Raw genomic sequence first — 58,509 nt, 5'->3', positions numbered from 1 at the left:
TTGTACGTCCCGAATTGCAGGCTGCAATTGCACCCTTCTCACGTTGACACACAGAACATTCAACCCTGGACTCTTCAGGTCTTCATTACAGTAACGTTAATTGTATTTTTTGTTTTGTTTTGTTACATGAGACCCTTAATAATCGTGTTTGTTCAGCTAAGTAAAATAGAATGAAAAACAATCAGATTGTCAGTTGAACAGTTCAAATATGTAAATAGGTCTTTAAAAAACACGCCAAATAGTTAAATATAAATACGTTTAATTCATTTTCACGTTGAAAGGAAATGATTACAGTTCATCAATAACTGCATATTTATATATAAAGTGGCAAGACCATCTAGATGAGGAATGTTGATAGGATTATTTATAGGTGGCCAAATTGAATATATTGTACACAACATCATTTCATACTTATCTATACATGTACCTCTGTCAAACAGCAGGCTCTCAAATGACAAGTAGCTTTTTAATATGTTCATTTAAAACTAAGAAAGAGATTCATTTTGAAAGTTTGAGCACCTGCAAGAGTGCAAGACTTTAAAGCTGTGAGAAGATTTAAAGTTGTAGTGTTAGAACGAAAGGCCTTACTGTACAAAACAATAATAGGCAACACAGATGTCCTAATGTTGATGCAGTTACAATGGGTCACCAACAGGGGCCAGTGTCTCTCCCATCTGGCCATATGATGAAAGTTATAAAGCCTTCAGCAAAGTCATCAATAGCAATATTTGCCACAGAGGTGTACTCAACAACCGCTTCTTTAGGAAGAGTCCTGTAAGGTTTCAGAAGTTCCTCCATCAACGCCCTCCATGGACCAGCCACCATTAGACTCCGATGAGGGCCTCCTCCTTCCCACTTCCGACACTTAACGTTCAGCAACATTTGACTCCAGCAGGTCTCAAACTGTAGGTTCCACACAGAAGAGCTCAGACGTCCAACTATTGTTCTAACAGTTCCATCCCTTTAGATGTGGGAGCTAAATACCCAATACTATATACTCAATACACCAATACTGTATCAGTGCCATCTTCTAGTACATGTACCGTTTATGTGTTGGAAAGTAAAGGGTGCGCCGGCATATAAGTGTTTTTACATTTCTTTCACAAGGAGCATCTGATCTCAAGGATTGAGCTATTTTGTCTAGTAATATTGTTTCTCCACTTTCGTATCACAACATTGCTTTGTGCAACATGACACCTATGGGTTTCTGATATGGGCTACAGCGTCTGAAAGTATAGGCCTAAGGTATTATCTTGCTCTTTTTCACCCAATGGAGTTAAACACCAAGAGCCTCGTTTCTGTCTCATTTCATCAAACTATCAGCTCAGACTCCATTTGAAATGGACAATTTTTTGGAATGAGGAGACTTTCGCAGCACTGTACCGTACTACAAGTGGCGAACAATAGAAATCACACACACTTGGCTTGTTTAAGGCAGGGATAAATACATTGCAAAGCAGTCCATGGTACCGCTACCCCTGCTAAACAAAGACATTATGTCTTCTCTCAGTGGGATAGAGAGCCTTATTACCCAGTGTCTCTTTTCATCCACAGTGGGAGGTAGGGGATAACAGGCCTCAGTTTGGGCCTAGGTACTCTGTGTTCTCTGCGGCCGGGATGTGTCCGTTGGCATGGGTCTTGACGGAAGGGGTGAAGTCCTGCTGGTAGTCTGGGTTATCTATACTGTTCGGGGGTTGGTATTTCTGGACGCATTGGAGACCGCCATTGGAAGTGGGGGAGAGGCCATTGGAGCTCGGGGAGGAGAGCCCATTGAACATGGGGAAAAGGCTGTTGGCGGTGGTGGTGAGGCCACTAGAGGTGATGGGGGAGATGCCATTGGAGGTGGTGGGGGAGAGGAGAGAGGGCTGGAGGGTGTTGAGGTACTCAGGCCCCACTGCCTCGTTCTTATAGCAGTTCAGGTACTCTGTCTCTGTGTCGTCTGAGGAGATGGTGGGGAGGAGGGTGCGAGGGGGACCGGGGTGCTGGTATACAGGGTTCATCATGTCCGACACACCATTCTGGTTCATGTAGTCTGTTGAAGCAAAATAACAGAAATTAGTTACGACAGCAGGTAAACAACCACTCTAGGTACTAAGTGAAGACATTTTATTAAACTGTTCGATTTTAGTTTTCTAAACAATGACAGAGACGATCTTCTTCTTTTCAAAATAAAACCATTTCTGGTAGGAAAACTTCACAATGTATCACTATCTCTTGGGAAGTGAGCCATGTTCTCGGGTTAAGACCCTTTGGGAGGTCAAGGGGCACACTCGCCTGGAGCTGGCTGGAAGGCATGGTCCAAGAACCTGTCTGTGGGGTCAGCAATGTACCGGAGAACCATGCTTCCTTCTCTGACAGGGAACCCATTCTAGGGAGAATAAAATCGTTGTTAGCCCAAAACCACACCTTAACTGCAAAGTATCATATGAGTTAGAGATGAGAGCTGTTGTTCCATACTGTGAAAGACTCTGTGTCATGGCAACAAAGTTTGCTTTTCAATTAACCTCAATGTTACATTTTTGATGTGTCTCTCATACCTCATTTCTGCTGTGGCACAATCCAATGCTGCTGTTCAATGTGCTGTTTTGGCTCTGAAACACAGATTTACACCCGAGTCAAAAATTACATTCCAACACATATGATAAAACAACACAAAAACACAAATAAATATCCACATTTCTGTAGGCCTACTTCTACTAAGTTCTTGTTGGTTGAATTCTTTACAGTAATGTTTCAAAAGGTCAAAACCTTTTAATTTCATTACTGTGTATGAAGAAGAAGGTGAAATAAAAGCGACCACAATTAATAAAAAGAGTGACAAAACAGCTCATCCAAATGTAATTGTTTTCGAGAGGCTGAATAAGAGGAAATTAAAACAAGTTAAGCAGGGAACCATCTGCCAAAGACTACGGTCCAAGTCCATAAAAGGCTGTATAGTGTACCAAACACTTCTATTATATAAGCAGGTTCCTCCACTTGTATTCTGGGAGAAAAATATTTAACAAGTAGTGCTGCCTGCCTGCGAAGGTAATCAAATTTGAAAGCTTATGGAGTAACCAGCCGGCTTTCTGTGGCAGGCATACAGCCCGGGTAGCCAACACTGGACCTCTTGGAGTTGAGTCTGAAGAGAACAGAGGAGGAGAGAGAGAGTAAGAAAGAGTTAGAGAGAGAGAGAGAGAGAGAGAGAGAGAGAGAGAGAGAGAGAGAGAGAGAGAGAGAGAGAGAGAGAGAGAGAGAGAGAGAGAGAGAGAGAGAGAGAGAGAGAAAGAGAGAGAGAGGATTTATCCTAATCTCAAATGCAATCAATCAAGGGGCACATGGGAGGAAGCGGGGGTGAGGGAGTAGTGGGGGAGAAGGGGGTCAGAACAAGGACAGGGGAAGAAGAAGAGTCCCCCTGATGACATTTTAACAGGAACAGGAAGTTGGGCGATTGAGGCATGTCTTGTTCAAGCCAGGTATGACACGGTATAAACGCCCACGTAAATTCAATTGACTCTTTCCTCCCCGGCCGACATAAACCAAGATTCAATTTCACTACGATTGCAAAAGGGGCTAACTAAGAACTTGAACTGGGATACGTACTATCACCATGACCTGACCTGATTTAATCTTGTTAAGTACAGGATCAATAAATAAATAAGAGATTGTTCAAGCATTTGCGGAAACAATTGGCCACAAGGATTGTTGGTTCTAATACAAGGTGTAGTAGGGAAACCTAAATTGCCTGCAGTAGTCTAAATTGCCCAATAAATGTCAATTTCACCCCGTCAAACTGTGAACTCAGTGGAGGTGGATACCAAAATTCTGCAGACCCCTTCTTTGTAAAACAACAGAAAAGAACTATGAGCATAAAAAGTTAGATGGAATTCCTTTTCTTTGATTCATTGCAATGATGCATTTAATCCAGTTTCTTTAATAGACAAAAGAAAAACTCTTCTCTGTGTTAGAAATGAGTGTAGAGGAAGAGAGCCAGTGGCTGCTGGATGGTGGAAACCTTTTCTTTGGGCTGGTTTTCTGGATACAGATTCAGCCTTCTCCTGGACTAACCCCCCTTGAACATGCTTTTTAGTCTAGGAGTAGACTATTCCTGAGAAATAGTATCTCTCTGTCAATTTGAGCCTCGTCTCCAGGCTCAAATTGCTGGTGCATAGAGCCTGGTAACAACTTGAAAGGGGTGTGGTGAATTAGCTGTATTAGATGGGACTTTGAAAAATGGCGAAAATCATCAATCAAAATAAATGTTAAATCCCATTGACCATATTCTTTTAGGGAAGCCCAACTGATTCTGGGTTCGGGCATATACAGTTTGTATTTGAAAACTATTTATTGAAGATGTGTACTTTCAGATTTTCCAAACTCACATAAACCTTGTTTAAATCACTTGTGCTGCTCACGCCTTGAAGTCCACAATGTAGTGGTGAGGTTTCTGAGGGTTATGCTAGATGGTGATTGAATGAGAGATCAGCCAATTAAAATGGGCAGTTGTTTTGTACGCTCCTTCCATAGACTTCCAGTCATGTCCCATTCTGAGGCACTGTGAAACCAGACGGTTCGACAGACAGAGCCGGCTAGTGGACGAGATTACAAAGCAGTAGATTATGACTAGCCTAGTGGATGTGTTATTTTACCATAGAGTGTAGGAGCTGGGTACGGGAGGTACTGGGGCTGGAGAAGAAGCTGTGCTGAGGTACCAGGTACTCATCTGCGTCCACAGCTTCCTCCATGTCCTCTCCACTGATTAGGCTCTGGTAGAACTTGGTGTCTGTGGGACTTGGGAGGTGCATTCGGTCGTCACCCTGGAAGAGACACACGCATCAGCACCCAAAGACCAGTCCGAAAGAATTATAGAGTAGGTACGTGTTTTGTTCACTAAACTTACAGTGGCTGAGTGAGTTTAATCGGTTTGTGTGGTCTGTGACTCCACAGTAATTCATGACAATGAGTTACACCGCTCACCTGGATGACAAGGTAACGTGGGGGATCCCGCGCCATCTTGGAAAACTCAGCTATCAGCTCCCGGAAACGAGGCCTGCTGTCTGCGTCGATCATCCAGCATTTGACCATGATCATGTAGACGTCTATGGTACAGATGGGGGGCTGGGGCAGCCGCTCCCCTTTCTCCAGCACACCTGCTATCTCATTGGCTGGGATGCCGTCATAGGGCTTGGTCCCAAACGTCATCAGCTCCCACGCGGTCACACCTAAACAGAGGTACAGTGAAATAGATCAGAGGCACAGTCAATGACCTAATCTCAGTTAAAAGCATTCATTACTGTCACAATGAACCGTTTTAACTTGTGGGAATTGGCCTGTTTGGGTAGGGCTAAATTGAACTGTTTCTTACAGAAGAAATATGAAAAGCATATGCATAACCGTAATAGCAAATGAAAGGGAACAGTTTGGAGATGATGGGTCAATTACTAGACCAAAGGTGAGGACACAGCAGTTCACCTGACTGAATCCAAACATTTCACTGTTGATTTTATGTGCATTTTACATTTACTGTACTTTTCGCCGCATTTGTTGATATCAAAATCAGAAAATACTCTGGATACACTCAGTACCATGATAAGAATATTCCTGGAAATGTGGGGTAGGTGCAACTTAAGACAGAAACATGACATGGGTTTGACTGAGAGGACTAACAGGTGTCTCCAAGTGGCCACACACTTCTCTAAAGTGTACATTGTTCCTAAGTCATTTCAACCCACTTTTATGACTCAAAGAAGAGTCTTCAACTATAAAGTGCTTTTTTGAGCTCTCTCAGCTGTGACGTTGAGGAACTAGAGCAAGCACACTTGTAGTTGTTTTGTTTGGAACGCAACCCTGCATCCCCGTCTTCACACAATTACTGTTGTTGTTTACGCAATCCAAAAATGGCGTCATTCATAGCATGTTACTGTACACCCACTGCATTCCAATTTATGCGCTTGTCAGTGCACAAACCTGCCATTTTCAACCCGTATAGAGGTACGAGTGTAAAGGGCTACTTATAGTGGCATAGAAACAATCTCAGTTAAAGTTAAATAACTAGGGAACATTACTTTGTTTTTATTCCAGAAAAGCTGATAGGCAGAAACCAACAATGTCAAGTTACTTTCTAAAAAACCCCACAGAGTCAACATCAGTGAGTTGGATGTGTCCTTAGGAGTGGGAGTTGCCAGGTTCCGTTGGTGTTGGATCAGTTTGAAAGAGAAGAGGAGGACCAGGAAAAGGGAAAGAGGAGAGGAGGATAGAAAGGGGGGCTTAGGAGGGCTGGCGGGTGGTGCTGCCAGGGCCTGCTGATGTCTTTGCCTTGTAGAGTAGAAGACACAACTTCAGAGAACTGGATCTTGAGACCGGCCCACAGAGCAGAGTGTGTGTGTGCGTGCATTCATCCAAACTGTGTGTCCAAACCAGGGGTGGTGTGTGTTAGGGACATTGGTTGAGGTGGAGGATTCAACATTGTAAGATATCGGACCTCCAGGACCTGCCGATGTAAAGTTAGATCAGCGATACCAGATACCCATTTCTCTAATCTCCCAATCTCAAAAACCCAATACTCCTATCTGGACCTGATTTGAACAGTTCTGATTAAGTACATGATCCAGAAACAATATTTATGCATCTGGATTTACACAAGCACTGTGGTTAATTCCAGCATTGACATGCATTGCTGTACATCCAGTTTTGATATATGTATGTTAAATGGATTCATGCATTAATCCTATTAAATCGTGTGGGTATGTGGGTTCCTGACCATAGCTCCAAACATCACTCTGATGTGTGTATTTCCTGTGGAGGATGGACTCCAGTGCCATCCATTTGATTGGTACCTGCAGAAAGAGTGCTCTTATGAGTTACGGTTCACAAGACCAAACTGAGGTAGTTCTTCCAGATGACCAAGACAACATTAGGTATGTAGGTAAAGTATAGCAACTGTGTTATCGATAGACTATATTAGGTCGGGATGGAAATAGTAAAATAAATCACCATCGTACAGAAAAAAATGAAAGAATTGACCATAATATTATATTTACTTGGCAAAAAATGTGTTCCTTGAGTTACATTTCTTCACAGTAATTAAATTCAATCAGTAATGAGGGGAATGAGGAGCAGACCTTTCCTCCGTCTGCGTGGTACTCCTTCTCGTCAGCGTTGAGGAGTTTGGCCAGGCCAAAGTCCGTGATCTTGACGTGCTGAGGGGTCTTCACCAGGACGTTCCTCGCTGCCAGATCACGGTGCACCAGGTGACGCTCCTCCAGGTAGCTCATCCCCTGAGGCCAACCACAGGTCAAAGGATCAAATGAGGATGTAGAAGCGAATGAGTGAGTTTATGGCCATACATGGGCCCTGTTTTAGAGCATTCTAACTGTATTCAAACAGAGAGATAGGGCTACAGCACTTTAAAGTGACTCATTGTATTATTGTTTTAAAAAGGTCAACAAGATGTCAAGTGAACGTTGAACTGTAGGTGTCTATAGGAGTGTATGGACATACACGGCCTTTCCGGACTTTCCACTGACTCACTGTTTGATTAAGTTTTAATCCACTACACTGTGACTCATGGGTAGTCTTAAAGGGCCAGAGTTTTGGTCAAGTCACATGGTTAGGAAAGAGGTCCGTGCCTTATCATAGTCTGGGTGCCACGTTCCAGTTTCGCCATTTATGCCTAACCCCGTCATGATCGTTGTGTGACAAGACAGCAACAAGTTTTCTAAATCAAACACAGACTGACACCAGATCTGTATAATTATGCTGCAGAGCATGACAGACGACTTCAGGACAGGAAGTGCACCCAGCATTTTGTGGTTTGAAATTCCAAATGTAGCCGTAACAAGAGTAAAAAAAAGAATATGAGTTTTTACAAACACACTTTTCTTTTGGTTAGTTGGAAAAACAACAGCGTCTTGGAAATTCACTACATTGAATGAACACATACTGCCCGGTCTCTTAAATGCACCATAGTCTTACCTTGGCGATCTGCACACACCAGTTGAGGAGGTACTGGGATCCGATGTTGTCCTTGTTCTCCTTGACGTAGTCCAGCAGACAGCCGTAGGGCATGAGCTGGGTGACCAGCTGCACTGTGGAGGTCAGGCAGATGCCCAGCAGACGACACACATGGGGGTTGTCCACGCTGGCCATCACATAGGCCTCCTATAGTCGGTTAGATATAGTACCAACATTTATTCCAGGGCAGTATAGTACAGTATACTGCCTTTAGGGCTAGTGATGCTGGCATCATTCTAGTGTGCGCTCATAAAACTCAATAATGATATCTAAACATTAACCATTTCAACAACTGACAGCTTGAAGACAATGTACGCTTACGAGCCAGATACGTAAACGTGCAAGACCTTTTCTTTAAAGAAAGCTCTTGACCTTCGTGGTGAGAGGTCAAGGAGAAACATCACTGCAAAAACCTCAGCTGTCCATGCACTCTAAATCCTGAAACGGAATATTCACAGGACCGTGCCAGACCTGGGCTCAAATCATATTTGATATCTTTCAAATAGTTGGGGCGTTTGATTGAGCCTGCCTGGAGTGCTAGATCGGTGGGGCATGAAGTTGGACTATTCTATTGGTTCCACTGCGCCAGGAAAGCTCAATCAAGTGCAGCCAGCCAGCCAAAGTATTTCCGAATACTTAATGAACCCAGGTCTGGACTGTGTTTTTTTTTTTAATCTGCGGTTACTGGAAAAGATTTTAGATTTCATTCCAGAAAACCTTAACCTTGAATTAGTATCCTCCTCCCACTCCCCAACCCTGGTCCAAACCTTCTCAATGAGTTAATCTCATTTCCTACGCTCCCACTGAGAAAATGACTTCTAGAAACCTGACACCATTTCCCATTTTCTAACTAAATGTTGTCATTATTTCAGCTTCTTCCTGAATTGATGAGCATGTGCTTGGAATTAGTGTTTTTTGACATGCAATAGTGGCTGTATAGGCTTTTCAATAACATATTATGCTGCTAAATTAGGTCAAAAAAACAAATTTGCCAACGAATGTTTCATTTGAAAGTGCTTGTGCAGTGTGGTATGTATACCATACTGTGCTTAATAGCACTAATTTAGATTCTACTGTAAATCACATATAGAATGTCTTTATATTCGGAAGATACCAGTTCTAACTCCCATGAACAAACATCTTTAAGCAGGGATGCCAACCCTGGGCCTTGAGGGCCGAAACATTTCTGGATTGTGTTTCTACCAGCCTTGTCTAAGAGTGAAGTGACATAGAGTGATATAACTCACGTCCAAGATCTCCCTGTTGGCTTTAGGTGATGTGGCCTCTCTTAAAACCTTAATGGCCACAGGAATCTTCACGTCCTCTCCTTCAGGGACCCACAGACCCTGCACGACACACACACACACACACACACACAAAGTACAGATGTTTTCATGCCATGTCAAGAGGTCAGGAAAAATTCCAGGCACTAAATAATCATAAGAAAAATGAGTGTACATTAATAATTTCTTAAAGGTTTTGGTTCGTTACAGTGGAACATGGGAACGGCAAACTAACTGGTAGTTACGGTGGACTGGATTATGAACCAGGATGTGGTACGTTAAATATGTGGCTGTTAATTGCAAAATTGACAACAGACGTAGCTGTGGTTAAAGGGTGTTGGTTTCATACGCAGTCGTAACACACATTCCCATAAGCTCCTTCACTACAGTACAATCCAAGACACTGGAGTTCTCTGAACGAAATCTAGAAGAAGTTAGCGCTTGTATTTACCTTGTAGACAGTGCCGAAGGCCCCTGATCCTAACACTTTGATCTTCTTAAATTCGGTCTCTTTGAGAATGCGGAGCAGAGCCTGGTTGGGGGCCTCACCACTGGGGGTCAACGGTTCAACTAACTGTAGAATAGCAATAGATGTGGATAAGGACGGTTTACTTTGATGCACTATCAACAATGACTACATTCCCTCTGTAGAAAGCCCTCAGTGTCTGCCTCTCACCTCTCTCTCCTGGAGTAGTCTTCGCAGGGTTCTCTTCCTCTTGATGTGGCGTCGCCTCAGTAACACGAAGACAGACAGGCCCATGATGAGGAAGGCAAGCAGCCCACCCACCACACCAGCCGCGATCACCGATAGGCCAGAGTTACTGCATGGGAGACGGGTGGTAACCAAACAACACAGAGAAGAAAAAAAACGACACACAAATGATAACTGTTCATTAGCTTAGTGAACTGAGTGTTTCTAAGTTTGAATACAATTGGAACAGTACCATTGTAAGTTAGTGTTCACGATAAGAGTCAATTGCTTACCCTATTGACTGACAGCCTCTCAGACCAGGACCGGTGCATCTGTAAACACATAACGCACGTATGAACACGTGTCCGTTCCAACACCTCTACATCAATTGTTTTACTGAGACATTTCATTTTTAATATTCAAATGGGATGCATTTGTCTGTATTTGTGTATTGCGGTATTTATGCGGTTGTGACAGATTCCTTAACTTACCCCTGGGTACAGTTCTGGTGGCACAGCTGGCACACCTTCATCTTATCTGCATACTTCCAGATGAAGGTGTTCTTGCCCCCTGCCACCCCTGGCACCCCTCTAGGGCACCCCAGGACACAGTTGTTGCCGTCTTTGAAGTTAGCGCACTGAGTACACTGCTCTTGGCCCTGAAAGAGAGAGAAGAGGATAGCAAGACCTTGTATTACATACACATCTAAAAGAAACAACTGTGTGGAGACATACTTTATTTAACAGACACAACTATTGTATAATAATAGCATGCTAGAGAAATACATTGTGCCTACTGTGCTGGGACATGGCATGGAGATGGACACATAGTATATTAAGCAATAAGGCACGGGGTGGTAGGGAAAGGGGGATACCTAGTCAGTTGTGCAATTGAATGCATTCAACTGAAATGTGTCTTCCGCATTTAACCCAACCCCTCTGAATAAGAGAGGTCCGGAGGGGCTGCCTTAATCGACATCACCGTCATCAGCACCCGGGGAACAGTGGGTTAACTACCTTGTTCAGGAGCAGAACCTTGTCAGCTCTGGGATTCGATTCGACAACTTTTCGGTTACTGGCCCAACGCTCCTCCCCACTAGGCTATCTGCCGCCCCTATATAGTCAATATACCAGGGCTAAGGGCTGTTCTTATGCACGACGCAACGCGGAGTGCCTGGATACAGCCATTAGCCGTGGTACACTATACATACAAAAGTATGTGGACACCCCTTCAAATTTGTGGATTAGGCTGTGACTTTCAACGTGGCACCATCATAGGATGCCACCTTTACAAGTCAGTTTGTCAAATTTCTGTCTTGCTAGAGCTTCCTCAGTCAACTGTAAGTGATGTTATTTTGAAGTGGAAATATCTAGGAGCAACAACGGCTCAGCCGCAAAGTGGTAGGCCACACGAGCTCACAGAACGGGACCACTGAGTGCATAGGCGCGTAGGTCAAAAAAAATTCTGTCCTCAGTTGCAACACTCGGTGGTCTCGTTCCGTGAGTTTGTGTGGCCTACAACTTCGCAGCTGAGCCGTTGTTGCTCCTAGACATTTCCACTTCAAAATAACAGCACCTACAGTTTACTTTTCCTCTTCAAAATAACAGCACTTACAGTTGACCTTTCCTCTTCAAAATTTCAGCACTTACAGTTGACCATGGTCTGGGGCTGTTTCTCATGGTTTGGACTAGGCCCCGTAGTTCCAGTGAAAGGAAATCTTAACGCTACAACATACAATGACATTCTAAATGATTTTGTGCTTCCAACTTTGTGGCAACAGTTTGGGGAAGGCCCTTTCCTGTTTCAGTATGACAATGCCCCCTGGCACAAAGCGAGGTCCATACAGAAATGGTTTGTTGAGATTGGTGTGGAAGAACTTGACTGGCCTGCACAGAGCCCTGACCTCAATCCCATCAAACATCTTTGGGATGAATTGGAACGCCAATTGCGAGCCAGGCCTAATCGCCAAACATCAGTGCCCGACCTCACAAATGCTCTTGTGGCTGAATGGAAGCAAGTCCATGCAGCAGTGTTCCAACATCTAGTGGAAAGCCTTCCAAGAAGAGTGGATGGGGGCTGTTATAGCAGCAAAAGGGGGGACCAACTCCATATTGATGCCATATACCACAAACCTGAGGTGCCTTATTGCTATTATAAACTGGTTACCAATGTAATTAGAGCAGCATACCTGATATACCGCGGCTCTCAGCCAATCAGCATTCACGGCTCGAACCACCCAGTTTATAATATAGAGACAAATACTTAGACATAGAATAAATATAAGAGACACACATACTGGTCCAGTGCAGGTCTGGGTTCCATTGAGGAGATGACACTCAGGATGACATTCCACACACGTCTTATTCACCTCAGTCTCACGTGGCTCCCTGCAGAATGAGGACTAAACGTCAGCATGTAGCATATTTCCACTACCCTAGTCCCAGATCTGTTTGCACTGTCTTGCCGACCTTTATTGTCATCGTCCCATAGGAGTTGCTAAGACAGCACAAACAGATCTGGGAGCAGGCCATACTTCCTACTTGTTCAACATTTGATTTTAGGTGGTTCCATTTGCAGATGGTTGCATTGATCCCTTTCCTCATAGCAAGAGTTCCATTGTAAGCAAGGTGACGCTCAATGTTTTACAGAGGAGACTCCCGAAGTTAAATATCTATGAGTTAAGTGCTCCCATTCCAGCTGAGAGGACTGTCTTCTCATGAATTGCCGCCTTACTGCCTTAAGAACGTCTTACATGTACTCCTGATGGCAAGTCTTCTGTCTGGTTTTACTATTTCATTCCATGCAAAACTGCATCTTGCAAAATACCCATGTTCAATTGATAGCTTGAGTTGCCAATAGTTTTCTTTGCCAAGTGTACAAACAGTTCATTTCACGCTTCTTCACTGCTTCAGCTTTGCAGAATCAGGTCCCTTTAATTGTATAAATGGGGAACAGACAAGTGATCCTCCCTCACCCCTCTAGCAGGTTACAGGAGTCTACACAGCTTCCTGTTCGGCTGTAGTCCTGACAGGCAAAACACATGGTGGGTCCAGGTCCCCAGCAGCCATATCTGGTACACATTGTGTCACAGGTGTTGTTCTGCAGCCCTGCAAACACACATGCACAAACACATACATATCGACACAAAATCATTGTTTTAACCAAGACATAAAGTATATATAGTATTCAAAATATCCTTTTCACTTTTCACACAACCCTGTACAAGTAACAAGCTAGCGTCCATTTCCTAGTTCTCCCAAACTTTCACAGTTTTATGGCCACAACAATAGAGATTGGCCAATATTAATCTCAGAGCCACATACCCCGATGTGACCTTTGTTTTAGTAAACACAGAGCGTTGTGTTATCAGCCTTTTATTACGGGCTCGAGTTGTTTATGTGACATTATGGTGTTGACTGTTGGTGTTTGTTGCGACTGCTCTTGTTTGCTGCTGTTCCTTTTTTTTGTTGGTGTTATGTGACCACACACGTCAATATAATTAATGACTTTATGATTTACCACATGCGGCTGCGTGGGCATTGCTCTCCAGCTGTATGGTCTGCCTGTCGGACTTGAACAGCTGCTTCCAGTGGCGCTTCTTGGTGTAGCAGAGGTTGGTGTTCCTGGTGATGACCACGTCTCCATCGCTGATCTCCTTCAGCGAGCGAAGGCCCAGGTGGGTGATGGTTAGCTGGGTTATGGCCAAGCTCACCGTACCACTTGAGGAGGGAGAGAGAGGAGAGGGGAGTGAGAGGGAGACACTTCATTTCATCAAGTTCCAGGAGGCTATTAAGGGCTTGACCAGCTCACTACTGCCACTCTATAATATAATAGATGCGGAGACTAAGCTGTTACTGTTACTTACTGTTTGGTCCGTCCTCTAATAATCTCCAGGTTTTCAAAGGGACTGAGGGATGTCATGTTTTCGGGCCAGTTCTGAATCAGCAGATAGCCTGGATGTTTGTTTTTATAGAACGGGAAGGAAAAAAAGACAATTCAAATACATATGAATGTAAAATAATCAACAACATGGCTTTTTTGGTAACCTTTTAGTATAGTTAATAGACTAGTCTGCACTGCCTCTTACCAGTGATTTCTCTGACCGTCTTGAAAACGTCTAGCTTGGCAGGATCCATCTTTGGTGCTTTGGTAAATGGGTCTCTGTGAATAGCAAGAACTGTGAAATGTATATGCCATATTCACAAATACAAAATACAACACATTAAGTGTGATGTAAAAAACGAGTCAGGTCTTACTCAACAGGCTCTTAGGTCTTATTCTATATGTTCTTAACACTTACCCATGGATAGACGTGTAGATAATAGCAATGTTCCCATTGATTTTGGTGCAGTTTTTGAACGTGTCAATGTTGGTGGCGTTGATTGACAGAATTTTGTCAAGTTTCCCCATTCCAAGTCCATTGCAAACTGTGAAAATTAGGAATATGTTAATAAAAACAAACATGGCATCTAATTTACTTTTTAATTTTATTTTTAATTTTACCCCCTTTTCTCCCCAATTTCATGGTATCCAATTGTTTTAGTAGCTATAGGACGCTACAACTCCTGTACAGGCTCGGGAGAGACGAAGGTTGAAAGTCATGCGTCCTTCAATACACAACCCAACCAAGCCGCACTGCTTCTTAACACAGCACGCATCCAACCTGGAAGCCAATGTGTCGGAGGAAACACCTTGCACCTGGCAACCTTGGTTAGCGCGCACTGCACCCGGCCCGCCACAGGAGTCGCTGGTGCGCGATGAGACAAGGACATCCCTACCGCCCAAGCCCTCCCTAACCCGGACAACGCTAGGCCAATTGTGCGCGAACCCAGCGTCTCTGATGGCACAGCTGGCGCTGCAGTACAGCACCCTTAACCACTGCGCCACCCGGGAGGCCCGGCATCTAATTTCTTTGTCACACTAAAATATTTGAGAAATCACTAGACAGAAAACGAACGCTATGCAGTTTTGTTGTGGCAGTATCAACTGTACCTTTGGGGCACAGCCCATCACACTTCTTGCACTTCCTGACTCCTCCCTCGTCCACTTCGTACGTGTCACCACTGCATGTTCGAACGCACGCTCCATGGTCTGTCACCACATAGTTATCTGAGGGGGAAAAAACAGAATATATAACAAATCTATGTAATGCATTGTGTACTGTGTATAGGACAGTATTGTATGCATGGCAGTGTCTGAGAGCTGATTCTAACAGCCTGGAGAAAGTAGAGGCGTCTATAGTATTAGCACTCCCTGAACCTAAATCCTTTTTTCCCCTCGTTTATGCAGTTTCTGATTCAACTCAGAGAGATTGTCACAGACTGACTGACTTAGAGTAATACACCAGCCTATAGGCCAGTGTTTTCCAACTCCAGTCCCTGACCCCCCCCCCCCCAAAGCTTCTAATGAATCCTTATATCCTTTATCATATACAGTAGCCTCATAGAAGAGGTCATAAGGGGAAGGGGACAAGGATGGAACATGTGGGTTTTCTTACGAGGGCAGGTCTTGACGCAGGTGGCCCCGAAGTTGTACTTCCCGTCTGGGTTGTTGACTAGTTGGTGAAGGTTGCGGTCGTAGAGCAGGAGGCGCGGACACGAGTCTTTACACGTCCCGTCATCCTGAAAGTCCCGGCAGGCCTACGGCACCAAACAGGGCTATGTTCATTAAGCAGCAAACCAAAGACAACAGACAAACAGGAAATGGACTACCTGCAAAATGTTTTAAAATGTTACATGTCCTAATAAATACGGCCCAGCCATCATAGACAGAGCAATAGGACCATAACAGACCCGTATGCACAGATTATAACACTGCTGCATTGCTATTTCACGGCTCAGCTTAGCCAGAGAGGAATAGGTGCCGCTGGCTTAGCTTCCAAGCTGGGGACTAAGCCTGATTCTCAAGGCACTGTCAAAAAGCAGGGTTTAATCAGCGATAGAAAGGGTCACCAGATACAAAAGCAATACAATGTGGTTTTAATCATAAAGTGGATAGAAAACAGTGGTACTGGTGTAAAGTATGTTGGTCACCAGCCAATAAGACCAAAGGGAGCATCATAAGACAGAAATAATGACGTGTGAAATGTTAAATGCAATGTGTCTGTTTCCTAACACATTTATTGGGTGAAGAAATAACTGCAAAATAATTTATTTATTTATTTTTTATTTTATTTAACCTTTATTTAACTAGGCAAGTCAGTGAAGAACAAATTCTTATTTACAAAGACGGCCTAGTATATATAGTATATGTGAGAGATGCCATTCTTGACCTATGACTAGCCAGGGTTTTGTCAGACCACGTGACCTGACCAGGGACCCTACTTAAAGCCTAACTGAAGCCCAGAATCGTTCATGGTCACTCCTGTCCCACCCTATGACACCAGTACAATATGAAGGTGGAATCTGTCTCTGCCACTTGTGAAAGTGGCGTGTCTGTCTGTCGGTCTGTCTCTCACCAGCCGCTCTAGGTCTGGGTCAGATACAGTGTGAAGATGGGTTAGGGTTATGGTTAGGATCTCTCACCAGACAGTCTCTAGGTCTGGGTCAGATACAGTGTGAAGATGGGTTAGGGTTATGGTTAGGATCTCTCACCAGACAGTCTCTAGGTCTGGGTCAGATACAGTGTGAAGATGGGTTAGGGTTATGGTTAGGATCTCTCACCAGACAGTCTGTAGGTCTGGGTCAGATACAGTGTGATGGGTTAAGATGGGTTCTGGGTCAGATACAGTGTGAAGATGGTATGGTTAGGATCTCTCACCAGACAGTCTGTAGGTCTGGGTCAGATACAGTGTGAAGATGGGTTATGGTTAGGATCTCTCACCAGACAGTCTGTAGGTCTGGGTCAGATACAGTGTGAAGATGGGTTACTCTCACCAGACAGTCTGTAGGTCTGGGTCAGATACAGTGTGAAGATGGGTTAGGGTTATGGTTAGGATCTCTCACCAGACAGTCTGTAGGTCTGGGTCAGATACAGTGTGAAGATGGGTTAGGGTTATGGTTAGGATCTCTCACCAGACAGTCTGTAGGTCTGGGTCAGATACAGTGTGAAGATGGGTTAGGGTTATGGTTAGGATCTCTCACCAGACAGTCTGTAGGTCTGGGTCAGATACAGTGTGAAGATGGGTTAGGGTTATGGTTAGGATCTCTCACCAGACAGTCTGTAGGTCTGGGTCAGATACAGTGTGAAGATGGGTTAGGGTTATGGTTAGGATCTCTCACCAGACAGTCTCTAGGTCTGGGTCAGGTCTGGGTCAGATACAGTGTGAAGATGGGTTAGGGTTATGGTTAGGATCTCTCACCAGACAGTCTGTAGGTCTGGGTCAGATACAGTGTGAAGATGGGTTAGGGTTATGGTTAGGATCTCTCACCAGACAGTCTCTAGGTCTGGGTCAGATACAGTGTGAAGATGGGTTATGGTTAGGATCTCTCACCAGACAGTCTCTAGGTCTGGGTCAGATACAGTGTGAAGATGGGTTAGGGTTATGGTTAGGATCTCTCACCAGACAGTCTGGGGTCTGGGTCTGTCTGGGTCAGATACAGTGTGAAGATGGGTTAGGGTTATGGTTAGGATCTCTCACCAGACAGTCTCTAGGTCTGGGTCAGATACAGTGTGAAGATGGGTTAGGGTTATGGTTAGGATCTCTCACCAGACAGTCTCTAGGTCTGGGTCAGATACAGTGTGAAGATGGGTTAGGGTTATGGTTAGGATCTCTCACCAGACAGTCTGTAGGTCTGGGTCAGATACAGTGTGAAGATGGGTTATGGTTAGGATCTCTCACCAGACAGTCTCTCGGTCTGGGTCAGATACAGTGTGAAGATGGGTTAGGGTTATGATCTCTCACCAGACAGTCTCTAGGTCTGGGTCAGATACAGTGTGAAGATGGGTTAGGGTTATGGTTAGGGTCTCTCACCAGACAGTCTGTAGGTCTGGGTCCAGTGCAGCCTGCAGCACAGTGTTCGTTGCAGCAGTCGATGGGAGACGGACCCTTACACCTCTTAGAGCACTGCTGGGCACAGTTCAGCTTCGTCACTAGACGGAAGGAAAACAGCATCAGTAATGTGCAAGTGCCAGTTATGATATCATACAACTAAGCCCTTGTTTTTGTCTTACAGTATACCTTTCAACAATATTAGAGTCTGGTTTACAGACTTACATGTCTGGCAGTGTTCTGGGCCGGGCGCCCAACATGAACCATTGAAGCATCCAGGATCACAATTTTTACCTACAGAAAATATATAAAAATAATTGTTCAAGAACTCTGCAACTTCAGTGTACTTTAATACTTTATAGTGTACTTCAGTATTTTAATGTTCAATAAAGCAAAGTTGGAGTTTTTGATTAGTTGACAGTTAAACATGACTAAACTATTGGCTGCGCTGGGTGAAGCAGCTTCCTGTTAATATCTAACAACATGAACAAATCTAGCCTCAAGCGTGTATAAAAACACAAAACATTGAATGGGATTATGGTAGGTGCATTTATGTGACACATTGTTTCATGTGCTGTACACAGGAGCTCCTTACAGAGACGATTTCTGTTGGGTTCAGGTAACTGCATGTTGGGTTTGCTGTCAATGTCCACGATGTCCAACCACTGGATGGTCTCCACGTTACACAACTGGTTGCCTGAGAACTTCACTCCTCCTTTCAGGATCTCTGGAAAATGGAGAGAGATGCGTTTATTTTCAGATGGATGTTGAATGTTGATGTGAATTAATCAATGTAATAAAACGGTGTAGATAACCTAGCTCCAGCTCCAAAAGCAACCCTAACCCTAGCTTCATGTCCACATCGTGGTTCAAACCTAACTCAAGCCTCAACCCTAACCCTAGCTTCATGTCCACATCCTGGTTCCACTCTAACCCTAGCCTCAACCCTAACCCTAGCTTCATGTCCACATCGTGGTTCAAACCTAACTCAAGCCTCAACCCTAACCCTAGCTTCATGTCCACATCCTGGTTCAACTCTAACCCTAGCCTCAACCCTAACTTCATGTCCACATCCTGGTTCAAACCTAACCCTAGCCTCAACCCTAACCCTAGCTTCATGTCCACATCGTGGTTCAACTCTAACCCTGGCCTCAACCCTAACCCTAGCCTCAACCCTAACCCTAGCTTCATGTCCACATCATGGTTCCACTCTAACCCTAGCCTCAACCCTAACCCTAGCTTCATGTCCACATCGTGGTTCAAACCTAACTCAAGCCTCAACCCTAACCCTAGCTTCATGTCCACATCCTGGTTCAACTCTAACCCTAGCCTCAACCCTAACTTCATGTCCACATCCTGGTTCAAACCTAACCCTAGCCTCAACCCTAACCCTAGCTTCATGTCCACATCGTGGTTCAACTCTAACCCTGGCCTCAACCCTAACCCTAGCCTCAACCCTAACCCTAGCTTCATGTCCACATCATGGTTCAACTCTATCCCTAGCCTCAACCCTAACCCTAGCTTCATGTCCACATCCTGGTTCAAACCTAACTCAAGCCTCAACCCTAACCCTAGCTTCATGTCCACATCCTGGTTCAACTCTAACCCTAGCCTCAACCCTAACCATAGCTTCTTGTCCACATCCTGGTTCAACTCTAACCCTAGCCTCAACCCTAACCCTAGCTTCATGTCCACATCGTGGTTCAACTCTAACCCTAGCCTCAACCCTAACCCTAGCTTCATGTCCACATCCTGGTTCAACCCTAACCCTAGTCTAAACCCTAAACCTAGCTTCATGTCCACATCCTGGTTCAAACCTAACTCAAGCCTCAACCCTAACCCTAGCTTCATGTCCACATCCTGGTTCAACTCTAACCCTAGCCTCAACCCTAACCATAGCTTCATGTCCACATCCTGGTTCAACCCTAACCGTAGCTTCATGTTCACATCCTGGTTCAACTCTAACCCTGGCCTCAACCCTAAACCTAGCTTCATGTCCACATCCTGGTTCAACTCTAACCCAGCCTCAACCCTAACCCTAGCTTCATGTCCACATCCTGGTTCAACTCTAACCCTAGCCTCAACCCTAACCCTAGCTTCATGTCCATTTCCTGGTTCAAACCTAACCCTAGCCTCAACCCTAACCCTAGCTTCATGTCCACATCCTGGTTCAACTCTAACCCTAGCCTCAACCCTAACCCGAGCTTCATGTCTACATCCTGGTTCAACTCTAACCCAGCCTCAACCCTAACCCTAGCTTCATGTCCACATCCTGGTTCAACCCTAACCGTAGCTTCATGTCCACATCCTGGTTCAACTCTAACCCTGGCCTCAACCCTAACCCTAGCTTCATGTCCACATCCTGGTTCAACTCTAACCCAGCCTCAACCCTAACCCTAGCTTCATGTCCACATCCTGGTTCAACTCTAACCCTAGCCTCAACCCTAACCCTAGCTTCATGTCCATTTCCTGGTTCAAACCTAACCCTAGCCTCAACCCTAACCCTAGCTTCATGTCCACATCCTGGTTCAACTCTAACCCTAGCCTCAACCCTAACCCGAGCTTCATGTCTACATCCTGGTTCAACTCTAACCCTAGCCTCAACCCTAACCCGAGCTTCATGTCCACATCCTGGTTCAACTCTAACCCTAGCCTCAACCCTAACCCGAGCTTCATGTTCACATCCTGGTTCAAACCTAACCCTAGCCTCAACCCTAACCCGAGCTTCATGTCCACATCCTGGTCCAATCTAACCCTAACCCTCAACCACAACCCTAACCCTAGCTCCAGCTGCCACCCGACCCTAGCTTATAACAAGGGTTCAGAGTTTCCCTGGTTTGGTTCTAGTACGTGAGAAGGCACACAGTGACCAGTCATTATGCGGCTGGGTACAGCGACTGCCTGGGCAGAGCAGGGACAGGCCTAGAGACTGACCTGTGAGGCTGGTCAGAGGCAGCTCGGTGGTGCCTGCACCCATTGACTTATTATGGTTCATCAACACAGCCAGGGCAAAGCCATCGTTGTAGAGAGTGTGGCCTCGGATGATGCGCAGGTTGTCCAGGGGGATCCTGTTGGCTGTGTTGAGGGCGATCAGAACATAGCCACCCACCTCCTGAATTGACTGTGGACAAACAAGGAAAGATTTGGGTTAGGCCTTGTCTTCACACACTATGCCAGGGCTGAACAACTTCAGACCTAGAGGCTCCAGCTCAGGTCCTACTGGTTTTCACCTGTCTATAACTTCATAGCTAGACAAGTTTCACAGAAGGTTACCACCGGTAACCCACTGAACCTAGTCACAAGTATGAGCGCAACCTAAGAGACTATCTCAACTGAAGCTATAAGGCTCTAGGTGTTTTGGACAGCTTACCCGTTGAAATAGCTTTGGACCATGCCCGGAGGTTAAAACAAGCTTGTGAGACATTTTGTTTTGCGGCTGTGATGTTTTCATCCAGTAATGCTTTCTCCAATGCTTTCTCCAAACAAAGGGGTTCCTTGCCTGTAGCCTGGTCCCAGAACTGTTTGTGCCATCTTGACATCTCTTATGGTCATTGTTCATGGGAGCTGACAAGACAGCGCAAACAGATCTGGGACCAGGCTAACGTTCCTTTTATCTTACCCTGAGGAAAGACAGATCATGGTGGTCTTCCATGTGTGTGACCTCCAGGTTCTCCAGGACAATGGTACAATTGCTGTAGGTCTTGACCATGTTCAAGTAGTGGCCCTCTTTTGACCCCAGAAGGCTGAACCGGTTAGTGATGCCCTGGCATACTGGGGGGGAGAGAAGATGATTAGAAATCATCCAGGAAAGTAGAAGACAGATCACCTGAGTGAAAAGTGACCATACTTGAATTTCACAATGAACATGGAAAAACTGCTGCCTTGATCCAGACAGGAATATCTTAGCTACCAAGCACCCTTACATGGATAGTGATATTCATCATGCATAGTCACTGTTAAAATGTACACTGGCATACCCAAGACAACAAAGTACATCGACTCTCTGATTCACTTCTGCCTCTCTTTACACACGTGTGTCAGAGGAGCTTAAATTGTCTTGTTTCTTTGTTTGTCGGTGTGAGCTGTGCTGTGCACAGTCATACTTTGGTTCATTCAATAGCATTAAATAGCTGAGCTGGTTTGAATCTAGAATGGGAAATTGATCCCTACGATGCTGCCGCTTACTCATGAGTCGCTGTGTGCTCTGAGCTGGCCGACCATATTTATCTTGGCCCAGACTCTTTCCACTGCTATTCTGGCTAGTTAAAACAAATGCCTTGAGTTTCTGCACCATGTCAACTCTGTGCAGAAAGATTTTGAGTTACTCTTTACAAACAGGCGTTTCATGGGGATTATTATCTATTCCACTCATCTCCCTGTCACAACTAAGAATATTGGTAACATTAAAGGGACGTTATCGGTCCATGAATGCAGCATCTTCTGGAGTTTATGAAGCGACGGGTTTTGGAGTTAGATAACAATGATTATTTAAAGGTCTTGAACAGTCAAAATCATGTTTTTCATGAAATTGGTTGGCATTTAGATGAAACCAGATCAAAGTATGATGACCAAAGTATGAAAAATGACTGTTGCTTCACCATTGATGAAGTTTGATCATAAAGTTACTGGTCCCCCTCTCAATTAACTTGTCAGGGATCTGGAGGGAGATACATCGTCCTCCATGTCAAACACTTGGAATCAGGAGGCGGGATTACTAAAGGAATAGGGTGACATCACCCTAACGCTAATTTTATTAAACCAATGGCAACATGATATTCTCTTACCTAATTTAAATAAGTACTGCCTTGTAAACAACATCTGAGAAGGAGTGTTTGTGGAGGGGCGTGGTTTAAAGAGCTATGTAGCTATTTTACTGGTGCAAAAATTTGACTGTAGGGTGTCTGTCAGCAAATATAATTAAAAGTTTACAATATTCATCTATGGCAAATATATTTACATGTTTCCCCTTTCATCTGTGTCTGGTGTTAGCTAGTTACTGGCTAGGTCTTCAGCCAGCATGGAACAAAAGGGGGGGAAAGGTCATTCAAAATGCAGACAAGAAATTTGTGGAGTGGTTAAAAAACAAGTTTTAATGACTCCAACCTAAGTCCATGTAAACTTCCGACTTCAACTGTATATATAGTTAACACATCTGTCAGTGCAGCTGTGAACCATATCACAAGAGATATGACAAACGGGAGATGTATACATACAGTTGAAGTCGGAAGTTTACATGCACTTAGGTTGGAGTCATTAAAACTTGTTTTTCAACCACTCCACAAATTTCTTGTTAACAAACTATAGTTTTGGCAAGTCGGTTAGGACATTTACTTTGTGCACGACAATCATGGGACATCATGGGAAAATCAAAAGAAATCAGCCAAGACCTTAGACAAAAAATGTAGAACTCCACAAGTCTGGTTTATCCTTGGGAGCAATTTCCAAACGCCTGAAGGTACCACGTTCATCTGTACAAACAATAGTACGCAAGAATAAACACCATGGACCCACGCAGCCATCATACCGCTCAGGAAGGAGACGCGTTCTGTCTCCTAGAGATTAACGTACTTTGGTGCGAAAAGTGCTAATCAATCGCAGAACAACAGCAAAGGACCTTGTGAAGATGCTGGAGGAAACAGGTACAACAGTATCGATATCCACACTAGAACGAGTCCTATGTCAACATAACCTGAAAGGACGCTCAGCAAAGAAGAAGCCACTGCTCCAAAACCGCCATAAAAAAGCCAGACTACAGTTTGCAACTGCACATGGGGACAAAGATCATACTTTTTGGAGAAAATGTCCTCTGGTATGATGAAACAAAAATATAAATGTTTGGCCATAATGACCATCGTTATGTTTGGAGGAAAAAGGGGGAGGCTCGCAAGCTGAAGAACACCATCCCAACCGTGAAGCACGGGGTGGCAGCATGATGTTGTGGGGGTGCTTTGCTGCAGGAGGGACTGGTGCACTTCACAAAATAGATGGCATCACGAGGAAGGGAAATTGTGGATATATTGAAGCAACATCTCAAGACATCAGTCAGGAAGTTAAAGCTTGGTCACAAATGGGTCTTCCAAATGGACAATAATGACCCCAAGCATACTTCCAATGTTGTGGCAAAATGGCTTAAGGATAACAAAGTCAAGGTATTGGAGTGGCCATCAGAAAGCCCTGACCTCAATCCTATAGAAAATGTGTGGCCAGAACTGAAAAGGCGTGTGCGAGCAAGGAGGCCTACAAACCTGACTCAGTTACACCAGCTCTGTCAGGAGGAATGGGCCAAAATTCACCCAACTTATTGTGGGTAGCTTGTGGAGGGCTACCCAAAACGTTTGACCCAAGTTATACAATTTAAAGGCAAATACAAATACTAAATGAGTGTATGCAAATTTATGACCCACTGGGAATGTGATGAAAGAAATAAAAGCTGAAATAAATCATTCTCTCTACTATTATTTGTCAGGAATTGTGAAAAACTGAATTTAAATGTATTTGGCTAAGGTGTATGTAAACTTCCGACTTCAACTGTATATAAAGAAAAACAGAATTGATGCAATTTCAATGTTGTTTGAGTTGCTTTGTGTGTCACCAAATTTGATGATTTTACTGCAATTCTGCATCCAAGTTTCTTGACATAGGTGTTTCAAAGAGCTCTCAGTCAAGGCCAGCTCATGAAAATAAACTTTTTGTCCACTCAGCTTGTCTTTTCAAAATTCATTGGTTGTTAGCCATGAGAGAAAAAGTTCTGTTTTATAGCATTTCTATACCCCCCCCCCCCAACATTTTTTAAATATATAATGGGTGATATTTTAGTCACTCAAAAGGCTATTTTCAGGACCTTTAAGACTTTTGTGGAAATTAAAGCTGGAGCCATATTGGAATACAACTCCCATTCTTGGCACAATTTAAAAAATGTATCAGGCTCTTCCAAGTGCTGATAACGTGTATGTACACACAGGCTCTAGCACCAACAATAGAGCCATTGAGCTAGCCAGGACAACAAACGCCTAAGATAAAAGGCTGATAATGCTGTAATCTACTCTTACAGAACCCGTGTTCGGATAAGTCAAGGCAAGGAGGCAGTACTAGAGATAAGTATGCAGAGGAAGACAAGAGGATCCTTTACATAGTAGTAGAGACTGACTGAGGAGAATGTGGGTCTGGAGGAAACAGGTCACCTTACTGACTTCCTGTTCATTCTGTCTGTATGTCCCTTGAGCTGGTCTGACAGGCTGTTGAGACTGACACTAAGACACTGTGAATCAGGGGCACATTTGATTTGATTGAACCTTTATTTAACTAGGCAAGTCGGTTAAGAACAAATTCTATTTACAATGACGGCCTACCGGGGAACAGTGGGTTAACTGCCTTGTTCAGGGGCAGAACGACCAGAGTTTTACCTTGTCAGCTTGGGGATTCGATCCAGATGAGGAAAGATCACACACTAAAGACCACAAGTGATCAACTATAGATGACTGTACAGTACAGAGTTAAATGTGGAATAAAATACAATTTGAACAAACAGAGTAGCCTTGGCTAGAACCTGGGAACATCCGCAACACTTCACACTCAATAAGCAGCATTTTAACCAATCGCTCGAACAAAACTATCGTCGTGGTTGAGCAAGAGCGACTACTACTTCACATTCTGGTAAATGTGTCCCTAGAGTCAGAGTAAGAGCTTTGGGACAAACAGGGAATTTACCTTCCTCAAATTCAAGTCAGTAGCTAGGTTTCCATCCAATTGGTGACAGATTGTCCTGCGAAGATTCTAAAATCCGCAAAAAGATCCCACCATGCGTATTTTGTTTTGTTGACATTTGGAAAGTTTACATCAGGCCTGTCATGACATTTTCTTATCAGACATGTTCTTTACTCGCATTAAATGGTTGGATGGGAATCTTCTGTAGTTGTAGTGTTCCTAGGAATACATTCCTAAACATGCCTGGTCCTGACAGCAAAGTCAGAACACGCACCAGAACTCAAGCGACAGCCTCAGCATAAGACACACCTTAATAACACAACACAATGCTCTCGTACACTGGCCTTTTCAATTCCAAGAATGGAGGAAATAAACATATCATTACTAAGGAGTATTATTCTAACAAAGCTTGTCCTCTTGAAATGATACAATATGGAACTTCATAAATGAACTGGCAACACAAATGTCAAAGCAATATCTTACACTATTTATTTACGCCTTCTTTGGTACACTTCACTTGTTTGTTATTACTAGCTCTTGTGATCAGTTGATCTGTTTGTGCTGTCTTGCCAATTTATCTGGTCATTGTCTCGCAGAAAATGAAGGAGCTGGCAATATAGCACAAACAGATCTGGGACCAGGCTAGCGATGGGGCCAATCAGAGAGAGAGTATAGGACCTTGAACAGCTGTGTTCCTCGGTGAAGTCCTTTCGTTCTAGTCCTCATTAACAAGTCCCCGAGGGGACACCCTGACATGAACCCTTATCATCCACTGCACTGGCCTAAGGGTGCGTCCCAAATGGCACCCTATTCCATTTACAGTGCACTGCTCGGGTCCAAAGTGGTGCACCACACAGGTAACAGGGTGCTATTTGGGACGCAACCTAACAACCTAACTCTGTGGCAACAGAGGCAGGCCCAAACCCCCTAACGCCTAGCAACAAAGGCAGACTTAGGATGCTACTGTAGAAAGCAGCCTCTTTTGTTTTAATTAGGAGAGGCATGACGTGAGATTTAATAAACGTAATTGACTCAATTATGACTGACGGAAAGGCCGAAGAGGAATAAACCAAAAACATCACAACCTGTCTACATACAGTATACAGTATTAAGAGGCAATGCATTAAAATATTTGCCATCATTTAACATCACAGATAGGTCATCATAGGGAGTGATATCATACTTATACGACCTGACATTACACCACCATAAAATGACTTACTGTGTACGCCATGACAAGAAGAAACCAAAAATAAAGTGTGCCATTTCAGAATAACACTACGCTCGTGATTAAGAGAGAATCATGGATTTATAACGAATACCAGATGAATAGTTCAAATTGAAAACAAACTTTGGTGCAAATGATGCAATCATCTGCCTCTACATGGATCTGAGAACTATTAAAATACTTTGGCCCTAGTTAGATATCATTACATTACAATCCTTCATGAGACCTGAATGTGGAAATACTACATCAAAAACCCAGAAGTAGCTAAACCGTACCGGATGCGCCATTTATTCCGTCACACCTGATGCACGTTTGACTCATCGAGAATGACAGTATCATCAATGTACATAAGATGCAGAGGGAGTGGTTTCTGATGAAGTCAATGGGATGAGTGAGGAGGTAGTTTGTGATATTGTTAAAATGCTTCGCTGATTACTTCACTTCCTTTCCGCCCAGCTGCGGTGACGTCACTTACTATGCCAGGAGTCGAGGAGGAGCAGGCAGGGAGTGGCGGCTCTGGCAAGTCTCCAGAACCTCTACCTCTTTGTGTGTGTTATGTAATCAGGTAAACGACTTCCTGTTTGAGAGGCTCAGTTGTACAGAACATTCCCTGGATCGCCTTGTGCTGCAGCCCTAACAACGCTGCGCACACACACACACACACACACACACACACACACACACACACACACACACACACACACACACACACACACACACACACACACACACACACACACACACACACACACACACACACACACACACACACACACACACACACACACACACACACACACACACACACACATCCTAGACTAACCTGATCATTAGTCATCTGAGCTTGCTTCAATGTGCAGTCACACATCTGCCTTTTGATGTCTTCTTGCTGGACTAGTGTTAGAACTCAAGGTTGTGAAAGCAGATTTCTGTTTCTGGCGGCTATCAGATCTTTAAACTGCGGGACGTGTAATGAGGCAACCACTTCATCTCCACAAGTTAAGTTTATTACAGCATTAACATTGTGTTGTTCTAAAAAGTTGTTACTAAAAGAGTGTTTGCAAGGAACCTCTGTAGGTCTATTACCCTGTGAGGAATCTGGACAAGTTGAATTCTGAATCAACAATTGTCTCTAATTTCACAAATGCAAAACGGTAAACAATATTCATACGCCAACTGGGTTGTACTAATGTGTCTATAGCCTATCTTCAGTAAAGGGAATGATGATTGACAGCCCGTTCTACTGGGAGAAACAGAAATGATCCAACAACCTTGTTTCCTTCCCCTCATTCACTACCTGCAATTCAATTACACTGCCACCAGAGTCTGAGAATTCCATTAGTGAAATTTGACTCATAATTAATGGGGAAGTGGCTATGTTCATTGATATTCTTGTTTATTCCTCCCCCCGAAGAAAGAATCACAGCAGAGTAACCCAACAGCCAGTGTTATCCTCCCTTTAATACAAATCAATACAAACACTAATTTCCTTAGTAAGACTTAAGCTACATTTCTATTCATGCAGAATGATAGTATCATCAATTGAACATTAAATACATGCAATCAATTGTACGAGTCAGAACAGTTTAATAAGAAGAATCATCGATCTCCTAAACGCGACGACACCACGCTTCTGAATGGAAAAACAGATGCATCGTGTAGCAGTTTCTTCTGCTTTCCTTGGATGCAGTACAAAGTACAGGCTCCTCGGGGGTGCAGTGGACTGCCTCAAGTTTCCATCCACACCCCCAGATTCGACGGGAGCATAATCTCAAAGGCCCACTATCTGAGGGAGGAAAATAAAGCACTTCCCCCATACTTCCTGTGCATTGAGCACAAACTTCCTCCTCCCTCCTCCTTTCCGATTGGCTGATGTTGACGAGGGGGTGAGGGATCAAGTCCCGATTTCGCAATATGATTCAAAATGAATACTAATGCAGTTAACATACACAAGGTACGTATCCTAATAGAAAACCTTCGTTCTGAGAAGTACCCTGTGTAGGGCTACTGTGCAAGAATAGGCCTACGGACCTGCAGTTAAAGAAACCCGTCCTAATATCCTGTCCTTTGTACTGCGAGGCCAGGGGACGACTTCATCTTCCTCTGCGTGGGAGATGCATGTAGCATCAATCCCTTTGAGAAAACAACTCGGGGCGTCTCAGAAGAAAAGCGGCCCACAATGGGAGTGGAGGGTGGCGGATACCCCCCCTCCGTACCCCTCAGGGTTGCAGAGAGGACAAAACACCAGCCCAGCTGTGGAGCACAAGGAGCACAGGGCAAGTAAACGCCAGTGAATGCTGTGAATGACCGATGATCCCTTCTAACTGTGTTCACTTTCATTTACGTGAATCTATCTGGAGAGCAGATGGAGCCCTCTGTAAGCACAACACAACTCCATGACTTCTCACTGGAAGAGCTCTTACAGTTTGAGCTGGAAGTAAACGGCTTTGAAAGTGTCGTCTTTTGGAGCGGTTTGGTCCTTTAGAACTCTGAGGGAAAAGAGACCAAATAAAGGCCAAAAGGCTAATATTTACCCCAGTTAGAGAGTGTTCCTGTACAAACACATAGTGTTCTCTAGCAGTCACTGAGACACTCCAGATATCTGCAGCAGAAGGGTCAGTCGTATGTTTACTCTGTGACCCTGTGGTGGAATGCTGGAATAGACCCAGTCACTCTGCACTGTTGCACAGCACACACACCGTTTAGTGTAAATCGCAACAATAACTGAGAAGGATTGAGAAGTTCATAGGAGCACTTCAAATTTGGTTTGAGAAACGAAGGCGTTTATTTAAAAAAAAATGACTAAAAAAATGACATCCCAAATATTTGGAATAAGCAAGGGCCTTGACTTCCGGTTAAACAGACAGAAAAGGGATCTAGCGAATACATCCAGCAGAAAAAGTCATAAGGTATTGGAAATACATGACACATATACACAGTCATGTTGAAGTAATGACTAATATCAACGTTTAGATTTAGTTTTGCGGAAATTGTGCCTTCTGTACGTTTAAGAAACATTTCCTAGTCTTGATACTTTCAATAGTGCAAGTTCACAGAAGTAACAAGTAAATATGAGGACCTGTGTCCTCATTTGTAGCTATGACCCTGTAGAGCACACTAGCGTAGAGTACAGTATAATTTACTGTACTGTACTCTACTCTGCTGTACTGCATAGGGGTGTGAATGTTTAAACATTAAAACCTTTGAATTAAGTTGGGATCCTTAACCTAGGACAAACCGGGACTTAGACAAAACCTCCAGGGGACCATGACACAACGTCCCAAGAACGTCCTAAAAATGTGCTCAGGGACGTCCCTGGGATAAACCTGGAACTAGACAAAACCTCCAGGGGACCATGACATAACATCTCAAGAACGTCCTAAAAATGTCTTTGGGGACGTCCCCAGGATAAACCTGGAACTAGACAAAACCTCCAGGGGACCATGACATAACATCCCAAGAACGTCCTAAAAATATCTTTGGGGACGTCCCCAGGATAAACCTGGAACTAGACAAAACCTCCAGGGGACCATGACATAACATCCCAAGAACGTCCTAAAAATGTCTTTGGGGACGTCCCCAGGATAAACCTGGAACTAGACAAAACCTCCAGGGGACCATGACATAACGTCCCAAGAACGTCCTAAAAATGTCTTTGGGGACGTTCCTGAGACAAACTAGAAAAAGGTTCCCTAGAGAACGGTCCCTTGCGACATCACACAACGTCCTAAGAACTAGTAAAATTACACTCCTGAGCACATCCTAAAAAGGCCCTGACATGGTCCTCAGTGACGTCCTGGGAACTTACAGGGAACTAGACAAAGGTCCCCCAGAGAACGTTCCCTTGGGACAGTCACGCAACGTTCTCAGAACATCAAAGGGATAACGTACTGCCGAAACTCTTAAGGGGGCTAATGGGAACGTCGCCGAATCTCCTCAGGACATCCCTATTTGCTGGGATGTAGGCTTGGCATACACAGACCTGCTGTTCGATACTGATATTGATACAAGAAGCTCTTTTCATGACATTCAAGTCAGTGATCCCTTGAATTGACACAGTGATCCCTGGTCACACAACAGACTCTTCATTCATTTACTTGAACTATCAATGGTGCATTCACTGCTCCTAATGATGCTCCTTTGTGGTCACAGAAAGATATATTATAGATGTGCAATTAACCAAGTAAAATAATCAATTTATTTTAGCTTGCCAGTGACCATTGATATCTACACCAGTATCACTTCCCGCAGCTGTCCCATATAGAAGACCATAAATCAATCGGGGCTTTTATAATCACTAGACACCCAGGTCATAAACATACTTGGCACCATTTGTATGTGCTATCCACTTCTCTGTTTTTAAATCACACTACATCCCACCAGTCATCCAACACTCAAAACTCTATCCCTTTTAAAATCCAAAGAATCTACCCACCAGCCTCCTTAAACGTTCAACAGTCTGCCCACTTCCTCCTTTCCTTCTTTCACTCCAGACATTCTCCCCATTGTCCCCTTTTAGGCTCAAGACATTCTACCCCGTCTCCCCCTCCTCTCCCAGTGTCTCCCCCCTTCCACTGCAAACACTATCCTCCTCTTTAACAATCCCACAGGAAGTCAGAGAGAGGAAGACTGGAGAGAGAGAGAGAGAGAGAGAGAGAGAGAGAGAGAGAGAGAGCGAGAGAGAGAGAGAGAGAGAGAGAGTGGGCGGTAGAGAGGCCGGCAAGACAAACTCACTGCTGCCTGCTAACTCACTGACACACACACACACACACACACACACACACACACACACACACACACACACACACACACACACACACACACACACACACACACACACACACACACACACACACACACACACACACACACACACACACACACACACACACACACACACACTTTTGTATTGCTATACTTGTTGGGACCAAAGAATTGTGGGGACCAAAATCCTATTTTCCCTAACCCCTAACCCCTAACCCTAAATCTAACTCTAAACTTAACCCTTAACCTAACCATAACTCTAACCTTAACCCCAAATTCCTAACCCTAAACCGAACCCCTAAGTCTAAATAAAAAATGTTTAAAAAAACATTTGTGGGGACAAGCAAAATATCCCCACTTGTCCAAATGTTCCTATCCTGTGAGGGCTATCCACAAGTACTAGAAGGTTGTGGAGGCATTTCCCATTTCCTTTACCAATGGAGGGGAGGGGGCAAAAACCACAGGCAGAAAAACCCACACATTTCACACATCATTCCAGCAATAAAAGCAGCTGTAATTCGGGAATGCCCTATTGGTTTGGTTTCAGCAGAATTCCCAAAGCCATCCCGGGTCCGAGCGGAGCCAAGCAGAGCAGCACGCAGCACAGATAAGGAAGGCTGAGCTCTCTGTCCTTAACGTCATCTAAGGGCACAGGAGATAAAGACACTGGTTGCCTCTTATCAACCCTACACTGAAAGCTACAGTTAAGTCATGGTAGTCAGGGGTAGTGAGTTGAACCTGATCTTTCTGAACTTTTAAATGGGACTGATTGAAAACAGTTTATACTAGGGAAGCGTGAAGGGGATATCAGGGATCAAACTGAATTTCTCCTAGTACTGTTCCTGTGTGATTCCAACCACTTGTGCCAACTCAGCTACTGACTTAGTCACATCCCTATTAACTAACTCCATAGCCTCTTCCTCTCTGGACCCATAAAAAGGCATACATACTTTAAAAGAGACTGAGGTTTTAGTCCGTAAGCGGCATTGTGTTGCTCAGCTCTTACTCACCATCACTTTCATCCCCTGGTCTACGCATTAAGCAGACTGAGACTGGAGGCCTTTACTATAGCCTCCTAGTGATGAATAGTTTCCTCCTCATTCAGTCACACACACACACACACACACACACACACACACACACACACACACACACACACACACACACACACACACACACACACACACACACACACACACACACACACACACACACACACACACACACACACACAGTCTTGTACAGCTAACCTTGTGGGGACACACAATTCAGTCCCATTCAAATTCCTATTTTCCCTAACCCTAACCATTAACCTAACCCTAACCCATTTCCCTAAACTTAACCTTAACCCTAACCCCAAAACCTGACCTTAACCCTAACCTTAGCTCCTAACCTTAACCCTTAACCCTAGCTCCTAACCCTGAAACTTAACCCACTAGAGATAGTGTTTGACCTCGCAGGGACTAACAAAATGTCCCCAGTTGGTCAGATTTTTGTTCGTTTACGATTCTTGTGGACGCACACACACACGCACACACACGCACACACACTGAGGGTAGCTAGCTACTAGCTAAGTGATTCAACAGAGGCCCAACTTTGCGACACTTCCGGGAACGCAGAGCAGACTCGACTTCTATAATTATTCTCGATCTATGAAGGCAAAACCTAGATTCGAGTCAATGTCTTAAGCAGCTGAACATGTCGTTACTTCAACCTTGTGAGTGACAAACTGACACATTTTCATTTTTTCATCTTCATATCGAAGGAGTGCCTTTGATTTGACGGCATGCACATGCACAGTTCGGCGCGACTTGACCATTAGACCCAACGAGGTGTTTCGGCGCACAAGTTTAGCTAGCTAACGTTGTCATGACATCGCCTACAAGTGTGATCGGGAATTTCCTTTGGATAAGCAGTTTCTTGGCTTCTTCACACTAAACCGTCTTAGCTTGCGTAGTTGTCTAAGGAGCCCTCAGACTTATTGACAGAACGAAAGGGGGATTTGGTTACAGTGTGTCTTATATTGGCCCAAAGTGTGACCAATTCCATTTTCACCGTGAACTCAACAGAATTTAGTTATGACTTGGAGATGACACATCAAACTGCAATGCATAAAATGTGAAAGACGTGCCAAGAGCTGGAGCTTGGGGTACAACGACAAGTATTCAGCTCGGTAATAATCTTCAGAGTATTGAGAAAACAATCCCCTTCTCTGGAAATTGCAAACAATATGATATGAAACTTGACATTAAAACGCTGTAACACTTCACTTGTCTGACAAATCTCACACAGAAACAGAGGCTCATATGGCTTCTAATGTTAGATTGGGGGTGTGTGATTGGCATCACCCTTGTTCTGTGTGACAAAAAGACATATCACACATGGTTGGTAACGGAAGCCAAAACAATGACTTGTTTTTGTAAGCTAGTTGTTTGAAGTGATCATGGTTGCAGTGCGGAGCGGGGGACAGTTGTTTTAAAGCCGCCCCCTCATCTCACCGGATACAAAGCAGTGCTGTTGGCAGGGACCACAGGACCTCTGTGCTGAGCGCTGGCTGTTTTGCGTCACTCATCAAAGGGTCTGGGTCTTGGCGGACAGCGAATCGTTCCCCTATCAGGGTGCAATGCACTCACTTCTGAGCCCTAGGGCCCTTGCTCAGAGTCAGTATGTGTGAGACACACTCTATACTACATACACACAGACCAGGAGTGGGTAGCTAGGGAGAAGATACACTGCATGACCAAAAGTATGCGGACACCTGCTCGTCGAACATCTCATTCCAAAATCATGGACATTAATATGGAGTTGGTCCCCCCTTTTGCTGCTATAACAGCCTCCACTCTTCTGGGAAGGCTTTCCACTAGATGTTGGAACATTGCTGCAGGTACTTCCATTCAGCCACAAGAGCATTAGTGAGGTTGGGCACTGATGTTGGTTGATTAGGCCTGGATCGAAGTTGGCGTTCCAATTCATACCAAAGGTTTTAGATGGGGTTGAGGTCAGGGCTCTGTGCAGGCCAGTCAAGTTCTTCCACACCGATCCCAACAAACCATTTCTGTATGGACCTCACTTCGTTCATGGGGGCATTGCCATACTGAAACAGGAAAGGGCCTTTCCCAAAAGTTGGAAGCACAGAAACATTTAGAATGTCATTGTATGCTGTAGTGTTAAGATTTTCCTTCCCTGGAACTAAGGGGCCTAGCCCAAACCATGAAAAACAGCCTCAGACCATTATTCCTCCTCCACCAAACTTTACAGTTGGCACTATGCATTCGGGCAGGTAGCGTTCTCCTGACGTCTGCCAAACCCAGATTTGTCCGTTGGACTGCCAGATGGTGAAGCTTTACACCACTCCAGCTGACGCTTGGAATTGCACATGGTGATCTTAGACTGGTGTGAGGCTGCTCGGTCATGTAAACCCATTTCATTAAGCTACCGACGAACAGTTATTTTGCTGACGTTGCTTCCAGAGGCAGTTTGAAATTTGGTAGTGAGTGTTGCAACCGAGGACAGACAATTTTTACACGCTAAGCACTCGGTCCAGTTCTGTGAGCTTGTGTGGCCTACCACTTCACGGCTGAGCCATTGTTGCTCCTAGACCTTTCCATTTCTCTAGCTGGGCAGACATTTTAAGAACTGACTTGTTGGAAAGGTGGCATCCTATGACGGTGCCGCGTTGAAAGTCACTGAGCTCTCCAATAAGGCCATTCTACTGCCAATGTTTGTCTATGGAGATTGCATGGCTGTGTGCTCAATTTTATATACCTGTCAGCAACGGGTGTGGCTGAAATAGCCGAGTCCACTATTTTGAAGTGGTGTCCACATACTTTTGTATATACAGTGTATGAGGAACATGGACGGTCCTACAATTGTTTGGCTAAAACAGCTATCACACAGTCCAACCAATGGCATCACAGCATTCTTATTGAGAGACGTGAGCTTTGGATCAAACTCCTCTCAGCAGATGCAATGACGTTTCCTGTAAAAAATGTCGTATGTCTAACTTTCCATTGCCTTTTCAGTTGTAGGTACTGTTGGTGCCAAAAAAACAGAACTTTGGTAATTTGTCCTGGGAAAACTTCACATCCTTTAGATAAACACCTGAGATCTAAAGACGACACCCAAAACTTAGTGTCTGCCTCAGACAGACAAGACAGTTGAAAACGAAACGGGGGGAAAATGACTCATATACAATGACCCAACAGAGTGTTCCCCGTTCGCTGCCAATGGCGATAGCTGCTTGGCATTCTTTGCATACCTCATGCTTGACTATTTGAAAGCAATCTAACGTGCTTGTGTTGCTCTTAAACGTATTCTGATGTTTGGGGCAATATTCTGCACGGGCGATTATTACTGTGTATGCCATGCCCACGGTGGATTATGCTTTGATAATACCCAGACAAGTGAATCCATTTGAACAATTCTGACTCTGTCGCTCTACCATAATCAGCTCAGAAGGGGAGGTTGATAATATAGTGAATACAGGTCTACTGGGCTAATCCTATTGGAACCAGTCCAACTTTGCACTCTTAGGTATTTATATCATGGAAACCCCCATAAACCTCCATTTGTTCCCGAAAACAAATCATTTATTCCCAATAATATTTCAGCCGTCTGCTCTAGATTAGGCAACTCATTATGCTATAATGTCATGCAATGTATGGGAATATTATGAAATACCTGCCCTATTATGGTAATGTCAACCAGGTCTCTTTTGACAGAGATTTTATCTCAACAAGACTAACCTCTATAAATAAAAAGGTTGAATGTAAGGTAACATAGTACAGTCTCTGTGGACAAGGAATGAGAACATCAATCATGCCCTGTTCTCCAGATGGGAAACTTTTTCGCAGCCTTCTGGCTCCTATTATGACAACATGTGGCCATTAAGTTGTCCGGCCTTTTAAAAAGGACTGTCTCCCACCAGGAAATACATTTTAAGTGCAATGAGTCATCAGCTGGTTGAACCTACAAGCCCAGGCAGTTACAACGGTGAGAGATGGGCCATCACGCTCACGCAGACCAGTAATCAATATCTTAAACATCAAGTTGAATAAACAAATAACTTATTGATAGGATATGGGATGCCAAACTCGATATTGACACACAATGTCAAGAAGAGTCACAGCCCTGCTGACCAGTATCTCTAGTTAATCAAACGACATACAAAATCACAGATAATCTCTATGCTATTGATAGTGAGTGATGATACCCACTAGATATCAACATGCAGCTCCTCCCTGCAGTAAAGAACTGTAGATGATAGAACATTGTTTCAGAGCTGAGATTTGTCTGAGCTTGAGGGTGAGACACCCTGAACCGGCCTGGCTATGAAATGCTGCCTGCTGCCCTATCATCATGTCTATACCTCATACAGGGATAAGCCTATGTCATCATTTCCTCCCCAGTAACATACAGTAGGTCCTAATATAGACATTTGTGAATAGAGGGTTAACCAATTCCCTCCAACTTATTCAGTACTCGTATTGTAGTTTTATCACGTAACTGCACAGTAGTTAGCTTACACTAACTGCCTACATTAATAATACGTTAACACAAATATTTAATGACACAATGTGATGTTGGACCAGTTGCTTTGTGCCTACATTTTTTTAACAGAAAGGTACATCAGTTCAATTCAGGATATTCCGGCCTTATTATCTGAAATAATTGACCCATCTAAGGGCATTCTCTCGTGCCAATAAATATCAGCCAAGGAACTGGCCTTTCTCCCAGTGTTGACAAAGGGTTAAATAACAATGTGTCTAAAAGTCATGTCTGCACAGCCCATTAACACCCCAGAAAACAGATAAGCCAGTGTCACAGCAGACGCCAAAGCCCTGGAGAAAGAACCTTTTGTCCAACCGGGTTGGGGTTTCCACAGAGATGGGGCAATACATTCAGGTTTGGTCTGTTTGGATCAGTGGCTGAATGCACGTGCATTTAGCTTTCTCTTTCCTCCCCCTTCTTCTCTCTCTCCCTCGGGTTCTGTCTCTGAGTCTGTCTTCTTCTCTCTCGCCCTTTTTCTCCATTTTCTGTTTTCTCTTCTTTCTCAACTTCAAATTCAGATTCAGATTGATTTCTTGGCATGAATTACAATTTGTAGATATTGCCAAAGCAGTATACTGGCACAGCATTTCAGTAAATACAGTACAATGCAATGACGATAACAAAATACAGTTAATTTCAGTAGTAATAATAATAGTACATACTATATAATCATGCATACAGGTACAACAGTACTGCTGTTGTATTGTGTAATCTTCAGTCAATACATTTCATTAACTAAAAATAAGATTATAAAAAGAAAAAGAATGGCTAATAAATAAACAACTCTCTCTGTCTCTCATCTCCCCCCCTCTCTCCCCCCCTCTCCCTCTAGCATATATAACAAGTGCATCGGGAAAATGTAACAACCAAACAGGACAGCACTCGGTCTGTTGATGTTACAGGCAGCTCAGCTGGCCCGTTGGGTAAAGCTTGGGACCTTGTGTGTGTTTAGTTAATCCAGCCTTCAGAACGAGTGGTGTCAACGAAACTGTTGATCAGGAGCCAGCGGGATAACACACACGCACACACATCGCCAGTGCTCTGCCTGTAGGCCTAAAGCACGCCTGACTTCAGGATGTAGCCCCATGCTTTTTTTCTCTCTCGATTTTAGCTCCCTTGTCAACATTATTCAGACATGTTGTAGTTATTTACAGAAGGGTTTTGAAGAATGAAGCTGGGTGGGAGGCGTTAATGTATCACTTGACGGCTGTTCTGTCTAGCACGTCTTTTCTTCTTAGCACAGGAACTTTTAGAGGAACACTGACTGTGTATTTATTCATTGTGTCACCATTGTATTGTTGTTATTTCTCTTTTTTCTTTAGCTCTGCGTTGTTAGGAAAGGATCCGTAAGTAAGCATTTTACTGTTAGTCGACACCTGTTGTTAACGAAGCAAGTGACAATTAACATTTTGTTTTATTTGGATTTGACTGTGATAGTACTGTGGTGGTTTTCTGACGGTTTGCAGGCAGATAGATGGGGTTACAAAATGCAACGTTATCCGAGCTGAAAGTCTGTCAGTGTTGGTATCCTGGAAAGACAAATGTATTTGCAGTAGAAACAGTGGAATTCTTAAGGGCAATAATATCACGTTATTGACTCAGGTTTTATCTTCAGCCATGACCTTGCGGGAAGCACAATCAGTTGTGTTTAAAATTCTGTCACGTTTAGACCAAACAATGGCTATTCGTCTGCAAAAATGTTCAGGCTCTATGCACTGAAAGCAGCATTAGTAGAACATTTAAAGTTATATAGGCCTAGACCAACTATTTTACCACACCCATTGAAATAAAGCATGCACTGCCATCATGGGCAAAGAAAACATGCCATTCATGCCAGTCAAGCGATGAAAACTCACTGACAAGACATGACAGGATTAACACCTGAATCAACTGTTTGTACACTTGGTTTTGTAAGACTTTTGAGTTCTTTCTACCAGGTTGAGGCAAGACAATTTTTCCTTTTAGCAGGCAAGTTGTACATGTTTTGTTTGATCACACCATTCTCGGGAAACACTAGACACTGAGCTGTGCGTGAAAAGCCCAGGACGGCGGTCATATCTGAGATACTGGATCAGGTGTGCCTAGGACCGATGATCATACCACGCTCAAAGTTGCTTAGGTCACTCGTTTTGACCATTCTAACTTTCAATCAAACAGTAACTGAATGCCTCGGTGCCAGTCTGCCTGCTTAATATAGCAAAACACAGCCACGTGACTCACTGTCTGTAGGGACGATCCATTTTCGTGTATGTGGCCGTGTACCTAATAAATTGGCCGGTGAGTGTATGTACTGTACATTTGTATATACTTTTAAATGATGTACGACAATTCCACAGTAACAGAATGATGCTGAGACTCAAAATGTATGCCAAACAAAAAACAATAAAATACTAAAGTTAAACAAACCATACAACTCTATGCACCAGGATGACTTCTAAAAACCTTTTAACATAGATTTGTTTTTGACATATACTTTAAAGTGAAACACCTAAGTCTCAGCATCATTCAGCATCATGTTACCGTGGAATTGCCCTGTACTTCTATCTAAAATACATACACAGGCGCCTTCACATAAATCATCTACGATGTGTTTTATGTCTATCCTTACATGAGGTTTAGAGTCTAGCCTTACATGAGGTTTAGAGTCTAGTCTTACATGAGGTTTAGAGTCTAGCCTTACATGAGGTTTAGGTGTAGCCTTACATGAGGTTTAGAGTCTTTACATGAGGTTTAGAGTCTAGCCTTACATGAGGTTTATAGTGTAGCCTGGTTTAGAGTCTAGCCTTACATGAGGTTTGGAGTCTAGTCTTAGAGGTTTGGAGTCTAGCCTTACATGAGGTTTAGAGTCTAGCCTTACATGAGGTTTAGAGTCTAGCCTTTATTTAGTGTAGCCTTACATGAGGTTTAGAGTCTTTACATGAGGTTTAGAGTCTAGCCTTACATGAGTTTAGAGTCTTCTTACATGAGGTTTGGAGTCTAGCCTTACATGAGGTTTAGAGTCTAGTCTTACATGAGGTTTGGAGTCTAGCCTTACATGAGGTTTAGAGTCTAGCCTTACATGAGGTTTAGAGTCTAGCCTTACATGAGGTTTAGAGTCTAGCCTTACATGAGGTTTATAGTGTAGCCTTACATGAGGTTTAGAGTCTAGCCTTACATGAGGTTTAGAGTCTAGCCTTACATGAGGTTTAGAGTCTAGCCTTACATGAGGTTTAGAGTCTAGTCTTACATGAGGTTTGGAGTCTAGCCTTACATGAGGTTTAGAGTCTAGCCTTACATGAGGTTTAGAGTCTAGTCTTACATGAGGTTTGGAGTCTAGCCTTACATGAGGTTTAGAGTCTAGCCTTACATGAGGTTTAGAGTCTAGCCTTACATGAGGTTTAGAGTCTAGCCTTACATGAGGTTTAGAGTCTAGTCTTACATGAGGTTTAGAGTCTAGTCTTACATGAGGTTTAGAGGAAATGTTTTCTCTCCGAGAGACAGTGTAAGCGTGAAAGTGCCTCAGGTGTGGAAAATCACATCTGCTTTACAGCAATCAGACTGGCTTGTCAGGCTGACAAATCAGAGGTCACACGTCAGATATACACATTACAACAGAGACCAACAGGTATCTGTCTGACACCAGGGGAAAATCTCAATTTACTACATAAAATATTTCCAGGAGGGCATTTTTGGGGGGCAGAAATTGAACCACACAGACAGACAGACGGACAGACAGACGGACAGACAGACAGGGTTCTACCCAAAAGTAGTGCATTATACAGTGAATAGGAATTCCTCAAAATCAGGATATCATAAAACAAGCCTCGATCTACAACTCAGAGGGAAATTAGAAGGCAAACATGCCGAACCTCAACAATTATAGATTCAGAACATATGGAGAATAAGAATGTGCATGTACAAATGGACAAATTAACTATATACAGTGCTTTCGGAAAGTATTACGACACCTAGACTGAATTTTGTTACATTAAAGCCTTATTCTATAATGGATTAAATCATTTGTTTCCCTCATCAATCTACAGATAATACCCCATAATGAAAAAGTTATAACATTTTTTTTTTATATATTAGCAAAAATATATTTTTACCATTATTTAACTAGGCAGGTCAGTTCTTATTTTTCAATGTCGGCCTAGGAACAGTGGGTTAACTGCCTTGTTCAGGGGCAGAATGACAATATTTTTTACCTTTACCTTGTCAGCTCGGGGATTTGAACTTGCAACCTAGAGTCCAATGCTCTAACCACTAGGCTCCCTGGCGCCCCATTAATATATATTAATGAAATATTACATTTACATAAGTATTCAGACCCTTTACTCAGTACTTTGTTGAAGCACCTTTGGCAGCGATTACAGCCTCAAGTTACAGCCTTAGGTACAAGCATGGCACACCTATATTTGGGGAGTTTCTCCCATTCTTCTCTGCAGATCCTCTCAAGCTCTATCAGGTTGGATGGGGAGCGTCGCTGCACAGCTATTTTCAGGTCTCGCCAGAGAAGTTCGATCGGGTTCAAGTCTGGGCTCTGGTTGGGCCATTCCAGGACATTCAGCAACTTGTTCCGAGCGCTCTGGAGCAGTTTTCATCAAGGATCTCTCTGTACTTTTCTCAGTTCATCTTTCCCTCGATTCTGACTAGTCTCCCAGTCCCTGAAGCTGAAAAACATCCCCACAGCATGATGCTGCCAGCACCATGCTTCACTTTAGGGATGGTGGCGGGTTTCCTCCAGACATGATGCTTGCCATTCATACAAAAGAGTTCAATCTTGGTTTCATCAGACCAGAGAATCTTCTTTCTCATGGTCTGAGTCCTTTAGGTGCTTTTTGGCAAACTCCAAGCTCCCGTCTGGCCACTCTACCATAAAAGCCTGATTGGTGAAGTGCTGCCGAGATGTTTGTCCTTCTGGAAGGATATCCCATCTTCACAGAGGAACTCTGGAGCTCTGTCAGAGTGACCATCGGGTTCTTACCTCCCTGACCAAGGCCCTTCTCCCCCTATAGCTCAGTTTGGCCAGCAGGTAAGCTCTTGGAAGAGTGTTGGTGGCTCCAAATGTCTTCCATTTAAGAATGAGGGAGGCCATTGTGTTCTTGGGGACCTTGGTACCCTTCCCCAGATATGTGCCTTGACACTATCCTGTTTCAGAGCTCTACGGACAATTTCTTCAACCTCATGGCTTGGTTTTTGCTCTGACATGCACTGTCAACTGTGGGATCTTATATAGACAGGTGTATGCCTCCCCGAATCACGCCCAATCAATTGAATTTAAAACAGATGGACTCCAATCAAGTTGTAGAAACATCTCAAGGATGATCAGTGGAAACAGGATGCACCTGAGCTCAATTTCCAGTCACATAGCAAAGGGTCTGAATACTTATGTAAAAAGTATTTCTGTATGTTATTTCTAATACATTTGCAAAAATGTTTGAAAAACTGTTTTAGCTTTGTAATTATGGTGTATTGTGTGTAGATTGATGAGGACCATATTTTATTGAATCAATTTTAGAATAAGGCGTAACGTAACGAAATGTGGAAAAAGTCAAGGGGTCTGAAACAAACACATGACTCATATAGAGCTTGAATATAACCATGTTGTTTATTAGACCGATGGGAGGACCACACAGGAAGAGGCTAAAATGTAGGTATTGGTATTAGGAAAGCGCACCCATTATTGAAATCAGACAGCCACCTCCCTTGATCCAGCCCCAAGGACGGTTTGGGGAAGTAAAGGCAACTTGTTTTGTTTGTGGAGCTATTGTTCTCTTCCAAATAGGGGAATCATTTTTGTGAAGGCATATTCCACAGAAATGTTCTGCTTAAAGACCCAAGGGTATGCTTGTTACTGAAGTTACCACACCTTGAATGATGAGAAAATGAGAAATTCCAGGCTCTGGTATCTAAATATGATGCAATGTGTTAGGGAGTGTATGAAGATTAAAGAAAAGACTATGATAGGCAACTGAGGGATAGCACGGAAATGTGGCAATATTCCAAACCAAATGTCAAGAATCTGACCCTGTTTTTCTGAAGGTTGTTTGTATATTTTTGGTTTTCAGGTGTTAAAATCATCCTTTTTTGGTTGATAGAGAAGAAAGATTACAGTCACTGTTTCATCTGTTGAAGAGCCGGGTTTAGTTGAGAGGAGAGAGCATGTGAGAGAGAGAGGGTGTGAAAGAGTGAACGTGTGTGAGAGAGAGTGAGTGAGTGAGTGAGTGAGTGAGTGAGTGAGTGAGTGAGTGAGTGAGTGAGAGAGAGAGAGAGAGAGAGAGAGAGAGAGAGAGAGAGAGAGAGAGAGAGAGAGAGAGAGAGAGAGAGAAGGACCCACAGGATAGACCTAGGCCACAGTGGAAAACACATCCATTTGTCTACTAGCCAACCAAACAGCCAAATAACAGGCAAGGAACTGGAAGTGACTTCTTTAAGTTTTCGATTAGCTGACATCTATATGGTATTACATAAAACCCCTTTTGTACTTAGGTCTTAGACCTTAGGTCTTTTATCTTTTACAACATAGAAGAACAACTGCCAATGTTTGTGCCATTATTGCAGTTCAATATTTGAAAAGCTGTGTGCTGCTATATACTTAAACAGGCCTACTGTTACAGCATATGCAGAGTTTATAGATTATGCAAAAACATACCAAATATTTAGGTTATCTGTGCGCTTTAACCTTACTAATCGAAATATTTGGGGAGAAAAAACATAATTGCACGCAATCATACTGTGATAACATGCCTCAATAAAATAAAGGATATTGACAGTGATTTTGCTTATGGGGGAAAAAAAAATACTCAGTCAAAGCATTTAATTCACAGTCTATGTTATCTGATCAACTTTTTTTATTAGTAAAATATGACTTCATCGCAATCAGTATACGGGGTCGCAGAACTCAAGTGAGCAATGGGCTGTTTTCCTGGTACACAATACTGCCTGCACCTGTTGAGATGGTGAGATAGCAGCAGGGCCTTTAGCTCGTTTTTCCAGCCTAAATTCCTGCGTCTCTTTCCACTGGAGCCTCTCACACAGCCGCAGATGACCCACTGGATCATGGAAAGGCTATAAAAGCACTCCATTACTCTGTTACCATGTACATCCAAAGGACTGAAATCACCTCAATTAATAACTACTCGTGCTGGGACAATAAACCAAAAATGATCGACACTGACCTGTAACGACGTTCGTCTGTTTAATGAAGAAAGTCAGACCGAAATGCAGCGTGTAGGTTACTCATGACTTTAATGAACAGAATAGCGGTACATGAAATAACTGAAATACAAAAACAACAGAACGGAACGTGAAACTAATTACAGCCTATCTGGTGACTACATCACAAAGACGGGAACAAACACCCACAAAATACAAAGCGAAAGTCAGGCTGCCTAAATACGGTTCCCAATCAGAGACAACGATAAGCACCTGACTCTAATTGAGAATCGCCTCAGGCAGCCAAGCCTATACCACACCCCTAATCAGCCGCGATCCCAAATAATACAAACCCCAATACGAAACACAACATATAAACCCATGTCACACCCTGGCCTACCCAAACATATAACAAAAACACAAAATACAATGACCAAGGCGTGACAGAACCCCCCCCTAAGGTGCGGACTCCCGGACGCACCTCAAGAGCATAGGGAGGGTCCGGGTGGGCGTCTGTCCGTGGTGGCGGTTCTGGCTCGAGACGTGGACCCCACTCCATAAATGTCCTATTGCCTCCCCTTCGTGTCCTGGGATAATCCACCTTCGCCGCCGACCATGGCCTAATGGTCCTCACCCAGATCCCCACATAACTGAGGAGCAGCTCGTGACAGAGGGGCAGCTCGGGACAGAGGGGCTTCTCAGAACAGAGGGGCATCTCAGGACAGAGGGGCATCTCAGGACAGAGGGGCAGCTCGGGACAGAGGGGCAGCTCGGGACAGAGGGGCAGCTCGGGACAGAGGGGAAGCCCGGTACTGAGGGGAAGCCCGGTACTGAGGGGAAGCCCGGTACTGAGGGGAAGCCCGGTACTGAGAGGAAGCCCAGTACTGAGAGGAAGCACAGTACTGAGAGGAAGCCCAGTACTGAGATGAAGCTCAGGCAGGTAGTAGGCTCCGGTAAATCCTGGCTGGCTGGCAGATCTAGAAGAGACTGGTTGTCGGGCAGCGCTGGGCTGACTGGCAGCACTGGCGGCGCTGGGCAGACTGGCGGCGCTGGGCAGACTGGGAGCACTGGCGGCGCTGGGCAGACTGGGAGCACTGGCGGCGCTGGGCAGACTGGGAGCACTGGCCGCGCTGGGCAGACTGGGAGCACTGGCCGCGCTGGGCAGACTGGGAGCACTGGCCGCGCTGGTCCGACTGGGAGCACTGGCGACGCTGGGCAGACTGGAGACTCCGGCAGCGCAGGAGAGGAGAAAGGCTCTGGCTGTGCTAAACAGGCGGGAGACTCCAACAGCGCAGGAGAGGAGAAAAGCGCTGGCTGCGCTGAACAGGCGAGGCGCACTGGAGGCCTGGTGCGTGGTGCTGGAACTGGTGGTACTGGCGTGAGGACACGCACAGGAAGCCTGGTGCGGGGAGCTGCTACCGGAGGACTGGAGTGTAGAGGTGGCTCTGGATAGACCGGACCGTGCAGGCTCACTGGAGCTCTTGAGCACCGAGCCTGCCCAAGCGTACCTGGCTCGATGCCCACTCTAGCCCGGCCAATAGGAAGAGCTGGTATGTGCCGCACCGGGCTATGCTCCCGCACTGAAAACACCGTGCGCTCCATAGCATAACACGGTGCCTGCCCGGTCTCTCTAGCCCAACGGTGAGCACAGGGAGTTTGCGCAGGTCTCCTACCTGGCATAACTATTCTCCCTTCTAGCCCCCCCCAATAATTTTTTGGGGCTGCTTTTCAGGTTTCCTTGCCAACCGTGTTCCCTCGTATCGTCGGCTCCTATCTCCGGCTGCCTCTGCTCTCCTTAGTGCCTCCACCTGTTCCCATGGGAGGCGATCTCTTCCGGCCAATATCTCCTCCCAAGTGTAACAACCTTTACCATCCAACACGTCTTCCCATGTCCATTCTCCGAATAATTCATCCTCCCTTTGCTGCTCCAGCTGTCGCTGCCTGTTTATACCAGCGCCTCTCCGTTTTATCCGGTGTGTCTTTTTCTTTGACTCGATTCGCCTGTAGCCCTCTTCGCACTGCTGAAGCGAATCCCAGGCAGGCGCCTGCACTCTCTCTGGGTCGGCCGCCCACTTGTCAATTTCTTCCCACGTCGTATACTCCATTAGCTCCTGCCAGTTATCTGCGTCGTTGCCAGTTACACGCTGCTCGGTCCGGGAGTGGTGGGTGTTTCTGTAACGACGTTCGTCTGTTGAATGAAGAAAGTCGGACCGAAATGCAGCGTGTAGGTTACTCATGACTTTAATGAACAGAATAGCGGTACATGAAATAACTGAAATACAAAAACAACCGAACGGAACGTGAAACTAATTACAGCCTATCTGGTGACTACATCACAAAGACAGGTACAAACACCCACAAAATACAAAGCGAAAGTCAGGCTGCCTAAATACGGTTCCCAATCAGAGACAACGATAAGCACCTGACTCTAATTGAGAATCGCCTCAGGCAGCCAAGCCTATACCACACCCCTAATCAGCCGCGATCCCAAATAATACAAACCCCAATACGAAACACAACATATAAACCCATGTTACACCCTGGCCTACCCAAACATATAACAAAAACACAAAATACAATGACCAAGGCGTGACACGACCATACCGATCACTTATCCCAGGCATTTTGCTGATATCCTTCAATGCGATAAGTAGCCTATACTAGAGAGATGTGAAGATTAAAATGAAATATGTTTTGTAATATGGAAGATGATTAATGAGACAATTGATGGCTACAACCATAAAACTAGTAGTAGTAGTTTAAAGGATAATAAAACAATTAATTTGATGCACATTAATGTTATAAACTTATTGTTCCATTTATCGTTATCGCATCAATTCAGACAATTTATCGCGATATGTATTTTTGTCCATATCGCCCAACTCTAGTAACTACATGTAGACAAAGCCCCTTCTCCAAAGCATATCTACACTGAACAAAAATTTAAACCAACATGTAAAGTGTTGGTCCCATGTTTTATGAGCTGAAATAAAAGACGCCAGAAATGTTCCATATCCACAAAAAGCTTATTTCTCTCAAATGTCTTTATATCCCTTTTGGTGAGCATTTCTCCTTTGCCAAGATTATCCATCTACCTAACAGGTGTGGCATATCAATAATCTGATTAAACAGCATGATCATTACACAGGTGCACCTTGTGCGGGGGACAATAAAAGGCCACTCTACAATGTGCAGTTTTGTCACACAGCACAATGTCACATATGTCTCAAGTTTTGGCGCTGAGAAGTATTTCTGTCTGTAAAAAAGCATAAGCTGCCTCCAATGTCATTTTAGAGAATTTGGCAGTACGCCCAACCGGCCTCACAACCGCAGACCATGTGTAACTAAGCCAGCCCACATCTGGTTTCTTCACCTGAGGGATCATCTGAGAACAGCCACCCGGACAGCTGATGATTACTGTGGGTTTGCACAACCAAAGAATTTCTGCACAAACTCAGAAACCATCTCAGGGAAGCCCATCTGCGTGCTTGTTGTCCTCACCAGAGTCTTGACTTGACTGCAGTTCGGCGTCGTAACCGACTTCAGTGGGCAAATGCTCACCTTCGATGGCCACTAGTACGCTGGAGAAGTGTGCTCTTCACGGATGAATTCCAGTGTCAACTGTACCGGGCAGATGGCAGACAGTGTGTATGGCGTCGTGTGGGCGAGCGGTTTGCTGATATCAATGTTGGGAACAGAGTGCCCCATGGTGGTGGGGTTATGGTATGGGCAGGCATAAGCTACGGACAATGAACTTAATGACATTTTATCAATGGCCATTTGAATTCACAGAGATACCGTGACGAGATCCTAAAACCCATTGTCGTGCCATTCATCCTCAATCATCACTATGTTTCAGCATGATAATGCACGGCCGCGATTCACATGGATCTGTACACAATTCCCGGAAGCTGAAAATGTCCCAGTTCTTCCATGTGCCTGCATACTCACCAGACATGTCACCCATTGAGCATGTTTGGGATGCTCTGGATCGACGTGGATCGACGTGTGACTGTGTGTTCCAGTTCCTATCCACCAACTTCGCACAGCCATTGAAGTAGAGTGGGGCAACTTTTCACAGGCCACAATCAACAGCCTGATCAACTCTATGAGAAGGAGATGTGTTATGCTGCATGAGGCAAATTGTGGTCCCAGCAGATGCTGACTGGTTTTCTGATCCACGTCCCTACTTATTTTTTAAAAGGTATCTGTGATCAACAGATGCATATCTGTATTCCCAGTCATGTGAAATCCATAGAATTTATTTCTTGACTGATTTCCTTATAAGAACTGAATAATATATCACTGAAATCACTGCTGACCATCTGGTAGGGGATGGAAAACATTTCTTGACGTTTAAACTGCCATTGTTTTATCGGTTTCCAGTTGAACTATAAGAAAAATACATTAAATTCCATGTGAATTCACAATGCAGCTGTTCTGCTTCCAGCAATGGTTTGGGTCTCACGGTGCGTCCCTTTCAGATGGTTAAGCATTGGACCTGTACTACCATTACTTTAGGCCAACCTCAATTCCACCTGGCAAAGTCTGGGAGTCATTGTTTCCGGAACGATGTATCCAATTTCTTGGAAGGAAGTTTAGCAGGGGAATGAAATGCAACAACCTTCGAAAACCAGAGTTCCTTCTCATTGAACTTCTCAAAGTATTGCCATACAGGATTTAATTGTTGTCGCTTGCCTTTCTCTGCCATTTTCCCAACTGTTAATTCTTCGACTCCTTGTATGTCAACTCCTGGTGTCGACTCCCATTTCTGAGTGTCAAGATTCGATTCCACTAGGTTAAGATTCAGTATTTTTGGAATGGAGATTTATTAGTTGCCGTACATCCAAGAACACAAACCCTCGCACTAGGCCTATCTATTGGCAATCAAAAACTGTATGTCCCAATGGAACGATGTATCTTGCAATTTCTTGGCTTGCAATGTCTCGCAACTTCAGTAAAGCAGAGCCTATGATCAATGAATAGGCTAAGATATTCTACATGCAACAGACCAAAGACTGAACACACTCACATCATTAGCGAAGAGAAAGAGCAGGAGTGGAATCATTAGTCCAAACAATTGTAAAAAATAACTAAAACGAGTTTCTATTCGACAAATTCAGGTTGGCCCCTCCCCGAGATCACCCGTTCGACCATGAAGGCCTGATTCACGCAGTCTCCTCTGAACACTTGATGTTGAGATGTGTCTGTTACTTGGACTCTGTGAAGCATTTATTTGGGCTGCAATCTGAGGTACAGTTAACTCTAATGAACTTGTCCTCTGGGTCTTCCTTTCCTGTGGCGGTCATCATGAGAGACAGTTTCGTCATAGCGCTTGGTGGTTTTTGCGACTGCACTTGAAGAAAGTTCTTGAAGTGTTCCGGATTGATGACCTTCATGTCTTAAAGTAATGATGGACTGTAATTTTTGTTTGCTTATTTGAGCTGTTCTTGTCATAATATGGACTTGGTCTTTTACCAAATGGGCTATCTTCTGTATACCACCCATACCTTGTCACAACACAACTGATTGGCTAAAATGCATTAAGAAGGAAAGAAATTCCACAAATTAACTTTTAACAAGGCACACCCATTAACTGAAATGCATGACTACCTCATTAAGCCGGTTGAGAGAATGTCAAGAATGTACTAAGCTGTCATCAAGGCAACGGTTGGCTACTTTGAACAATAGAAAATATATTTTGATTTGTTCAACACTTTTTTGGTTACTACATGATTCCATGTGCTTTTTCATAGTTTTGATGTCTTCACTATTATTCTACAATGTAGAAACTAGTATAAATAAAGAAAAACCTTTGAATGAGTAGGTGTGTCCAAACTGTTGACTGGTACTGTACGTCTCCCGTTCGGCATGTCTCTTGTGATGCGGTTCACAGGAGCACTGACGGATGTGTTGACATGACAACTGTTTCAGAGTTTTGAACAACCCTTCCCCCCCTTTTGTTCCATGCCGGCTGAAGAACTAGCTAGCCAGTAACTAGTAACACCAGACACAGATGAAAGGGGAGACATAAGTATCTTTGCCAGAGATGAATAGTGTACATTTTTTATTGAATTTGATGACACCCTACAGTCAAATTTAGGCACCAGTAGAGTAGCCATCTAGCTACAGTATATATACAATACCCCTCTGCAAACATGCCTTCTCCGATGTTGGCAGTATTTATTTAAATTAGATAAGAGAATATTGTGTTACCATTAGTGTATTAAAATGAGAGTTAGGGTGATGTCATCCTATCCCCTTAATAATCCCGCCTCCTGAATCCAAGTGTTTGACATGGAGGAGGGTGTATCTCCCTCCAGCTCCCTGACCGGTTAATTGTCAGTTACAGAGTGAACCAGCAACTTTATGATTAAACTTCAACAATGTAGAAGCAACAGTCATTTTTCATCATACTTTGATCTGGTTTCATCTCAATATCAACCAATTTAATGAAAAACATGATTGACTGTTCATGACCTTTAAGGGTCCGAATTTAATTTAAACGTTAGTTCACACCCCTACCATCTGGTATGCCTAACAGCTCTGGACCTGCTTATCATGACACCTATTGATTCATTTCCATGAAAGCAAAAATGGCCAGAAGCCATATTAATGATAACAAGCTGGAAATAATGGTGTCCTAATGACAGAATGGAAATCAGGCCATAACAATGGGGTCCTATAGCGTCAGCTTACGAAGACACATATAGTGATATTTCTAACAGCACTTCAAGACCAGATATGGCCTTGAACCACAGCTGGGTGCCCCTGCTCATGTCGGCCATAGATCAGAGTCCTCAGCAGAGGTATCAGTGTTCCTTCCTGGATACCTGCAATCTACAAAGCAACCATTGTCCCTCTGTGAAACTGTACTCGTCTGACCAAATGAAATCTCTCTCTGCCACTCTGAGGTAGAGCAGATTATCAAAGAGAGAAGCAGAGAGGGAGAGTTGGTTTCCCTCCAGGCAGCAGTTAGCTCTCATGGCCATGCTCCAGAAGCCATATACACAACAATGGCTTGAGCAGATGAGAAATCTGGGAAGGTCATCAGAGAGCACACCTGGGTTCAAATAGTATTTGTTTTCTTTCAAGCACTTTAGCTGCACTTGACCGATCTCGCCCGGCACAATGGAAACAACGGGATTGTCCCAAAAGTGCAAACCCTTTAAATCTGGCACTGATCAAACACTCAAATGGATCAAACACTCAAAATATTTGAAAGACAACCAATACTGTTTGAACCCAGGTCTGTCAGAGCGGCTACAATGGCCAGGCAAGCACCTCTTTGATTTTAATGAACAACCAGGCTGTTTCTGTGGTTACTAAAGTGTTGTAATCTATATTTCACTCACGACGATGATATTAAAAGAAAAGGAATGCGTTTTGTGAAATGATGGAAAACAATGGATGATGGCTGGATTCTAAGGATTCTGGTACGGTGCAGTGGCACTGAGATAAGATCATAGACGGTGTGGAAGAATAGTATAGGAGTTAAGTGGCAAAAAATAAATAGGCTAGTAGTAAGCACCACGCAATCTATGCTTTATTGACAATATGTCGAACCCTTAGGTCTTCCTCAGGTCAGACCGGAACATAATCTTTCACCTGCAGCGCCTGCTGTGCCTTTATGTCATATTTTCTTATACAAGAACAGGGGAGATACATTACAGTCTGACTATACCACTCACACAGATTAATTGAAAGATAGCAGTTTAGTTTGTTGCACTTCAACTGGATGTATACTTACACATCTCACTTGCACTCACTCACAGCCGAGACCGACAGCCATACAAGAGCTCCAGTCACCTATTAACTGGGAATAGCAGAATATTGCTGAGGGGAACTCTACTACCCTCTATATCTCTTCTCTCTCTGACAGCTTGGGGTGGGGAGGGGCGATGAAATGACACATTGACAATATAGGAGTGTTTAGGACTGCCTGTAATAAGAAAATGTCAACCATCTGAAAATGCCTATGTCTTTCAATGTGTCCTTTCTACCGATCGGAAACTGTTAATGACTGCAAAAATAGTCATCTTAACCAGTATGGAATTCTCCAAATATAGATCCACTGGAAGACACACTGACTGAAATGCATCCGAGCCCGGTAATGTATAATTGCTGAAATGATTGCTTCCGGGTGGATGATGATAATTCTATGGGTTCTATTGACGTCCTCTCACAGAAGACGACAGTTTATCATCATTAATACCAATGAAGTGCAGGAAGGAACATCAGAAGATATCTCAGATCAACCAGAAGATATTTTTCACCAAATATTGTATTAGGAAAGACCTTGGCTAGATGCCATGGATGTTGATTAGGGGAAAGGCCACGCCAAAAGTAGCCTGTTTGGCGTGACAAGGACAGCAATAAAGTCGGAAAGACAGTACAAACTTATCTGGAACCAAGCTGGTGCAACTTGCAGGGAGGAAAACTAGAAGATCTCTCTCAACACGAGTTATACCTAAATCCCGCCACAACCACTAAGCGGGTAGCCAGGCCGCTTGGATGTCACAGTAGGACTGACAGAGCTGACAGACCCTACTTCCTGTGGGAGATGGTTAATCGCTGCTAAGTGCATTATCAAATCTCCAATTCTGCTCAACAAGGACAGAGGGAGCCCAGTAGCCCACTGCCTTGCCTTGATGTCTTCCCCATGCATACAGGATAACAACATCTACTAAATGCATTCACATCCCCAGAGCAAACTCGGGCAGGACTTTCAGTCCTTCTTATTGTCACCTATGCATGAAGAACAGTACTGTGGGGTTGTGTTAGTGGTTTTCTCCCACCCAGTGTTTCCCCTATACCCATTTAGCAGTTACGGGCCGGCATGTATTTTTGTCTGACAATTTTTGGGGGGATGGTAAAATGTTCAGTGTTAACTTAGATAAAGTATATCTAAAATATAATGGAGTCATATAAAGTATTTTTTTTTATATAAGATCATCTCTAAGATTGCAAAAATATCATGGTATGGGGCCCACATTGGTTTTGTTATAATGTTGAGTCACCTAGATAGCATAAGAACACAGCATAAGCTATGGCAAGATGTGTAGAATTGCATAAAATTAGCTTTCAAACTGCACATTTTCTCTCAGCCCCATGACAAAATCTGTAGAATTGCAGGAAAATATCTTTAAAATGGTACAATGTTCACAGCAAAAGTTTGTCTCTGTGGCCAAGATAAGAAAACATATAAATACATACATTGGCCACATCCCATGCTAACTTTGCCACCACTGCTGAAAAAGTTCAACACTGACATTTAGCCCCAGGACAGAAAAATAATAGTCTATCTAGAACTCTAGAGAAATTCTAGGAAAATGCTGACACAGAAGTTTTTCATTTTGAGTAGGCTGCATTTATTTCTTTTTATGACTTGATGTGGAAGACAAGCCACAACATCATTAACATAATGCGACTTTCTTGGCATCTTCTCTCTCTACTGAGTAACTCATATCACTTCAAAGTGTTAACCTCCAACACACAGTGAACAGCAAACCTGGTTTAAAAAAACAGATTAAGCGATACCTTACGGCACGATGCCTCTCCCCTAAGTGGATGTACTGATAATATGTAGGTTGTGTCTGACGTGTAAAATATATGTAGTTCTGTCCTTGAGCTGTGCTCATCTATTAATGTTCAGTATTATTACACGTTTCATGTTTCGTGTGGACCCCAGGAAGAGTAGCTGCTGCCTATCGCAACATGCTAATGGGGATCCTAACGAAATAACAAATACCTTTCCGATCCGAACCTTTCAGTTTCTTTTATGAGACATAGCTGTAACATTTAAGATGGCTGTTTTGAAATCAGCCAAAATGAGGAGAATGATGTTAAATGAACAGACTATATCATACGGTAATTTCTCACAATGTTTGGTACTTTCCGAATGCAGCATATGTCAACAATCCTTCCGCCAAAGGACAAAGGACTATTCTATGGATTACATTTTGTGAAAATACCCCAAATCATGGTCAATGTTTGTATGTCTGGTTTTTAGGAGGAATCACTCTATTGCAGTGCTTGAAATTCTGCTAAATTCTATGCATCGCCAGCTTTCTAAACTAACGTTCTGTGTACTGAACCTTAAAAAGACTAACTCTCCAGTCAGGCAACTACTGACTCTCTAAAAGCCTTATTTAGGGTCGTTTCACTTCTTTTACAACAGGGTGCCAATGTGCGCCTTCCAGTTTGTTTAGCTGCTCTGAAATATTTAGGAAATCTGTCTTTTGGCTCACAAACACGCCTGACTTGTTATGATTCTGTGAACACCGGCTGGGACTGGGAGAAGAACTTGCTAGAACGGGCTGATAAAACCTGTTGCACTTGTTAACTCTATAGGGACTCAGTAGGGATGACGGTTTGTAGGCACTCTGTAGGGAGCATGGAGTTGTTGGTTCTAGTCAGGGACCATGGATTGTAGGCACTCTGTAGGGAGCATGGGTTGTTGGTTCTAGTCAGGAACCACAGTTTGTAGTCACTATGTAGGGAGCATGGGTTGTTGGTTCTAGTCAGGAACCACAGTTTGTAGGCACTCTGTAGGGAGCATGGGTTGTTGGTTCTAGTCAGGGTCCACGGTTTGTAGGCACTCTGTAGGGAGCATGGGTTGTTGGTTCTAGTCAGGGACCACGGTTTGTAAGGCACTCTGTAGGGAGCATGGGTTGTTGATTCTAGTCAGGGACCACGGTTTGTAGGCACTCTGTAGGGAGCATGGGTTGTTGGTTCTAGTCAGGGTCCACGGTTTGTAGGCACTCTGTAGGGAGCATGGGTTGTTGGTTCTAGTCAGGGACCACGGTTTGTAAGGCACTCTGTAGGGAGCATGGGTTGTTGATTCTAGTCAGGGACCACGGTTTGTAGGCACTCTGTAGGGAGCATGGGTTGTTGGTTCTAGTCAGGGACCACGGTTTGTAAGGCACTCTGTAGGGAGCATGGGTTGTTGGTTCTAGTCAGGGACCACGGTTTGTAAGCACTCTGTAGGGAGCATGGGTTGTTGGTTCTAGTCAGGGACCACGGTTTGTAGGCACTCTGTAGGGAGCATGGGTTGTTGGTTCTAGTCAGGGACCACGGTTTGTAGGCACTCTGTAGGGAGCATGGATTGGAAAGCTGTGATTGTTATCTGCTACAGTGGTGTTGGGGGACAGGATGATAAGACTTGATGATGATGGATGAACAATGGATCTAAAGGTTATGAAGGCTTAAAGAGGCTTCTTCCACCTGCCTCTCCTGGGATATATGGAGTCATTCCACCATCCTCTTCTGTTCTAACTGGCTTGATGTGAGTAAACAAACCAGTGTTGTACAAATATAATAGACTTGAATTCTGTACATTAGGACACACTTTTTGGATGATAATGTTTTTGAACATTGAATCTTACTCTTTTAACCAAGCACTGTGATTAGCATGTCTGCGTTATTGATGTTGTTGTTTTTGTCCTCTAGGTTTGAGTGCCACTTATTGTAAATCACTCTAAATAATAACATCTGCCAGCTAGCCTACATTACTAAAATGAAACATAAATGTTTTGAACTCCGTAAAGATTTTTCCCACGACATTGCCACCACAAAAGACTACATTGGCCTTCTTGTCAGCTGAGGGATGACATACAGTTCCCTGGGTGCTTGTCCTATCGCCTCCTGGGTTACTCTGCCTCTCAAAGCTTCTGTTTACTTCGTTTATTCATGCTTACTGAGGAGGCAAACTAAATTGGTGTCAGAAGTCGTACATGTTGTAGGGCAGGGTTATTTAACTCTTACCCTACGAGGTCCGGAGCTAAATGATTTTTTACCTGATAATTAATTGCACCTACCTGGTGTCCAAGGTCTAAACCTGATTAGAGGGGGACCATTTTTTTTTAAGCAGTGGAACTGGCTTCGAGGTCCAGAGTTGAGTTTGAGGGTTGTAGGGAAAGACCCACAAACCAAAAAACACCTTCAATGTGCCATGCAACTAAACTAATTTGTCTACTTTAGGAATCATTACAATTGTACTGTGGTTAAAATACAATCTACAATGGTTGAAGAACACAGACAAATGAAATAGTTAAGAGTAGCAGACATAACAGCTCCACTTGTGTCTAGTTAACAATAACCCTGTACATTCAATACATTAGAACAAGGCCATGAGAAAGACCTTCACTGTTTTCTCTACAGCAAACCTGCTTCATACATCAATTGAACAGATGATTTGTTGATTATACGTCTGGTAACAGAATGATGGTTTGTGCTGTTTGTGCCGTCATTCTGTTGCCAATTTTTGGATCTGCACTGTTTCTTGTACAATTTTCTGTTGTTAAAGGCAGGCCTTGTCTTGTGTATGAGTTGTATGGTTTAACTTTTTTTTTTTTTGTACATACATTTTAAAGTGGAATTGGATTTGTCCTTTACGTATGTAAATTATGTATACTGTGCAAAATGATGTTATCCAACTTGTACACTGAGGTTACAAAACAATAGGAACGCCTGCTCTTTCCAAGCCATAGACTGACCAGGTGAAAGCTATGATCCCTTATTGAAGTCACTTGTTAAATCCACTTCAATCAGTGTCGATGAAGGGGAGGTGACAGGTTAAAGAAGGATTTTTAAGCCTTGAGACAATTGAGACATGGATTGTGTATGGGTGCCATTCAGAGGGTGAATGAAAAAGACGAAAGATTTAAGTGCCTTTAAAGGTATGGTAGTAGGGGGTGCCAGGCAGACCACTTTGAGTGTCTCAAGAACTGCAACGCTGCTGGATTTCTTTCATGCTCAACAGTTTCCAGTGCATATCATGAATGGTCCACCAACCAAAGGTCATCCAGCCAACTTGACAACTGTGGGAAGCAATGCAGTTAGTCAACATGGGCCAGCATCCCTGTGGAAAGCTTTCCACACCTTTTAGAGTGTCTATGCCCCCAACGAATTGAGGCTGTTCTGAGGGAAAAGGAAGTGCAACTCAATAGTATGAAGGTGTTACTAATGTGTTGTACACTCAGTGTATGTTGCAATTTTAAGTCTGGTACCGTGGAAGCCATTACGAAACAACTCTCCTCCATTCCCGGGCATCATCAATGGAGTGAATATTCTGGTGCGTTGGCTACGGCTGCGTTTCGCATGGAAGGCGTACTGTAGTTCGCGCTGTAGTGGTCTATTGGTCCATTCCTGTGTTACTTGGCACATCAAACTGGACCTACCTTACTATGAAAGTATATCATCGATATAAACGAGAATAATACACTGTGAGTTAACTATTTTTCACAAGTGTCCTACATTGTCTCAGACAACTAATAACCAGGAAGAGTTATTCTCTCCTGGATTCTTTCCCACGCAGGCTGTCTGGAGTTTCTACATCGTTGAGAGTTTGTATGGAGCTCACGGCAGTGAAATACCTAAACGTTCGTTGATCATTTAAAGAAAAGCAATTCGGATACCAAAAAATGTTCCGTAAAATATGCTAACATAAGCACATCAAAGTTCGTTGTCTTACCTTTCTTTTCCGGTAAAGCACACGAGACCAAGGAGACTAAAGAGGTGAAAACGATCCAGATTTGAAACTGTGTAGCCATGGTATTTTTTAAACTCGTCTTCATTCTTCCTCTCCGAATGAAAACTGTGTCAGTCCATACTAATTAGGTCTACAATTCAACTAACTTTACAGTGAAACTGTGAGCTGGCGTCTACTGAAGGACTTTTCCTTTGCTTGTAAGTTTGACAGCTCCTCCTCTCCAGACTGTGTATCTCCACAATACGAGGCGCTCGAAGGAAAGCAAGAGAAATGGAAGGGATTTCCGACGTCATCCGTAGGGAGGACCATTGGTGTATATTCTCATGTATTCTCTCAGGTAAGCGGGTCACCAGGTTTGACGTTCCAATGGGTCTCTCTCAACATTTTCTGAATGACGCTACACATTCTCATGATGTTGTTTACAATTAAGGAAAGAAAAATACAGAAGAAGACTTTTTTTGTTGTTGTTGTTGCGAAATGTAACATTTTGAGCCCTGAATGCTGATTGGCTGACAGCCGTGTTATGTCAGATCGTATACCACGGTTATGACAAAACATTTATTTCCACTGCTCTAATTACATTGGTAACCAGTTTATAATAGCAATAAGACACCCCAGGGGGTTGTGGTATATGGCTAATATACCACGGCTAAGGGCTGTGTCCAGGCACTCGGCATTGCTTTGTGCATAAGAACAGCCCTTAGCCGTGTGTGTGTGTGTGTGTGTGTGTGTGTGTGT

At 43.8% G+C, this 58,509-nt stretch overlaps 1 protein-coding gene across 1 annotated transcript; it reads right to left on the bottom strand.

The window, feature by feature from the left end:
• Positions 1-242: 242 nt before the first annotated feature.
• Positions 243-58,024, bottom strand: LOC124041721 (epidermal growth factor receptor-like). Its single transcript, XM_046359636.1, has 27 exons — positions 57,754-58,024; positions 21,516-21,667; positions 20,831-21,017; positions 18,492-18,623; positions 18,122-18,190; positions 17,879-17,997; positions 15,464-15,605; positions 14,959-15,075; positions 14,267-14,393; positions 14,054-14,127; positions 13,832-13,919; positions 13,486-13,685; positions 12,941-13,073; positions 12,263-12,353; positions 10,458-10,624; positions 10,260-10,298; positions 9,952-10,096; positions 9,727-9,849; positions 9,240-9,338; positions 7,954-8,139; positions 7,101-7,256; positions 6,740-6,815; positions 4,957-5,201; positions 4,629-4,796; positions 2,538-2,591; positions 2,275-2,368; positions 243-2,032 (listed from the first exon to the last, which is right to left on the bottom strand). Exons 1-27 carry the CDS (start codon positions 57,854-57,856, stop codon positions 1,578-1,580), a joined length of 3,741 nt encoding a protein of 1,246 aa, XP_046215592.1. The 5' UTR covers positions 57,857-58,024; the 3' UTR covers positions 243-1,577.
• Between the last annotated feature and the right edge of the window lie 485 nt (positions 58,025-58,509).

This window comes from Oncorhynchus gorbuscha, linkage group LG08 (genome assembly GCF_021184085.1).
Source record: "Oncorhynchus gorbuscha isolate QuinsamMale2020 ecotype Even-year linkage group LG08, OgorEven_v1.0, whole genome shotgun sequence".
In the NCBI taxonomy this organism is placed as follows: domain Eukaryota; kingdom Metazoa; phylum Chordata; class Actinopteri; order Salmoniformes; family Salmonidae; genus Oncorhynchus; species Oncorhynchus gorbuscha.
Note: the sequence above shows the minus strand (reverse complement) of the source record. Positions and strands in the feature narration are given on the sequence as shown.

What these genes read in the sequence shown, in the direction of transcription:
- LOC124041721 (XM_046359636.1), bottom strand. Translation starts at nt 57,856, where the DNA reads ATGAAGACGAGTTTAAAAAATACCATGGCTACACAGTTTCAAATCTGG. An exon ending in ATCTACACGTCTATCCATGG is followed by an intron (nt 14,128 to 14,266) that starts GTAAGTGTTAAG and finishes TGCTATTCACAG; the next exon opens with AGACCCATTTACCAAAGCAC. An exon ending in TGCCTTCCAGCCAGCTCCAG is followed by an intron (nt 2,033 to 2,274) that starts GCGAGTGTGCCC and finishes TTGCTTCAACAG; the next exon opens with ACTACATGAACCAGAATGGT.